The sequence below is a fragment of the Acinonyx jubatus genome, chromosome D3, assembly GCF_027475565.1.
Source record: "Acinonyx jubatus isolate Ajub_Pintada_27869175 chromosome D3, VMU_Ajub_asm_v1.0, whole genome shotgun sequence".
Taxonomy (NCBI): domain Eukaryota; kingdom Metazoa; phylum Chordata; class Mammalia; order Carnivora; family Felidae; genus Acinonyx; species Acinonyx jubatus.
The window spans coordinates 12040688-12112454 of NC_069392.1; the positions used below are offsets into that span (position 1 = coordinate 12040688).

The following is a 71767-nucleotide window of genomic DNA, read 5'->3' on the forward strand; positions in this document are numbered from 1 at the left end:
GGTGCCTCCCATCCCTTCCCTGGGAGAGCCCGTGGAGGTGGCAGCCCTCCCACACCTCACCTGAACCAGGCACAGTGAGGGAGGTCAAGAGCAGGCTAGCCAGACTACCTTGGCGGATGGGTCTCGGATGATAAACACACAAAGGAGGCACCAGAGCCCCATCCTGCGTGGCCCCAAGAGTGGCGTGGAAGCACCCAAGGAAGGGTGACAAGGTCCGGACAAACTCTGACAATGAGACAATGCAGGAGACACCCAGGCACTGGGATAACTCAGCGCTTGCTGGGAGGGTGGAATGGCCATGGCCTCAGAGCCTGTAGATCTTAGCCATGACTTCATAATTTCAGAGAATGTGGGGGTGATCAGGTTCCAGACAGACTAAGCCAACCCCGGATTGACCATCATTAGCCTCAGTTACCAGACGGGAAACTTCTGCGACCCAGTGGGATCGAAGCTCTACCTAGGAATTACGTTCCGCCATAGAAGAGGCAGGAAAGAACCATGGCGGGGCGACGCTGACACCATCCCTGAAGAGAATGCGTGGAAGTGATACATTTTACCTCAATTTCCCATGTTCTACGTCACTCATTTTCCCCAGGAAGGGAGGACTGCTTTCCAGCCTATATTTCCACTTTGGGGCAACCGTGTGCAAGCAAAACTTTTACGAAGAGGCAGAAATCTCTTTTGGCGGTGGTTTTCACTTGGGGAAGGGAGTGATTTTTGTCCCTGGGGCGGGGGGACACTTGACAGTGTGTGCACTGAGGAGGAGATTCTACTGGCATCTAGAAGGTAGAGACCGGGGATGCTGTTGGACACCCTCCTGTGCACAGAGCCCCGCCCCACCACGATGACAGAGTCCACCCCCGAATGTCAGTCCTGCTCAGGTGGAGGACCCTGGGGTCCAGTGGCATCTGTCATGCGCTCTGCGCAGGCAGAAGGCAGCACGTCTTCACGCTTCTCATCGTCACGTCTCAGGGAGAACGTAGGGCTGGGGGGTGTCAGCTCAGGTGTCTCTGACTGGCTAGGAGCCTTCGGCGGACCCTTCCACCACCAGGAGACTTTCATTCTGCATAGCTTTAAAATTCCAAGATGCCTCCTGATCATAGTCAACGGTAGTGGGAATGAGCTGATTATTGAAACAGTGATGGAAAGTTCTCAAAAATGCTTCCAAACACTCTAGGAGACCAGGGCCCCAGCCCAGACCGCCTTTCCTCTAGACGTTTGTGTTATTCAAGGTGATTAGCGCTAGCTGCCATAACGACCCATCACACGTTGGTGGTTCAGTGCCGTAATGGTTTGGATCTCGCTGGTGCCACAATCCAACCTGGTTGGGTGACTCCTTTGGGTGAGCCTTCATAATTAGCAGCTCAGAGACCCAGGTGCCTGTCTTCCTTCTTTCCTTCACCTTCTGTATCCTCCAAGCCTTGGAGTACTTTGCCTCCAGTTCCATAGATGGAGAGAGAAGGCGGAGAGGTTCAAGAGGGAGGTTTTCTTAGGGGGCAGACCTAGAGGTTGTGGGTTGTTTTCCAATGGCTGACCCTTGGTCACATGATCCCACCTGACGGCCGGGGAGGCTGGAGAAGGTCATCCAACTCTGTGCGGAGGGCGGAAAAAAATGGGTTTGGAAAACACGGAGTGGCCTCCTCTACAACGTCCTTTTTTACCCACACAAACATATGCGGGTTCGGTCTGGATTGGGTTTTGAGTCACGCAGACTGGGAGTTTTATCTTCCGTAAGCACCAGAAGGTGTTACACCCGCTCCCCATCAAAGGGTAAAGTGCATCCACCCTAGAGCTTGTCTTCCACACAGCAAGGATTTGTGGACACCTTGCCGAGTGCCAGGAACCGTCCTGGATGCTGTGGATACAGCCATGAACAAAGAGACAGAAAGATCCCTATCCTACGGCACTTGAAATCTAGTTGGGGAAGACAGTGCATGGGCACATGTAAACACACAGACAGACAGACAGACATGTCTTTGAGGGCATTCTGCAGTACAGACACTAGCCTGCCTTTATTTAAACAAATCTTTTTTAACGTTTATTTATTTTTTGAGAGACAGAGAGTGAGCGGGGGAGGGGCAGAGACAGAGGGAGACACAGAATCCGAAACAGGCCCCAGCTCTGAACTGTCAGCACAGAGCCCAACTGGGGCTCGAACCCACGAACTGTGAGATCATGACCTGAGCCGAAGTTGGACGCTTAACCGACTGAGCCACCCAGGCGCCCCATAGCCTGCCTTCATTTTAAGAGGGGTTAGACCAAGTGCCTAACTTTTTTTTAAGCTTATTGATTTGTTTTGAGAGAGAGAGACAGAGAGAGAGTAGAGGCAGAGAGAGGGGAAGAGGCAGAATCTCAAGCAGGCTCCGCACTGTCAGCACAGACAGCCCAATGCGGGGCTCGAACTCACAAACCGTGAGATCATAACCTGAGCCGAAGTCAGGAGTTGGATGCTTAATGGACTGAGCCACCCAGGCGCCCCCTTAAGTGCCTAAATCTCACTGAGCTGGGCCAGTCGGATGTTTCTCTCCTGCGAATTCGCAGTGGGGATTTGGAGACTGAATTTTCCACACAGTTTTGGAGGCCGGAAGTTCAAGATAAAGGCGTTGGCGGGTTTGATTTCTTCTGAGGCCTCGGTCCTTGCTGAATCCCTGGTGCCCTAACCTCTTCTTATAAGGACTCTAGGCATATTGGATTAGAATCCTACCTTAACAGCCTTGTTGTAGCTCACTTACCTCTTTAAAGGTCTTCCTTCTCTCCACTTACTGTGACATTCTGAGCTGCTGGGGGGCTGTGACTTCAACATCTCCACTTTCGGGGGCGGGGGGCACAAGTGAGCCCGTCATACCCGGCTAGCTTTTCTGTCCTCCCATTGCGTGAGAATGTGATTTCCCGCCACCGGCTCTTCTCCCTCCCCCCCCCCCCCCCCAGCATCTTTAGCTGGTGTCTGTCCCCATCTGTTGCAGAATCCCGGCCCGTTCGATTCCTTCCTTCTTCCCTGCTGTCCTCAACAGGACATTTGTTCTGTAGCAGACATGGTCTTAACCTTTGGGACACACCCAGGGACACAAAGATGAGTGAGACCTGGGTGCCGCCCTCAAGGAGTTAGCACTGTGGCCTTCTGGCAATTGCGGGCTGGAAGTTTCAGGCAAGAATTAGTCCCTATGGCCCAGACACGGATGGTATGTGGCCACATCATCTGCTGATTTGGCAGTGGTCTCTCCAGGCATCGCTTCTTTTAAAAAAAAATGTTTACTTATTTATTTTGAGAGAAAGAGAGAGTGGGGAGGGGCAGAGAGAGAGGGAGAGAGAGAATCCCAAGCAGGCTCCGCACTGTCGGCTCAGAGCCCGACAGGGGGCTCCATCTCACGAAGTGTGAGAGCACGACCTGAGCCGAAATCAAGAGCCAGACCCTTAATGGACAGAGCCACCCAGGCGCCCCATAGGCACTGCTCCTCTTGACTAAGGGACAGATGACCCAGCCTCAGACAGGTCTATGGCTTGGCCACGGAGTAAGAACCACGTGTGCACAGGCTTTGAAGAGATGTAATCTCACAAGTGGAGGTTTCAATTTGCTGTGGGCTCATCTTAAACTGATGAGCCTTGCTTGGCCTAGCATTTACCCAAACGTGCATTATTATTTCTAGGTTAGGAGGCAGTCTAGCTATGGAACTGTAGATCTCAAATGGACAAATCAGACCCGTGATGAAATTTCCAGCTTCCTCAACGATAAAATAAGGACAGTGTAGCAATGACTTATCACGTCTCCCCTAGCAGATTGGCAATTTCTGTTTCTTTGTCTTTAATGAATTAAAAGGGCCACTGTTTGGGAAAATGGTCCACACAACAGGCCGTGATGGAAGGAAAATGTTGCTCAACCTGTATTTATGAAGATTCAAGCATCTTCAAAATTTTCAAAGCAGCAGATTTACTGCGAGGAATTTTCTTAGGAAAGTCACAGGAGAACGTAAAAGTCCAGCGACAAAGATGTTCCTTTCAGTGAGAGTTGCAAGAGTGAAAGTGGGAAAAAGCCAAGGGCCCAGGAACCGGGAGTTAGCAGATAAATTATACTTCTGGAGGATGGAATGTTCGACCATTATAAACCATTGCTATAAAAGACTGTTTAGGGGCATGGAAAGATGTTTGTGGTGTATTTTTGAGTGAAAAAATGAGCCCATCATGCACCATAGAGAGGAATATCCCATTTAAAATTTTTTTTTAATGTTTATTTTTGAGAGAAGACAGAGAGAGAGACAGAGTGCATGCAGGGGCAGGGTGGAGAGAGGGAGACACAGAATCCGAAGCAGGCTCCAGGCTCCAAGCTGTCAGCACAGAGCCCGATGCGGGGCTCAAACCCACAAACCCTGTGAGATCATGACCTGGGCCAAAGTCGAACGCTTAACCGACTGAGCCACTCAGGTGCCCTGGAAGATCCCATTTTTGAAGAAGAAAAAAAAAAAAAAAGGTGACGAGGAGAAACACACACAATGGGCAATGAAGTAGAAATAATAGGGGGCACCTGGGTGGCTCAGTCAGTTAAGCGTCCAACTTCGGCTCGGGTCATGATCTCACTGTTCGTGGGTTCGAGCCCCGCGTCGGGCTCTGTGCTGACAGCTTGGAGCCTGGAGTCTGCTTCGGAGTCTGTGTCTCCCTCTCTCTCTGCCCCTCCCCCACTCATTCTCTGTCTCTCAGAAGTAAATAAATGCTAAAAAAAAATATTAAAAAAAATAGAAATAATAGGTATCTCCAGGTGGCAGGCATGATCGCTTTCGTTTTGTTCCTTTTTTATTTCACTGAGATAATGTACAATGCCGATCACTGCCTGACCCCGGGAATCACTAAATAGACGTTAACTCTTGTTATTCTTATTTCCCCTGCCCCCATCAACTGAATGGAGTAAATATCAACTTCTTAGATTCGTTGTTACAAGTAATCAAGATCATAAAGCCTCTGGTACACAGTAGGCTTTCAAGGGATAGTGTTTTTCTATTTATTCCTTTTTTTCTTGTCTTCCCCGAAGAGAGGGTGATATATACCACAGGGGTGGAGAACGAAGATTCTGCAGACACGTAGACTTAGATTCACATCCTACTGTTTGGCCGTTTGCAAGCTGATCGAGAACGGGGGCAAGTTACTTACGTCCTCTGAACGTAAGTCATTTGAAGTTCATTTGAAGATAGAGGAGTAGTTTCGTCGTGTGATGACTGTCCACGTGAAAGATCGCGTAGCACGTGGAGTGTTAAGCGTTAGTCTCTGTTTTCCACCATCCTGTGGGACAAGGATATGGATGAGATTGTTAAAGCAGAAAAAGTGCCATTTCAAACGTCAGAAATACATAGATCTTAAAGCATTCCACGTCCTTCCTTTATCTCTCTGCTGCAAAGAACAGCGGAGATACATTTGGCATAGAGCGAGGCTCTTAGCGTTTTCGGTAGAGAAAAAGGTGGAGAAGGAGCTCAGGAGAGCCAGGAGTTGCTGGTGGGAGGAACAGAGGAGAGAGGCTGATGTGAACTAAAAGGAATCTAGCTCAGACCTTTTGCAGCAAGGCTTCAGGCTAGCACAGGGAAGGTGGCAGGAGCGTGAGCCTTATCCAGTTTCCGAGGATCACCTGCTTTTCATATCTCACAAATCCCCTGTGATCCCTGAAACAAAGCCAGCTCAATTAGCAAGCTGCCTTCATTTGATTGGTAAAGAAGTTATTTGCAAGCAAAATGGACAAATGGATAAAGCTGTATAGTTACAAGGGGCATCATATATTATGGATACGCACGCATCATATATATGATTCTACGCTATCATCATTCCTTTTTCCTCTTTGGTTGACCTCTTTATTTTTTTCTGGCTTTATTGAGATGTAACTGACACAGAACATTATATATGTTTAAGGTATACAGTATGTTGAGTTGACACTTTTATATATTACAAAATGATGACCATAATAAGGCTAGTTAATGTATCTGTCATCTCAAAGAGTTGACGTGTGTGTGTGTGTGTGTGTGTGTGTGTGTGGTGTGAGCATTTTAAGATGTATTCTCTTAGCAAATTTCAAGTATCCAATATCGTACTGTTAACTATGGTTCCAGATCCCTGGAACTTTTTCGTCTAATAACTGGAAGTTTGGACCCCGTGACCTACGTCTCCCCATCTTCTTCACATCCTCGTCCCCGGCAACCACTAAGCTGCTCTCTTTTTTATGCCTTAACATTTGTTGGATTCTCACTATACATGATGTCATATAGTATTTGTCTTTCTCTGATTTATTTCACTTAGCACAATGCCCCCCAGTTTCATCTATGTTGGCGCAAATGGATACATCTTGGAGTGCCAAGGAGCTTTACCGCTATCCTTTCTTCTAGGAGTTTTGGGGTTTTAGGTCTTATAACGAAACACTTAATCCATGTTGAGTTAATTTTTGTGAGTGATGTAAGATAGGGTTACAATTTCATTCTTTTGCGTGTGAACATCCAGTTTTCCCAACAGCATGCATTGAGGAGAATATCTTTTCCCTATTGGGTATTCTTGGCTCTTCGTCAATTTTTAGTTGACCATATATGCATGCACTGATTTCTGGGCTCCCAAGTCTGTTCCATCGGTTTGTGCCATATTGTTCCGATTATTATCGCTTTGTTGGACAGCTTGAAATCTGGAAGTGCGATGTCTCCAGCTTTGTTCTTTCTCAATATTTAAAAAATTTTTTTAAGTTTATTTATTTATTTTGAGAGAGACAGAGCATGTGAGTGGAGAAGGGGTAGAGAGAGAGGGAGAGAGAGAGAATCCCAGGCAGGCTCTGAGCTGTCAGTTCAGAGCCCAACTCAGGGCTCGATCTCATGAATGGTGAGATCACAGCCTGAGCCGAGATCAAGAGTCAGATGCTTAACGAACTGAGCCACCCAGCCCACCCCCCCACCCCCCACCCCCGTTCTCAAGATTTTTTTTTTTTTTTTTGGCTTTTCAGGGGCTTATGTGATTCCATGGGAAGCTGAGGGCTATTATTTTTTTTATATTTCTGTAGGAAAAAAATACCATTGGAATTTTGCTGGAGATTGCATGGAGTCTATAGATGGATTTGAGTTGCATGGACATTTTAACAATATCACTCAGCCAGGAAGGGGCAGTGTTGCACCCAAACCCAGGTCTAGGACTTTATAAATCTCACTGTCACATTCTTCTAGAATTCGTGCTCCAAGTTTATGGTGACTCTTTCCATCCTTTTGCTTGGAGTCTCTTCCAGGGGGCCCTCTTTTGATTTCAGCCTGATGGGAAAACTTGGAGGATGAAGATATGGAGAGAACTCTTGAATTGTTCCCCCAGGTGTCAGACAAGGCCAAGGACTTGCCTGGTCCAGGGCTTGAACCCGGGTGTCTCGCCTCCCCGCCGTAGCTCCTGTAGTATCCCTCAAGCCTCGGGAGGAGGTGAAGGCAGAGACCCAAGCCAGCTGCGTTTGACCCAGACAAGCCCAGGAGAGCTGCCGGAGGAGGACAGATTTCCCAAAATGAGGGCATTTATTATTTAAACATTGATTGTTCTGTTTAAATCATACAGATGGAAAAGGCTTTCCATTTGTAAAAGTCATTTTTTAATGGCAGATCAAAGTCTGCCGACATTTTGCTGGACCCAGTGTGGTCGTAGATGCCAAGGAGGTGTGAGGCCAGCTTGCCAGGGCGGGATGGGGAAGAAGCGACTCGGGATAGTGCTGAGCCCCCCTCTCCTGTCTGGAAATGGCTAGATCAGTGTCATTAGCTCCCGATAGCGGTCAGTGCCCTGCCAGGAAGACGGACACCTTTCCAGACCTTTCACATGGAAGGAATTTCACGTAAAGAGGGAATGACCCAGGTGACAGAAGAATGTGGAAGCCAACAGTCAGTGGCAAGGCAGCTCAGGGATTAGCAACGTCCTCAGGCTCGGGGAGTGACCGTAGGCGTCAGGGCCGACTGGCCAGAGTTCATCCATGGCAAGGAGTACTCTCCAAGAACTGGACCGACATGAGAGGCTTGGTCAAGGTATGTCATAGGACAGCTCAGATCCAAGGGAAGGAGAAATAGAACACTTCTTGACATGTGGAGGGACATGTTACCTCTAAGGAAGGAAAAGAATCGATGGCGGCCATCTTTGGAGACGCTATCACATTTAGTATTAATTTGTTTCAGTCATTTGGTATTTTTGACACTTTTATCAATGTAACATGCTCTGGTTTAGCTCTAATAACACTCCTTATCCGGAATTATGCTTCATCGGATGTTAATACAACCATCCTAGCTTCTTTGTTTTCACCTATCTGTGTCTTTTGACTCGCGGTGTATCTCTTGTGACACAACAGAGTTGGTTCTGTTATCCGGCTAAATGATCCCTGTTTTATATTTAGAATATTTAGTCCATGTATGTTCGATGAAATCATTAGCATGGCTGGGTTTGTCTATCATCTTTTTTGTTTTCTATTTATCCTAGCTGTTTCGTTGTTGTTGTTTAACCCTCATTCCTGCATCCTTTTGCACTAACTGAATATTTTTGAGTTTTAAGTTTTTGTGATGTATTTTTGGCACTTACATTGAAGATCGTAATATGTATCCTTAACTTAACCCCCACTGTCATCTGAATTAGTGTTTGACTTACCGACACATACACTGAAATTAATTTTAATGTCCTACTTCTCATATAATGTAGGAACCCTCCCACAGGACACTTGTATTTGTCTGTCCTGTCCTTGATGCTATTATTATAATTTATTTTGCTTTTATAAATACCGTAAAGCACACATTTTGTTCCCATGTTTTGCTATAAGCCATTTTCTCTTAAGGAAATTAAGAAATTGCATATTTAAAAAAATTTTTTTTAAACCTTTATTCATTTTTGAGAGACAGAGAGAGACAGAGCATGAGCAGGGAAGGGACAGAGAGAGAGGGAGACACAGAATCCGAAGCAGGCTCCAGGCCCTGAGCTGTCAGCACAGAGCCCGACGTGGGGCTCGAACTCACAGACCGTGAGATCATGACCTGAGCCAAAGTCGGACGCTCAACCGACTGAGCCACCCAGGCGCCCAAGAAATTACATATTTTTAAAGTCATTTGTGTGTATCCATATATTTCCCATATCTGGCCCATTTCATCCTTTTGTGTAGATCTAATTTTCTGTCTCAAGAACTTCCTTTAACGTTTCTTGGAGGCAGGATGGCTGGTGATGAATTCTTTCAGTTTGTTTATGTTTGTCTTTCGCTCATCCTCATTGTTGAAGGATATTTTCAATGGATATAGCATTTCAGGGCAACTCCCTTTCTCTGCTCTTTAAAAATGTCATTCCTTGTCTCTGATCTCCACGGCGTTTTACGAGAACTCAGCATTTATTCCATTCTTTGTGCACCGTGTGCCTTTCTCTTCTGGTTGCTTTTAAGATTTTTTTTGGTCTCTGTGTTTCACTTTCAGCAATTGGATTATTATGTCGCTAGGTGTGTTTTTCTTTGTGGAGACGGTATTGTTGAAAATATGAATCACTTTCTCTTCCTCTAAAGAGAACGGAGTGTTGTTTGGGCAAGTAGTTAATTCGTGGGACGCTCAGGTGGATCTTAGTGAGTGACCTGGTCAGGCTTTGTTAGCAGGGGTGCAGAGCAACTCTGTCTCCAAGACTGGAAAGTTCTATTGCTAAAGGCATGGACTTTCTGAGGGCATCAGGTCAATGCTTGGGTTACCCAGCACGCTCTGTTCCTTTCCTGGCCAGAACCCCAACATCTCCTGGCCCCGGGGGAACCTCTGGAGTTGCTCTGCAACTCTCTCCCTCCCTGCCCCTGCCAGCCGCCCTTCTCCATCAAGCATCAGAGTCTTGTCCTGCACATCCGCCATTACTATCTGGCCCAGACATAAGAGGACCTCCATGCAGGTTGTGGTGTTTCCTGTGGGTACAGCTTCTCGTCTCTTACCGTCCTGTTCCCCAAATTCCAGCCGCCTCACCGAACTCCAGTCTCTCTTTTCTCTGCCCGGCAAGGTCACTGCCTGTCTGCTTCAGCCACACTTCTCTGTGCTGGCGATGGAAAACAGGGTGAACACGGGGGCGGTCCCAAGCGTTCATTTCCCTCCAAGGTCGCAGCTCCTCACTCTGTGCCGGCCCACGTCTGAAAACAGTCGCTTCCCATGTTTGTCGATGAGGGAGAGGGAGGCTCGTATCCGTGACTCCGCGGTGGCTGGGACCAAAAGTCTCACGGGGTTTTGAGAATACACGATAGAATCCTCATGAAGTCTCGGGTACACAGTAAATGATTAATAAATGCAGCTGGGGTTGCTTTCCTATTTTATGACACATTTAACTCTGCTTCTAGAGCATAGATTCTTGAAGTGAAAGACTTCATCTTCATCATTTTTATGTCCTCAGTACCTCGTCCGGAGCCTGGCAGGCGGTGCCTATCGGCAGACGTTGCTTCAACTCGCGACACCTGACCTGGGAAACGGGCCGGCGAAGCCCCTGCGTGGGCGCGAAGACAGAGTTCTAGAAGCATAATTGTCAGTCGGCTGTCGGCGCTTATCTTGAACGCATTCTGGTGTTAAATCGGGACCAAGTATTTCAGAATCCCCAGGAATCTTTCATTTACTTATTTCCCCATTTTGAATGTAGTATTCAATATCTAGGCTCCTCCTGGGGCACCTGGGTGCCTCAGTCGGTGAAGGGTCTGACTCTTGGTTTCGGCTCAGGTCATGGTCTCAGGAACTGTGAGTTCGAGGCCCGTGTCGTATAGGCTCTTCCCAAGCCCTTTGGCAGGGCTGGAGTGGAGAGATGGAATGAAACTGTGGCCCCGACTCCCTCAGTCCCTGTATCAGAGATGAGTCAGATATGTGCACGAGACTCTAATGAAAACCCAACTTTGGTCAGTCTTTGAAGTGAAGTGATCAAAAGACTTCAGGAATTCCAGAAATGGGAGATAATGCATATATTCCGAAGTGTGAAGGCATGGGGTGAGGGGTGGGAGATAAGACTAGGTGAGTTACTGGTTGGATCAGATTTTATTTCGGGTCTTGACTTTCCCACTAACCCTCAAGCACAAAAGCTTGGACTTTTGGGGTGGTGTCGATGGGCAGCGCCTTGGAAGGCTTCGTGTGCAGCGAAGCAATCGACTTTGACGTTCTCATATATGTTGTCTTTTTACCGGACGGTACTAAAAATAGAGGACAGTAAGACAGCTAGAGAGAGCCAGCCCGGAAGAGGAAAGAGAAGAGTCCAGGTGGCCTCAATGTCTGCTAAAGAATCCATAGACATCTGACACGGGCTTCCAACTCTCCGATTCCTTGTTTGGGCGATCCTGGCTTCCGCTCATACATTTTCTTGTTCCTAGGCGCCTGTCTCAAATTCAATAGGACAAGCCTGGTGTGTGGACTCACCAGCAGCCGCCGGCTGATTTCGGATTGGTCCTGTGCATGGGGACTTCATATGGCCATATTTGCCCTCACAGCACACAAAGTCCAGATAAAGGTCCCCTTCGTGTTTCCCATGGTCTGATTCCCGAACACTTTTCTTGGAACACCAAGCTTGATTTGCTGTTAACTAGTAGGACTTCTGACCTGCCATTTGCTTTCTTGTTTTGGCTCTACTCAGAAGGGCTCTTTTTGGGTCTCCTGCCTTACCTCCATTCAGTCTTCCAATCACTCATCTGGTCTCCCGATGGAACCCTTCCTCTTTGAACAGCTCTGACCCGCGTATTCTAATCCCAGACACGCTGTTGCACTTTCCTCCAGTGCCTTCCCACTTCGTCCCAGATTCTTATGGAGAATCTAGTTGGCTTCCTTCAGGGAGGCAAGAGAACACTTTGGTTAAAAACCATGGGTTTCAGGGGCACCTGGGTGGCTCGGTGGGTTAAGGGTCTGACTTTGGCTCAGGTCATGATCTCGGTTCATGGGTTCAAGCTCTGCGTCGGGCTCTGTGCTGCCAGCTCGGAGCCTGGAGCCTGCTTCAGATTCTGTGTCTCCCCCTCTCTCTCTGCCCCTCCCTCTCTCTCTCTCTCCCTCTCTGAAAAATAAATAAACATTAAAAAAAAAAAACCACCACGGGTTTCAGAGGTAGGCCTGGATTCGAATCTTGGCACTGAAATTTTTGTAGATGAGTGCCCTGTAATGCTCTGTTCTCGTAGCCTCAGTTTCCGCATCTGGGGGCGGGGGGGAGGCAGCACTTATGGGGATTAAATGGGATATCGAACACAAAACCCCCTAATTCGGGATTAAGCCAAGGTTGTTGTCCTTCAAAAACTCCTTCCCTTAGCTGCAGCTTTCGCTTAGCTAGGTTTTGGGGATTTTTCATCAGTGCCTTGGAAAATCCAGACATGGTATCTAGGTTGCCCATCTATTATCCAAATGGATGGCTTATTATTGAATTTTTTTCATCAGAATTTCTTAAGGCCTCGCTCCCTTCCCTTGGGCCTGGGTCTCCTGCTGGGAAAAGTGAGAAAGAACCACAAAAACAGCACAACCCTTTTCCAGGATTGCCCAATGACATCTGATTATGCCCAAGGCCCCCGGTGGTATTCGGGATACAGCCAGAGACAGGCAGTGGATCTCCATCGAGGGGATGGCGATTTACTCTTTGGGGTTTTTCTGGCTTCTTTCAGGAAATGGTTCCCTAAACCGTCCTCTAGATGAAGTGTCAACATTTCTAAAACCATCTCCTAAAAACTCTCTTTACGGTAGGGCGTGAACATCCGTTGGGGATCTATTTTGTGCCAGTCATTGGACTAAGCCCCTTAGGTAGAGGCTCCCTCTCTCTCTTTGATTCTTCACTCCAGTCCCAGGAGGTTTCCCTTAGCCCCCTTTTACAGATGAGGAAATCCGAAAATGTAGGTTATTTGCCCAAAGGTGAATGCAGACAGGTGGGCGGAGCCAGATTCAAACTCCTGTCCTGTTTACCTCAACCAGCCTCTGCGGGCCCCTTTGAAGGGAGCCTCCTTTGCATTGGGAAGGAGCCTACACACTGTGACGGTTTTATTTTTTAAAGCTGTTGGTTTTCCTAGCTTCTTCCCCCCCCCCACCCCACCCCTCCCATTACTCTTCCATAGAGCATTCAATACACGCCGCCTTTGAAAGGAGAAACAAATCTAAAAGCTCCAGTGGAAAAAAAAAAAATGCAAAGGCGTCTTCAAACTTAAGTAGCATTAGAAGCAATTACATTTGTGCAAATGTAGAAAGGTTTGTTGCTATTTCTGACTCCCTCATACCCCAAGGCAAGAAACTGGGAGGCAGGGCTGTTAACCCTTTCAGGGCAGAGTTCAAGGTAGCCAAGGCTCCCCCTTGCTTTGTTGTTTGCATCCCCGATGGTGTAACACCAGGCACCTCTCTTTGCAAAGCGAAACCCACGCCTGTTTACTCAGAAAGAAATTAGTGTTTTCATTGCAAGGTATGTTTGGGTGAGAACAGGATTGCCTGGCAGTCCATTAGAAAAAAAAAGCCACACTAAAAAACCATAACCTCATACGTCTTTGCATGTAGTGACAGCTTTTCTTTCTAGGTGTAAGTAACATCTCTTGCGGAGTGCAAAGATGTAAAGCGTGCAAAGATAGAGGCTAAGTCTGAGGGAGAAACAAATTCTGCCCAGCTGACTCCTTAGGAATCCTTTCCTTCCATCTGTTGTTACCTTCCAAACCACCCCGAAATTTAGGAGCTTCAAAGGACAATGTATCCATTCTGATCCTTCTGCAATCAGAGCTGGGCTCTGCTCTGCCATTTTTCTGCCCCACCCGGCCTCTGCTGGGGCTAGAATGTTCCAGATGGATGTGGCACCTAATAGCTGGTGGTGGTCCTGCTGGCATGGCCGGAGGAGCCGAGGTGTCCTCCTCCGGCATCGTGCTCTGTCCCCACGTGGGTTCCTTGGGCTTTCTCCCAGCGTGGTGAGCTCAGGGGCAATGAACTTCTTAAGCAGGGCTGGCTTCAAAGAGGCAGAAGCCGTCAGTACCTTCATAAGGTCTGGGTTCCAGAGCCTGAGGGCTTCATTTCCTCCGTCTTTTATTGGTCATACCAAGTCACAAGGCCATCCCAAGTTCAGGGGAAGAGAACAGACCTCACCTTTGGAGTAGGTGCTGTGCACGTAGAGGTGGGGAGGGATTCGTGGAGACCACTCCTGGGGACTTTGCCCCACACCAGCGCTGGCAGGATGCGTCATGTCGGCTCTTTCCTATTTCAGTTCCGATTCATGGAATATTCTACAGCAGTGAAAATGGAGAACCACAGCTATACGCAAGAGCTTGGTAAGTATTGCAGATGCCACAACGATAGAAAAAAGACGCACAACAAAGCATACTATAGGATTCATTTGATGAGGTTCAAAAGCAAGCGAAGTTAAGTGTATTGTTCATTGATGCATATATAGTGGCTAAATTAAGAAAATCGGATAATGATTGTCATAAAAATCAGAATAATGGTTAATTCTAGATAGAATACAGGTGGTTGTAATCAGGAAGGGACACTAGAGGCTTCTTGCTGCTGGTAATATATGTATGTTTTTTGCTTGATGTGGGTTATGGTCACGTGCATGTTTCACTTAATTGTGTCCTTATGCATATTTTGTACTCGTAGGCTCTATTTCTAAATTTTAAAAAATTGCGAAAAGTTAAATTTTGGCCAAATTTAAAATCATCATCGCATATATACCTGATGTGTACGACTCAAAACGCTGGCTAATTTCTGTTTCTGATGAAACCGAAAAGTAATCTCAGGTTCATTCACGGGGAGGATAGCTTGTGATCTTCGAACGGGTGATACGTCCCAGGCTCTCAGCAGGTGCTTGAGTATATTCTTGTCCATAATCCAGAGAAAACTCTGAGAAGTAGGTATTCAGCCCACTTTCTAGAAAAGGATACAATGGCTGGCTACGTGTAGCTCTAGGGTCACTCGACATCCGAACCTAGTCTGACTCTGAACTTTCTCTGTAAAAAAGCCCTTGGCACGGGGGTCCTGAACATCAGCAAATTTCACCCATCCCCCGCGCTCCGGCCGGTCAGATCCAGAATGGGCCGCACGCAGGTCCCCACCGGCACAAAAGCATAATTGTTCAGGGCCTGTTCTCACCGGACAAGCGGCCCATCACAACCACCAGCGGACTTGGCTGAGCGTCAAAGCCTGGGTGGAGGCCTCTCCCCTTGGCTCCTGGCTGTTGACAGGCAGAGTGGCTGCCTCAGCCACGCCAGGTTGTAATAAAGCCGCCTGGCACCCAGGATCTGCCAGCGAAGGGAGTGCAAGGGCAGTGGAAAGAGCCGGCCTCCAAATTCCAGGAAGCACATGGTGTTTATTCTGAGGCCAGCCTCCCATCACCCACCCCGCTGGAAGCCGCCGCTGCCCGCAAGGGCCGAGTCTGGAGGGAATCCAGATTAAATAATAGTATAATAAGGACCACGTCTCTGTTTGGGTTTTTACAGATTGTGCCATTTCAAAGGGACAAGAGCAAAGTCTCCTAAGGCCCTTATTGGGGTCTACTGAACCATGACCTAATTAAATCTATTGGAGAAAAGTCTCTTGTTGAAAAAAGGGGGGGGGGCTGTTAGCATTGTTTCTTCTGAGAAATTATTTAGTCCTATGATGGCACTTATTTTTATGGGTACTAGAGAAACACAGACTGAATACTGTGTTGCCATTAGTGACTTCAAGGGGGTGGGGGAACCGAGGGGATGTTCTGGGGTAATGTTCTCTGGTAATGACAATGCTCGCATTGTCAGAACTCTTTCACATCCATTATTGTCTTCCAACTGCTGGGCAAGGCTAATGGGTCAGATATCATTAGATTCGTTTTAAAGGTGAAACCAAGAGTTAAAGAAGTTGTTTTCTAAAAACTCAAGTTTAGAGACCATGTTAATGTTCCCTTTTCTTCACATTCGTAACTGAAGAGGAAGTTCTGAGGAATGATGATGATGTTAACATGAATACAAATACGGGTACTAATATTAAGATGAAGATTAAGGGGAACAAGGACCATGGCAAAGGGAAGAAGAGAGAGAGGGAGAAGGAGGGAGAGGGGGAGGGGGAGGGAGAAGGGGAAGAGGGAGAGGAGGGAGAGGGGAAGAAGGGGAAAAGGGAGAGGAGGGGGGGAAGGGGAGGAGGGAGAGGAGAAGAAGGGGAGGAGGGAGAGGGGAAGGGGGAGGGAGGGAGAGGGAGAGGGGAGGAGGAGGAGGGAGAGGAGGGAGAGGGAGGAGGAGAGGCAGAGGGGGAGGAGGGAGAGGCAGAGGAGGAGGAGGGAGAGGAGAGGAGGAGGAGGGAGAGGCAGAGGAGGAGGAGGGAGAGGCAGAGGAGGAGGAGGGAGAGGAGAGGAGGAGGAGGGAGAGGCAGAGGGGGAGGAGGAAGAGGAGAGGAGGAGGAGGGAGAGGCAGAGGGGGAGGAGGGAGAGGCAGAGGGGGAGGAGGGAGAGGCAGAGGGGGAGGAGGGAGAGGAGAGGAGGAGGAGGGAGAGGCAGAGGAGGAGGAGGGAGAGGCAGAGGAGGAGGAGGGAGAGGAGAGGAGGAGGAGGGAGAGGCAGAGGAGGAGGAGGGAGAGGCAGAGGAGGAGGAGGGAGAGGAGAGGAGGAGGAGGGAGAGGCAGAGGAGGAGGAGGGAGAGGCAGAGGAGGAGGAGGGAGAGGGGAGGAAGCAGAGGAGAGGAAAGGGGAGAAGGAAGAGGAGGGGGAAGAGAAGGAGAATACACAGTAAAGATGCACCTCGCACAGCCCCCATACCCAATTTATCGTGTGGACTTCTTCTCACCTGCTCCTCCCTTGGTGGAATTGTCCCTCCAGAGTCCCAGAAGGGACCACCATGTCTCTCCTAGGTGATCATGCGTGGAATACCTGGCCCTTGTTGGTTCAATTCGAGATGAATCGTTGAGACTCTCTCTGAGCCCTTCACCACCTCAGCCAAATTTTACAGTTTGATAGAAAAAGCAACAGGGGCACAGAGCGCGCTCAGAGGCACGCCGTTAGCAGGGCAGAACTGAGATAAGAATCAAGGTCCCCCAGAGTCTGAAATCTTTACCCCTACAAAAGATGGCTGGGGACATCTATGGGTGTTTGTGCTCACATCCTTATTATTTGGCCACTCATTTCAAGGCTCCTTTGGTTCCAAAGGGGGGAAAATGGTCCCATTCGAGGTCATGTGCAATTATTTAAAAAAATAAGTGTATTTCTCATGTAAACTAGGAAGTCCATTCAAGGGATATAATTGGCGTTAGCCGTGACTGCATTCAGAGGCTTAAGCTGTTGTCAGAACCTATCCTCTCTCCCTCAGCTCTATTTCCTCTTAGTTGGCTCCATTCTGGAACAGACTTTCTTTACTCTGACAAACGTGGCTATACGTAAGCTCCCGGTGTGTATCTTTCCGGTGAGTCAATCCTAGCTGGACAAGGGAATCACTCACTATTCTAAGCCAACCTCCTAGGAATGGCTCTCATTGACCGGAGTTGAGTCACATATCCGTGCCTGAGCCAATCGCTGGCCAGCAGGAAGGAACGCTTTGATTGGCAATAATGAGGCCCCACTCTGGGACCCAGCTGCTATATGTTCGGCCCACGTTCACCACATGGCATGAAAAAAGGAGAGGGGTCATAGTTCACAGGGAAGACTGTGTGTTGTTATGCAAAGGAAGGTGGACAGGGGGTGCGTAAAATCCACAGACGTTCAGCACAGACGTGTGCAGTTAGTCCTGACATGGAACCTATCACTGTACAACACTGTCTAGATTTCTCTAGAATTAGATCAGCAGGCTTGGTGGGGGATTTTAGGAATTAGGCAATTGTAGATGTTTTGAAATCGATTAGCTCAAATTCACTTACAGCTGAAAAGTCAAGTGACTTGCCCCAGGCACCCATCTATTGGGAAAGACACAAGCTTGCTCCTCATACCCAGGCCGGGACACCAGGTTGTCCTTGACCCCAGCGTCTGTCTTCCTTCCCAGGACTGCCTTGACTAATCCAGCAACCCGGCATCTGGCAGCCTCCAGGCTTCTCGCCCTTTCCCAACGAGACTTCTGGCATTGCCTTGACCAAAGGGGATGTTGCAGACTCCGCAACGAGATGATATCAGGAAGCCAAATGCAAAACAGGCATTCCCACATCCCCGTTAGCCAACATGAGTGGAAATCACAGAGGATTTCTTTTTTCACGTTTGTTCATTGCATCGTTACCAACGAGTCCTCTGTAAAAAACGTGTAAATGAGGAAAGGGTCAGAGGGAATATCGATGCAATTGCTCTCATCGGTGTAAGAAGAAGAGAAGTCGCCCAAACGTGTTAGCAAGTGAGAGCTTGAACTTGATCTAATAATCTTAAAATAAAAACCAACTGTTCTTTGCTTTTGACGGCGGTCTGCAGGCCTGTGTCGAGAGTTGTCCGTTACTAAGGACCAGGGTCAGCAGAGGGTGGCCCAGGGGCCCAATCCAGCCCCCCCACCTTATTGTAATGTTCTGTTGGAACAGAGCGCACCCATCTATAAATGTTGTCTGAGCCCGTTTCTGTGCAACAATGATTGTGGTACAGACCATACGGCCTCCAAAACCTAAGGCATTTACTGTCTGCGCCCTCATGGAAAACCTGTCTGGCTCCTGGGTTAGAATACTAGATTTTCAGAGCTAATGGTAATCCGAGCATTCATTGCATCTAGAAGTCTTTAACTAGATGTATTTTTCCCCAGTCTGTCTGTCGGTCCGTCTGTCTCTCTTTCCCCCCTCTTCATCACCGAGGCTGAGTCTCAGCTGTTGTGACTCATTGCACTGCCCTCTCAAAGTCCAGAGAAATCCATCTGTGGCGATATCCTTATACAAAGAGGTAAAATAAAACAGCACCTCGGGGCGCCTGGGTGGCTCAGTCGGTTAAGCGTCCGACTCCGGCTCAGGTCACAATCTCGCGGTTCACAAGTTTGAGCCCCGGGCGGGGCTCTGTGCTGACAGCTTGGGGCCCAGAGCCTGCTTCGCATTCTCTCTCTCTGCCCCTCCCCGCTCATGCTCTCTCTCAAAAATAAATAAAAACATTTTTAAAAATTAAAAAAAAAAAAACCCAGCACCTTAAATTGTTGCCTGCATAGGTGAGCCTTGAACAACACGGGACTCTGCAGATCCTCTGATATGCAGATTTTTTTTTTTTTTTAATCAATAAATACAGCTCAGCACCATAAGTGTATTTTCTATCCCTTATGATTTCCTTACTTATGTTTTGTTTCCTCTAGTTGATTTGATCGTGAGAATGCAGTGTATAAAAAATAGAACATACCTAATATGTGTTAATCGACGATTCATGTTATTGATAAGGCTTCCGGTCAACGGCCTATCAGTAGTTAAGCTTTCGGGGAGTCAAAATTCTACAGGGATGGGAGGTCTGATGCCCCTAAACCCCTGCGTTGTTGTTCAAAGATCGACTGTATGGTGTAAAATGGCAGAGGGCACATTCCCCTACGGAATAGCGAAGAATGTTCTCCTGAGTTTCATATGCAGACGTATGGTCCTTTTCGCTCAACTACGTTTGAGGGATTTAAATTTGTGGCCCAGCGACGAAGTCTAACGTTCTCACGGTTGGCGCGGGGGTGGGGGGGAGACAGAGGCTCAGCCGGTGGTAGACACAAACCACATCCGGGGTTACTACCTCTTGCTTCCACGTTACTTCATGACCTGGCACTTCTGGCTCTGGTCCCCATGTCACACTCAGTGCCAGCTTTTGTGACAAACGTTTTGTAACCTCCCTTTAGCAGAGTGAAGTGAAAATCAGAGATAACAAAACGTGCACGCGTGACTTGGGGCTCACACAACCTACCTACCCGTAATTCACGTGCACACGGTCCCGTAACCGCGAGAAGCAGGACAAGGGGGCGTGTGACCAACAATCCGTGTTGCATCTCCGTGTAGACCTGCTGTGCACCCCACCGCTACCGTTCCAGCTCCCGTGGGGGAGTCGTGTGGCACGGGGTGGGCCGCTCCGGGCCTGCTAATGGCATTGTCGTGAGTGACGTTTCTCCATCCTGTCACCAACACTTGCAAGTCCGATTTTCCCCTGGATGTGGCGGGTATGGAAAATCCGGGGTACGTTGAAATGGAGAAAAAAAGGACTCGTGCTCTTATATACACACCAGGGTTAGGTTCTGGGCGCAGCTGATCATTAACAGGCTTTTCACCCACGTGAATGCCTGTCCCGTGGCGCATTCGAGAGTCCTGCGGGAACCAGGGCCGTTTTTTCATAGAGTGAGATTGTTCTGTTTAGTTCAGGACATTTCACATCCCCAGCCCTTGCCCGCTAACCACCAGTAGTGTGACTAAAGGACGCCCGCACACGTTTCTGAGACCCCCACCCCCTTAGCGGGGTGCCACTGAAAACCACTGTTCTAGACCTTTCCCTGCGCCACTCTGGATTGTTGGGATGGATCTGTGCAGCTGGAGAGAAAGCCCGGAGGACCATGGGATATTTGCAACCACTGGAGGCGATACCTAATGACCCTGATCCCTGAGAATTTGGCCAGCTTGCTTAATAGGGAGCATCCTGCAGTGATTACTTGGGAGGGGACTCAGAGAAAACTCAGCAAGACCTGGGAATAATGTTCCAAGTGCCCACATATGTACTCCCAAGCGAAAGCAAATGTCCCAACGGAAACCAGTCAGATTGGGGAATACAGGATCTGTGGCAAAATCCTGGAGCGTGGACAGAAAAGATGACCCCAGTGGGGTCCCTCAGCCCCCAAAATAGGTCCGAGAGGTCCGATGAGGCCTTGGCCTGTGCAACAGACAAGGAGAGCCAGGGGTGGTGGTCATTGTTATGCAAATGAGATGCAAAAAAAAAATCCCGACCGCTCCCTTGAACAGTGGCTTAAGAGAGTCCACAAAGATGTTTTTACCACATGTGCAAGAAATTAAAATTAGGCTTAAGCTATCTAAAGAGCCACTTTGACATTGCCATATGGTGGGAGCAGAGCAGCAAACATCTTAAACTATTTTTCAAATGATTTAGGTTCAGCAAGACCCAAAATGTATTTTTTTTCTTCTCCAAGTACCTTCCCCACCACCGCCTCCCCCCCCCCCCCCCATTTTAAACCCTAGGGTATTTTGGAGGGAATTCAAGCCACATGTTTCTGATTCATTTACACTTAACTCATCAACATGTTGTTTTGCAAGAGTCATTTGATGTCCAAAAAGACCTTTTGAAATATATATTAAATGTACGTATACACACACATTTATATTTACACACACACTTCTAACAACTTCTTCTCGCAAGGAGCTGCATTTTGCTTAGAATTAACCATCGCTAAACACCAAAGAAACAAGTCAGACGAGAAAGAAGCGTCCCTCAAGTTCTCCACTTGGCAAAGAAAAAATTCCTCCCTTCCCGGCCAAAGGTTTGTGTGCCAGAAGAGCCTAGTCTGAGAGAGGGAGAGGGAGGTCCACTGAGCTGCGGGACCATGACCAAAAGGTGCAGAGTGCCTCCTTGGGGACAGGAGGCTAGACACCAGCAGCACGTGGACCCTGCCTGCTGTGCAAATAGGTGCTAACCAAGGATTTGGAACTGTGGTTCTATGTAAATCTATCTTGTTTGCTATAGTTTGCTTTGCAACCTTTCTCTCTCAATGGATAGATGATTGATGGAAAGATAGATAGATAGATAGGATAGGTAGCTAGATGAGAGATACAGATATGCCTTTAAATGCATATACATGCGTATATATATGTCTATATGTATGTGTATGTAAGTATAAAAGTGTATATTATTTGAAGAGAGACCACTCTAGGGAAGTCCATGTGGAAATCGTTACTGCTTTCGGGTTAATAATGTGTGAATCATTTACTTTTTCAGAGTTGCCTTTCTCTAAGCTGCCTTTAGGAGAGCTGGGGCCTTTGGAAGGCCATTTCTCCCTCTTGTGCCCAGGGCAGACATCACCAATTGATGTCTGAGTGCTTCCCTGGTGAAAAGATAATTCTCCAGGAAGTCTCCACTCAGGAGTAGGAGTTGATCAAAAGAACCCACCTCTTTGTCATCCCTGCGAGAACGTTAAGAAGCACGAAGGGTTCTTATTTTTTATTTGTAACTTCTTTTATTTATTTATTTTTTTGAATTTACATCCAAATTAGTTAGCCTATAGTGCAACAATGATTTCAGGAGTAGGTTCCTTAGTGCCCCTCATCTATTTAGCCCATCCCCCCCTCCCACAACCCCTCCAGTAACCCTCTGTTTGTTCTCCATATTTATGAGTCTCTTCTGTTTTGTCCCCCTCCCTGTTTTTATATGATTTTTGTTTCCCTTCCCTTATGTTCATCTGTTTTGTCTCTTAAAGTCCTCCTATGAGTGAAGTCATACGGTTTTTGTCTTTCTCTGACTGACCAATTTCACTTAGCATAATACCCTCCAGTTCCATCCACGTAGTTGCAAATGGCAAGATTTCATTCTTTTTGATTGCCGAGTAATACTCCATTGTATATAGATACCACATCTTTATCCATTCATCCATTGATGGACATTCGGGCTCTTTCCATATGTTGGCTCTTGTTGATAGTGCTGCTATAAACATGGGGGTGGACGTGTCCCTTCGAAACAGCACTCCTGTATCCCTTGTATAAATGCTTAGTAGTGCACTTGCTGGGTCATAGGGTAGTTGTATTTTTAGTGTTTTGAGGAACCTCCATGCTGTTTTCCAGAGTGGCTGCACCAGCTTGCATTCCCAGGGTTATTTTTAATTTATGACAAGAAAACACACCACATTAGCTCGCTTGCTCAAGGTCGGCAGCTGGTAAACGGCAGATGTAAGGTTTGAACCCAGGCTTGAAAGACCTGTGAGTGTTCACGGGTATGTTTTCAAACGTTCTCATGGTCATTATCATCTCTCTCACCATCATCGTTACTGCTGTCATCAAGCCGAAAGATCCTTCTTAAAAAGAAAAACAATCTGGGGGAAAAAAAAACTTCACAGGGAACATCAATAAAGAAAGTAGATAATATTTGGGCGCCTGGGTGGCTCAGTCGGTTGAGCGTCCGACTTCGGCTCAGGTCACGATCTCACAGCTCATGAGTTCAAGCCCCGCGTCGGGCTCTGTGCTGACAGCTCGGAGCCTGGAGCCTGCTTCGGATTCTGCGTCTCCCTCTCTCTCTGCCCCTAACCCACTCACATCCTGTCTCTGTCTCTCTCAAAAATCAATAAACATTAAAAAAATTTTAAAAAAGTAGATAATATTAGTATTTTTTTCACCTCTTAAATTTAAGACATTCAGAATGTTAATATATACCACACATAAGATCAGGAGCTGGGGAAACCAGCCTTTTGTGATGATGAAAATGTGAAATCAGGTATTCTCCGTGACATTCGAGTCTTGTACAATGTAATTCAACTTCTTATTGTTTCATTCTTAGTCATCACCATGTCAGGATCCTATAGATCAAGAGACATTTACAGAAAGGATACTTTAGGATCTCAAGATACTCTCAGTCAGCTCAATTTAAATGCTTGGAGAGGGCAATAGGAAATTTATGTTTTGCGTTGAATCCCTGAAACATTCGGTAACTATTCTTTAAGTACATGCAAGCCAGCTAAGGGTTCCTTAATTTACTGCCAGAGCAATAAACACCCATAATAAAATGTTATCTCAACATAATATGTTCCACATTCAATTTTTCTTATAACCCAGTGTCTTAAGGCAGATCCTAGTCAAAGGTATCTCTTCCCCCAAGACAAAAAAAAAAAAAGACCCCAAGCAAACAAAACAAAGGGAACACAGAGGACCTCAAGCTACCACTCATCCATCGGGATACCTTTGATGAACATAGAACGCTTAATCAACAGCCGCACAAGCAGCAACGATATTTACTTATCTCACACGTTATTATTAAAGACAAAAAGAAGAAATATAACAGGATTCTTGTCCTTAAAAGCACCCTATCTGCTGTCTGCAGAGTGAGTGAGTTTCCGTGTGTCGGGCACACTCTGCCAAAGTGGGGACAGATTTGATTTGACAAGATGACCAGGTGTTAAGAGCGAGAGACAGAGAGGCAAGAAAACATCAGCACAGCCTCCAAGGTGCCCCATGATCTGGCATTTCCAGATCAAGTCCCCCTCTCTTCCCTCGCGTCCCCTCCCACCTGATTAACCGCTTCGCTCTGTGGACCAAAGCCAAGCATTCAGCAGCACCAACAAAGCTCCAAGCCTTTGCCTCGGCCGTGCTGCTGGCTGGCTGTCTCCTGGAGGATCTGACCCAGCCTTCCATCTATTAAGTGCCAGCTCACATGCCTCGTCCCCATCATGCTTTCCCTCCATCGTCCACGGCAGAAGTAATCCCTCTGAGTCTCTCCTTCCTAATGTTACCAATACTACGAAGAATATTACTCCTACCGACCATTGCCTCGGGTGTCGCCGTGACCTGTGTCACACCCTGTGCTGAGCACTTTACACACATTGACTCATTGAATCCCCACAACAGTCCATTGATATTGTTTGCCTCTCCTTCACTCCCCCTCTTCCTTCCTCGTCGTCATCGTCCTTGCCGTCGTCGTCGTCATCGCCATCATCATTTTCTTCCCTTCTTCCTCCTCTTCCTCCTACTCCTTCTTTACCATCGTTATTCCCATTTTGTAGACAAGGACACTGAGGTCTCGGGTGCTCTGCCTGGCATGCAGTAGGCCTTGGCAACTATTGACAATTTTAAAAACTACTTTCTTTTGAATGGGGAAAGCCTTCACGTGGTTGAAAAATCACAAGGCGCAAAAGGGAACAGAGTGGAAAGTCTCTCAACCCTGGTGTCCAACCCTCCCCTGCTCCTGTTCCCCTGTCCTCTGAGCCAATCTGTTAATGCTGGTTTCTTACCTATCCTTCTAGAAATGTTTTACGCACATACAAGGAAATAGGTAAATGCGCGCTCATCCCTCCTTTTCAAATATAAATGGTAGGGCACTATAAATGCTGCCCTATGCTTTTATGTTAGCTATTTGTTGCTGTTGTCGGCTATTCAACTTATTGCAAAGTTACCTAAAAAGCAACAAAATGAGAAATCTATTACCTTCCCTTCTACACTCAGCCTAAAAATGTACTGAGGTTTGTCTCAAGTTGGAAGGAAAAAAATAATCCACTCCTGCCAGCCTCTCCCTATGTTCATTGCTTTTCTTCCCAACTAGACAGAAGCCCCCGTGGGGCGGGCCTAGGGTCTACTTTTCCAGTGCCTTCTACCGGACTGGTGCTCCTCAGTGTTTGACAGAGCCGGTGAGGCCCCAGAGGGAAGAGCCGAGGGTCCAGGCTCCAGCGTTTTGATCACAGGCTGACCACGCTAACCCATGACGTTCACACATTTCAGCAGGCAGGTCTGGGTACGGGGCAGTAGATTCGGGAGTCTGAAACTACACAGAGGCTCTTCGTGAATCTCCGGTGGCTTCTGGGTCTCCATATGGAATTCTAGCCTTCACCTTCTTTAATCTTGTAAGTTCTCTCTGGTTTTATCTCTGACCAACAGCCTCGCTTCTGCTTTGTGTTCCGGTCGTGCGAAAGCCAGAGGGTCTCGAAGCAAATTGGTAGCTTTCTGCCCACCACCCTCCCCATCGGATGGTGCCATCGACACCACTTGCGTTGGAGGAAGGGGTAGGCGATGTGTCATCATTTTTTGGTTTCTGGAAGGACATTCCCCTGTTCTGTTCCCACGGTGACTTCCCACAATCCTCAGAATTTCGTGAGGCTGAAAGGAAGGGTCAGCTATGGGCAGCCAAAGTCCCAGGGCCCCACTGACAGGCGACAAAGGGGGAACATGTCCTTGGGTGTGCCTTCGTGCTAGGCTTCTCTCTCCCTTCCCCAAACTTCCTTTCTCTTTCCCCCTCCAGTGTTTATACCACATGCCCCTGGCCTACCACCCAAGATGCCTGGCAGTCTCTGACTCAGAGACTCTTGGGTTTTCACACTCCTTCTGCCTCTTGGGTCCAGCTGCTTTGCCCACACGAAAAAACTGATTTTACCATCAGCCGCCTACACGAGGTTCCATTTTCCGGTGCAATTTCCTTCAAATAATCCCTCTCTCCCCCAAGCAATCCTCACGACTAGAGTTTATACCTCTTTTCCCGGCCCTTCTCCCCGGGTCCCTGTCGGCATAATTCCCCGTCTCCCCTCCCCACGATGAGCCCACTTTTCCAGTGAGAATTTCCAAGTTGTAATTGTTCGGGAGAGCTGATGTCTAAGCTCGAAGCTTCTGTTGAGCAGGATTCAGGGGCCCAGACGTTTTTATATGAATTCAGACTGCTGGAACACCCAGCCACGAAGGGTTTTATGTTCTGTTGGCATAGGCTTCTTTGCCAACTAAGCTTCAAGAAGTTTATAGGTTTGGTCGAGTTTCACGGCAAGTCTTGGAAGGATTTCTCAGAGTTATGTAATCATTGGTAGAATAAAGGGTGTGTGTGTGTGTGTGTGTTTCCTGATGCTGTGCTTTTTCTTCTGTAAGGGAAAAAAAACCCCTTAATACAAAGGAATGTGTGAAAGGCACAAATGTAAAAGCTCTAGGGCCTTTGGAGGACTGCTAAGGAGTAAGATGGCCAAAATGTGTTCCGCACAATTGTCTCCGTTCGAGCACTAACACGATGCAACAACACTTCCAGCTCCCCGGGGATTCCTGGCAGACCTGTGCGCTGGCTCGTTCCTTCTCCTGAACCTCTTCATAACATGCATCCCCATAGGTATTCGTGAATTAGTGGTGGACCTATTTGTGTCCTAGCTGCCTTTCCTGCGAACATAGGGGCTCCATGAGGGGAAGATTCTTCCCCTCATGTGTGGTGCTATACTCCAGTCCAGTAAAGGAGCTGACACCGCGGGGTAGCAGGAGGGGCTCCACGAACATGTGTTCATGAGGGAGCAGAACTGGGTTCATAATTGCATCCCCAGCATTCAGCATGATTGGCACCTACGAGGAGCCCAGCAGGTGTTTGTGGAAACAAGTGAAGGGAGAAAGGCTTATTTTAAGTCCAACTGCTCATTCGTCTCTTGAGGGATTTTGGACGGCCTCCTGGATCTCGTCAATGCCATCTTGTGCAAACTCGGAAGTCTTCCGTTCTACTGGGCTGCCGGCCTCTCCACCTTTGGGAGGCAGCAGCTAAAAGCCTTTGCTCGGCTGCTTGGGATCTTCTACTGCGTGTTCCGGGGTCCGCTACCCATCTGGGCAGAGGTGATACACACAGCGGAGGGCACTTCCTCCCTGGGTTTTCCTTGCAGGTCAGTGACTGCTCCCAGGCTAGAAGCAATGGGAACAGGACGGTCACCGAAGGCAGTTCCTTTCTTTCCACAGTCAGTCACTCTTCAGTGCCTTCAGGTAGCTTTTCTTCCCAATATTTTGTTTAGGGTTCATTGTGATCTGCCAGAGGGGTAAAAGACCTGTCCACCTAGCTATCTATGCATCTTTCTATCTAATTACTGTTGTTGCTTGTGAACGATTGAGACCAATCTAGCTGGTCTCAGCGGAATATACGTTTGTTAAAAGATACTACGTGACTCACAGCATCTCCAGGAGGGCCGGAGGGTCAAACCTGTAGCATAGATAACCAAGGATAACATCCAGACCACACTACCATGCCCCAGCGAAACCTGCAAATCCTCTCTTGCTACCGATACTATAGCTCATGCTCATGCTCCAGTTCTCACTCTACTGTTCTCAACTCTACAATTCTTACCAGGGAAACTGGGAGCCAGATATCAAAAGCTCTCCTTGCCTGAAAATTGGGACATTTTCACTTCCATCCTCACAAAATGATGGCTTTTATGCAAGCCTGCTTTTTTTTTTTTTTTTTTTTTTTTTAATGTAGGGAGTGTTTGGTAGAGCATGGGCCAAGTCTCTAGCTGCAAGGGAGGCTGAAGAATGAGTCTAGCTTCTGTCTTCAGAAGGGGCTTATCATCTGGGGAATCCTCGATAGAAAGGTAAATTTTTCAGGTGATGTTAGGTGACCGAAACCATGAGAAACACCAAGAAACAAACCTACATTGGGGCGCCTGGGTGGCTCAGTCGGTTGAGGGCCCGACTTCGGCTCAGGTCATGATCTCACCCTCTGTGAGTTCGAGCCCCACGCGGGGCTCTGGGCTGACCGCTGGGAGCCTGGAGCCTGCTTTGGATTCTGTGTCTCCCTCTCTGCCCCTCCCCCTTTCATGCTCTGTCTCTCTCTCTCTCTCTCTCTCTCTCTGTCAAAAATAAATAAACATTTTTAAAAAATTAAAAAAAACCCCAAACCTACAATAACTAGTAGTTTTAACTAGAAGTTACCCACAATAACTAGTAGTTACCCACAATAACTAGTAGTTACCTACATTAACTAGTAGTTTTAACTAGTTATCCACTTTAACTAGTAGGTACCTACATTAACTAGTAGTTTTAACTGGTAGTTACCTACATTAACTAGTAGTTTTAACTGGTAGTTAACTAGTAATTAACTAGTAATTTGTCCATCTCTCCCTCTTACCATTCCTCATCTATATCTACATACTTTTCCATCTTGGGGGGACAGAAGCTCCGTCTTGTTCATCAATTCATCCCTAGCATTGAATCCAAGCCACGTAGTAGACAGTCACCATAATCATGATACAAATGCACTTTGCACAGTGATTTATAGCTGCACAGAGTTTAACACAACTACATATTACTTGTCACAATGCCACGGGGCCGGCGGGGGGGGGGGGGGGAGGGGATAGGTTGTGCTGTCCTCTCTCTTGGACGGATCGGAGAACCACTGTCCAGGGAATTAGAGGGAAGCGTCACAGGGCACAAGGGTGCATAGTTCCTTGTACTGGAACTAAGCATTCGCCTGGAACACTCAGCCTTTTAAGTCCCAGTGTTTCCTGTTAGTGTAGTTGGGAAGGACTAGGCTTTACTGCTGTATCAGGCTAATCTAAAGATCTGTGATATGGGGCACCTGGGTGGCTGGGTCGGTTAAGCGTCCGCCTGCATTTTGGCTCAGGTCACGATCTCGGGGTTTCGCGGGTTGGAGCCCTGCATCAGGCTCTGCACTGGCGGCTTGAAGCCTGCTTGGGATTCTCTCCCTCTTCGCTCTCTGTCCCTCCCCCACTCATGCTGTCTCCGTCTCTCTCAAAATAAATGAATAAGCTTAAAAAAAAAAAAAAAAAAGATCTGTGCTATGAGGGTGAACAGCATACAACTTTATTCTTGACTCATTTAAGTGACCAGCTCGTTGCACTTCCCCCAGGACTGTTGTATTTGGAGGTGTAAACAGCTCTGCCTCGGGGCCCCTGGTTGGCTGCGTCAGTGGAGCCTCGTAACTCCTGATTTTGGTTACGGTTCCGATCCTGGGTTGGTGGGATCAGGCCCGTGGCAGGCTCTGTGCTGATGGCACAGATCCTCTCCCTCTCTCCCTGCCTCTCCCCCCACTTGTGCATGTGCATTCTCTCTCTCTCTCTCTTTCTCAAAATAAATAAATAAATAAAAACTTAAAAAAAAAATTTACTTGCTGAGAGTCCTGAGACCCGGAACTCCAGCGTCCCAAGGCAAACCGGGGTGTTGGTCATTCTGTTCATTCAGTGATGATGCAGGTTCAGGCAGGGCTCCACCATTTCGTAGGCCTGCCCTCTGGAATACGTGGCCTCTGAGATCAAAACAGAAGAGAGGACCAGAGAGTCACAGGGAACACGTTTGGGGGGGGGGGGGGGGGGGTCAGATGGCGGAATGGCTTCCACGACTCCTGCTCACTTCCCATTGGCCCAAACTCAGTCATGTGACTCCAACCTAGCTGCAAGGGAAGCTGGGAAATGTAGTTTCCCTGTGTGGACGGGAAGTGCGTTTGCCCCGAGGACGGTGCACCAAATTCCGCCTCTCGGCAGTGTTGTCTCTTTTATCTTGGTGTTTCCTACAGGGTCCGGTATGGTCTCTTGTAATCTGGTGGGCAAGGAGTGCTTGCCCATCGGGGATATTGTGATCTGTAATAATGTATTGCAATAAAAGGAGCCAAATGAATTTTTTGGTTTTTGGTTTAGGGGCTGCTGGGTGGCTCCGTTCGTTGGTTGAGCGTAAGGCTTCAGCTTAAGTTATGATCTCGTGGTTGGTGGGTTCGAGCCCCGCGTCACGGTCGGAGCCTGGAGCCCGCTTGGGATTCTGTGTCTTCCCGCCCCCCCCGCCCCTCCCCCCTCTGCCCCTCCCGCCTCTGTCTCTCAAAAATAAACATGAAAAAGACATTTTTTTTTTTAAAGTTGCGTTTAGGCCACCCCGTAGGCAGTCATGCGTGCCATAGCGTTACACCTAAAAAACAATGTACACACCTTAATTTAAAAAATACTTTATTGGTGAAAAATGCTAACCATCATCTGAGCTTTCAGTAAGTTGTAATCACTGATCACAGATCACCACGACAAATGTGATGATGAGAAAAACGTCTGAAATATTGCGGGAATGACCAAAAGGTGACACAGAGACACAAAGCGAGCAGACACGGTTGGAAAATTGCGCTAAGAGACTCTCTTGTTTTTTATTTTTTTTAAAACATTTATTTATTTTTGAGACAAAGAGAGACGGAGCACGAACGGGGGAGGGTCAGAGAGAGAGGGAGAGAGAGGATCCCAAGCAGGCTCTGTGGCCAGCACGGAGCCCGATGCGGGATTCAGCGTCACCAACAGCGAGATCCTGTTCTGAGCTGAAATCCAGGGTCAGACACAACCCACTGAGCCAGCCAGGTGCCCCATATATCCTTTTTTTTAATGATGGAATAGTATATACCTTTATGGATGTACTACAATTTACTTCGAGAATCTCATCTTGAGGGGCACGTTAGTTAAGTGGACAGGCTCTGGATGGAGGTTACTGGGGCCCAAATGCTGGCTTTAACATCATGGTTCCACTTGTGTAAAGGAAATGCGTACTCTGGCCTCACACTCGAGAGGATCCTGTGCTGGTCCTCCCCCCCCCCCCCCCCCCCCCCCGCCCAGCCCTCCCAGGGGTGGTTGAGTAGTCTATGCAGTGAGGAGATGCACTTTTGCAGAATCCACATCCCCTTCCAAACCACACTCCTGTACCTGGGGTCTCCGAATTTCTTGCCCTGGCAACCCCGAATCGTCTGGGGCCTGTGCTTGTTTTTATCTGGGTGTGGCCTCCTGAGGAACAACTATGCTTCCAGTGTGTGTGCTCATAGATCTGAAGGGTGTCGGGGCCCCTGTCTAAGACGGAGGGGTCTTGGGGCGCGCCTGGGTGGCTCAGTCCGTTAAGCATCTGATTCTTGGTTTCTGCTCAGGTCACGATCTCACAGTTTTGTGAGTTTGAGCCCCATGTTGGGCTCTGCGCTGGCAGCACGGAGCCTGCCTGGGATTCTGTCTCTCTCCCTCTCTCTCTGCCCCTCTCCCACTCACGCCGTCTCTGTCTCTGATGGAGGGGTCTTGGGTAAAGCTTGGATGTGCTGGCCAGCCTGTCCACACATGTGTGCAGGTGGCCCCTCAAGAGCGTGGGTTGGAGCCAGGGGTGGGAGGAGAAAGGGAGCAGGTGGCCGGCTGTGTCCATCCCGTGCCACCACACCCAGCCACAAAACTCCAAGGAGCCTAAGGATTCGACACTCAGATGTGGCCTCACCTATTTGTCCAGACTTGAGGATAGAAAACCCAAGACTTGACGGTTGATGAGCTAGATTTGTAACTTTTCCAATGGCCTGTAGGCCTCCCGTGTTTTCTCTTGCCCTGGGCCTGGCACACGTTGAGCATGAACTTCCCTGGCTCCGTGCTCACAAGCTGTGCAACTTTGGGTAGTTGTCTAATCTCTTCGTGCCTCAGTTTTCTTACCTCTGAAGTGGGCCAACTGAGGCTACCAACCTCACAGGGTTGTTGTGGGGATGAAATGAGCTAATACAGGCAGAGTGCCTAAAATAGTGTCCGGGCACATGGGAAACACTCAATGTTGAACACGATCATTGTTATGGCTGTTATTATTAGCAGTGCCATGATCGTTTTTTGTTATTAAATCTTAGATTCGTTCCCAGTCTTTGCTCACCGAAGCAATAATTCAGCGAGCACCTTTTGAACTGCATATCGGTGCACATCCATAATCATTTCTTTAGGGCAAAAACAAAAAAAGCCATGTGCTAGACAGGAAATTTTAGGGTCAAAGAGGGTGCACTTTTTAAAGTCTTTTGATATGTTAATAAGCTGCTTCTAGAATTAAATTAGCTGAACATATTATTCATTAGTTATAATTCCCTGACCGTTGAGGGTTTGGACCCTAAATTACCCAGGTTGTTAGTGACATTTAAAAAAAAATTTTTTTGTTGTTGGTGACATTTAAATTTAAACTCTTAGTGGGAGAAAATAAGTCCATGAATGAAAAGCTGGATTAACCTGAACAAAAACTAATTAATAGCCGTCTGCTACCCAGGAAATCAAAAAGCATATAATGAAGTCAAATGCAAAGCCCAGAAGTTCTTTCATTGACTGTAGACTGTATTCAGTATAGAGAGCATTCTTTAGATCTCTTCCTTGCCTCCGAAAAGCCTGTGGCTGCAAGGCTTTATCCCAGCCTCCCCTGCCCCCTTTCCAGCTTACCTCATTTTCCTTCCTGGACAAGGTTTTTCATCCTGTGCACGGAGGAGTTCTGTATTCACTTTGCTCATCTTTCCCTTGAGAAATCAATATGCTTCTGTGACTTACTGTCAGCCCCTGGCAGCTGGGGGTTCAGAGAGGTGGCCGTGGCAGGTGGAGATTTGGGGCAGGTGTTATTTCCTTTTGGAAATGAGCTCTAGGAAGGTGACAGAAGCCGATGGAGTTGAGTGTGGGGTTTAGTTACTCCATAACCCCCAAGAGGACAATATAGCTCATGTATTTTCATCAGCGTTTGGGAAGGTCTAATTTCCACCTGTACCAAGTGTGGGAAAGAGGGAAACCATGACCAGCTGGGGCTGTGCTGTTTGCCGGGGGTCCACTCTGTACCCTCCTCCTTTCTGCTCTGTGCCCAAGGAACTGGCCAGCACAGGCTGCCTCAGTGTGCTCCCTTACCCTGGGGTTTCTATGTGGGTTTAGACAATGGGAGGCACCAGCTGGGAAGGAGGGAGGGGAGAGAGGCTGGGGTATTTCTTCCTCCGGCTCCTCTGTTCCAAGTGGCAGGCTTGAAGTGGCTGCTTTGCTGTAAGAAAAGCCACATGTCCTATTGTAGCTCTCCCTGATGCTTCAGTTCTTGCCAAGTGCTGATGACCTTGCAGGCTTAAGAGGGGCAGATGGCATTTTCCTGATTTTCCAGAGTGTTCTGGACCATGCGTGCCTAGTTAGTTGCTCTTAACTTTGTCCACAGGGTTATGAATAAATTCTCCCCCTTGGAGTAGGCTGGGTCCTGCCAGGGGTCTGTTTAAGACAGAAACTCTGGGGTTTGGACCAAATGTCAGAAGGGGGTTAACCTGCTGTTTTTCACAGCATAATCAAGGGACAACAGAGTGTGGTGGCTAAGGATCCGAGAGGCTGGGGTCCTGATTCTATCACTTCCTAGCCGTGTGACCTGGTGCATGTGACGTCATCTCTCTGATTCTTGGTTTCCTCCTGCCTCAAGTGGCGATAACAGGAATACTTCTTGGGATTCTTGATGAATCAGCAAGATGGCGCCTCTTAAGCGCCTGGGCATCTGGGAGCCACTGAGGAAAGGTGAACCGTTACTACCGTCTGTCCCACTTATCTGTTGCGCATAGCCAACCACCCTAAAACCCGGGGGCTCGTGAGTCTGCCTGTGAGCTTGTTATCGGGGCGGGATTCGGTGGGGATGACTTGCCTTTGTGTCACACCTTGCCCGGGGTCTCTCTACTGGCGGGCTGGACCATCTGGGGGCTGGTTGGGCGTTACTGTCTCTTCATGTTATCTCAAAGCTTCTGTGTGTCCCCCCATCCCCACCCAGCACAGAAGTCTCAGGGCAATCAGACTCCCTCCACAGCAGGAACAGAAGCTGGGCAGCAACTCAAGGATTCCTAAGATGGAGTCTAAGCCATCCCAGAATATCCCTTTCACCACTTTCTGCCAGTCAGACAAATCAGTAGGGCCAGCGGGGAAATTCCAGCATGGAGGAATTCGATGCCACTTCGCAACAGACACAGAGAGAAGAATCTTTGGTCATCGACACTGTCATTCACTGAGGGGAGCAGTGTGGGTGGTTGTGGGCTATAAATAAAAAAGGGAAATTTGGGGATTTTTAGCCAATTTTTCACATTTTAGAAATACGCCTACCATGGGTGAATATTTACTATATGGAAGTCATGATGTCAGCTACCATAACAGTCAGGAATCCTGTTTGGAGCTGATAGAAACCCAAGTCCAATTACTTTCAGCAGGAAAGAGAAAGAAAGAAAGAAAGAAAGAAAGAAAGAAAGAAAGAAAGAAAGAAATGACAGAGGTGAATTTATTGGTTCATATAACTGGAAACTACCCCAAAGTACCACTTGACCCAGGACTCCTGGATTCGTCAGGCTGTCCTTCTCTCTGACCCGGAGACAGACTCCCTCCATATGGCCTACTTGGTGGCCAGTGGAGGCTCTCAGTTCACATTCTTCAGCTGAGAGCCACCCTCTTTCTTGGAGAAAAGACCAGGAAGACTTTGAGTACTTTGGTCTCAGTTAAGTGCCCACTAATGTGGTGATGGGGAGAGAAGATTGTCAACCCTGACCAAACCCCATGAAATGGGTGGCCAGCAGAGAAGAGGGGTTCTGAGACCACGAGAGGAGGGAAATGGGGGAAGACAGGCCACAAAGGCAAAACCACTGTGGCCACAGTCTCTTATGGGCACCCCATCTGCTGCTGTGCTGATGTAATTCTGATGCTAACCACCTTGAGTTAGTGCAGACCCCACGAGTGGAAGGTGCATTCCTCAACAGGGCTGTCCTCCCTTCAGTTGCCAGCCACAAGCTTGGGGATCCCCAGGCCACCCACACTTCTGACAAGCTGGCTAAAAATAAGGGATGGTTCCCATGCCTTCTTCATATTTGATAATTCATAAGAATGATTGGCAGAGTGCTGTAGCTAAGAAAGTGCTATACGCCTGATGGCATTTTTCTTATAAAGGGTACAGATCAAGAGCAGCCGAACAAAGAGACCTGGGGGGGAAGCTGGGGAGGATTCCAAAGGCAGAACTTTGATGCCCTCTCCCCTTGGAAGCAGGGTGCATCACCCTCATTGGATATCACTTTGTTCACCAAACAGAAACTTCCACCAAGCTTTGGTGTCCAGAGTCTTTATTGGGGTTTCATTACATAGGCATGAATGATTGAATCACTGGACACGTGTCCGAGCTCAGTCTCCGGCTGCCCTCCTCTTATACCAGGTGAGGCAACCCTCTAATCACGTGGTTGGTCTTTCCGGTTGACCGGTCCCCATCCTGAGTCACCTCAACTCTTAGCATAAATTCAGGTGTGATCCAAGGGGCTCATGAATTACAAAGACATTCCTCTGACTCGGGAAATTCCAAAGATTTAGAGTCCACCACTCAGGAATCAGGGAGAGAGGTCAGCCAAGTTCTTTATTCTACAACGCATGCGTTCGTGCGTATTAAATACAAAATTCCTAAAAGAAATGATCATGTCACCCGCTTAAAAATGAAGACATTGCGGTTATCTTAGGATCCACGGGATTTGAGTCCGTATTTTTTTGTAGCCCGTGTTTTAAGTTTTTTCTTGCTATAGCCCAGGGCCTGCCTCTAATGAGAAAGCTACTTTGTCACAATTCACCACCTCGATGTCCTCTGTCTCCAGTAGGGGAGTCCTAATTATTCCATGCTAAATGAGTAGTTGACTTTAGTGAGAGAATTCAACTTTTTTTTGTCTTTTGGAAGATTCTCAGATTCTTGTCCCCCCTCTGCCCGTTAAGTGCAGTTGGATGAATGGCTATACCTCTTGAGACTCAGTTTCTCCATCTGAAAGGCAACTAGGGCTTTGTAAGCTCTAAACGTGGCATCACTCACTGTTGCTACACTTTGCAAGGTGGAGGTGCCATTTACCATCGAGATGCTGTGAGAATATAATACCTTCCAACAGGGGAAATCCACAGACAGAAATTCCCTTTTATTCATCTGTCCACAAATATTTTTGGCGTACTTGGGGGTGCCTGGCACTGCATTTGATGCTGGGGATATGGGAAAAGAAGGGCAAATATGGAGCTTCCCTTTATGGATCTGGAGAATGTTGAAGTCAGAGATTAACTCTGTCATTCAAAACAGGGTAGAAGAAGTAGGGTGTGGGGGGCATAAGATAGAGGGATCTAACTTAATCCAGAGTCAAGGATGGCTTCCAAGAAGAGGTGACATTTAAGCTGACACCTAAAGGAATTGAAAATGTTAGCAGGCTGTAAAGGAAGGGCAGTGGTGGTGTCCCAGGGTGTTCGGGGCAGAGAAAGGAACCCGTATGAAGGTCAGAGCGCAAAGCTCTCTATGTAATAGAAGGACTAACCACCTAGCCTGGATTTGGACCTCAAATTCCTTGAATGAGCGACTTGATGAGGATATATTAATTCTTCAGTTAAAATTTAAGCATCCTAGGAGCAAGGCCAATAGATGCTTTGGAAGCCTAGAACCCCATGTGGGGGACACTTAAGGTTTTCAATAAATTCCATTTAGCCAACAGCTCTTGGTTATCGATGGGGGCCAGCGGAAGGGGGAGGCACACATTGAAACCAACGCTTACGGAGCGCTTGTGAGATACCAACCACCGTCTTAATTGCTAATATGAGAATTCATTCAACCCAAATAATGACCGTCTATCAAATGTCCCCATTTCACAGATCAGGAAGCCAGGTCACAGGGAAGCCAAATAACTTCCTAATGTTCACGGTCGTTAGATTGTGAAGCCAGGCTTTAAATGCTGGACGTCTGCTCTGACCTACTGCATCCTGCCGGCCATATTGAAAGAGTAAGATAAATGAGGTCTTATCCTTCAACTCAAAGCACTTAAAATATTGGGCAAAATATTTGTGGGCAAGTCTTGTATAATCAGATATTTGGACTCTGAAGCCCACCTGGATCAGCTGTCTTGAGCCAGACAGTAAGGAAACGTATCAACTAAAATTTTTTCAATGTGCCTCTGCACCAGCTACTGCAAAAGGAAATGGTTACTTTGGATAGTCTCATTTAGTTCTCCAATTAACCCTAGAGAGAGGGATCTTATTGTAACTCCCATTGAACCCGAGGTTCAGAGAGGTTAAGTAACTTACCCCAGCTCACCCAGCCCAAGGTGCAAGCTCCCACTGGTCCCCCCGAGTGCTGGGCTGTCTGTAGTCAACGATTCAGCAGTAAAGCCCATGCAGGTACAGTTCTAGGTGGGATAGCATTGGAAAGGTGGTTAACACGGCTCCACGTTTCATATGTTTGTGAGGACTGACGTTCGCTGGAGATTGTAGGCCGGGTCCAGACACAGTCTGGAGTCAGGAAGGTGTCTGCCTCAGTTGATAAGTTCCTCCCAGCTTTCGTACAGACAGCCGAATGCCTCACACCCTCCCCTGGCTCCTAGAGGAATGACTTTCACACTGAAGGGAGGTGGAGATGATTCTTATCTTGACACTTCAAAGAAAGCTTTCCCCCTTGACATCTTCCTGCCCTCAACAGTGCTGATGTGGAAACCTGGTGATGAAGGGGTTGCCTCGGTCTCTTTGATCCTGGGGCAAGCTGGGCAATTCCAGCTCTTCCAGGCCTGAGGAATGCTGGGCCCCACTGGCCTTGCTTAATACAGCTTCCAATGGCTCCTTGACTTATTCAGTTTCATCCAGAAGAAATTGCTAAGAGGCAGGGACCGGATTTCAAAAATGAAAAGAACTCTATCTGGTGGCAGAGTATGAATTGGGTGGACCATCTGGGTGGTTCTGATGTTGGCAAATGCTTCTTCTCCCCGGGTGCCAATTCTGGTCCCGCTCACGGTTCCTAATCTGCACGTCACAGACCCCCTTGATAATCTACTGAGGACTCTCCCTCAAAACAAACAAACAAACAAACAAAAAATGCACACAAACAGGGAAATTAGTGAGTGCGATTTCAAAGGGCTCACAGAGCCTCCGAAGTCCATCCCTGGGCTTGTTGGGGGTCCGCGGATTCAAGTTAAAGACCCCCGCGAGCCCAGCCGCCATCACTCAGAACACAGAAGTGCTCAAACATGCTGTTCTAGAGTTGGGCACACCTGAGTTGGAATCCTTGCCGTGACCGATCCTACCTTAGTCAAATTGCCTCGTCTCCCTGCCCCTTGGTTCCTCCATCTGCAACTTCTAGCCCAACCCTCCTTTAGTTGTTGTGAGGACGATAGGAGTTCATGCCTCAAGAGAAGAGTGTCCAGTGTCTTATTGGTGGCAATAGGTCCATCGGTCATAACATTATTACGATATGATATTCTGTCTTTTCTGATCTTGATCCAGGAAGGAGACTCTTAGAAAAAGAGGCACTTTAGGGGGCACCTGGGTGGCTCAGTCGGTTAAGGGTCTGACTCCAGCTCAGGTCGCGATCTCACGGTTGGTGCGTTGGAGCCCCGTGTCGGGCGCTGTGCTGACAGCTCAGAGCCTGGAGCCTGCTTCCGATTCTGTGTCTCTCCTTCTATCTGTGCCTCTCCCACTCACACTCTGTCTGTCTCTGTCTCTCAAAAACGAATAAACATTAAACAATTCTTTTAAAAAATAAGAAGAAGAAAATGAAGCACTTTATATACTCAGGCCTCAGTTTTCTCATCCCACAAATGGGTTGATTGCAGCCCAGTCTTGCCAGTGGTCGTTCTTATTAGGGGGTATGGCTGAGCTAAAAGAGAATGTTCTTTAACTACAGATGCCATGAATATGTGGCTCCAAGATCATTATTCTGTTATATGGAAAAGTTTCTAGCTCGCTCTGGAGTCAGAAGGGGGTCTTCTAAATCCATAAGCTTCGGGTGGGGGGCTTCTTTGCTATTCCAGGAAGTCTGGAACCAAGGGAGCTAGCTTCTTGGTCGATTGCTAATCCCAGATATTTGTATAGTGCTAATTAATATTTCACAAAATTCATCTAGTCCAACGCATATTCAAGGCTTCTCGCCCTTGACTTCCTGGAAGAAGAAGATAAAAAGGAATCCCTTCAAATTACAAAAGAGAGAGCAGAAGCACTTAAATATTCATTAAGATCGCACATTTATCCGACCCCAACTCAGCACACCTAGGCAGCTCGAGACAAGGCTCCAAGACGAAGATGCCGATGCCTAAGAAAATGAGCCATAGAAGGAAGAAATTCTGGTCCCCAGAATGCACCCAACATCCATCCATTCCCTAGTGGGTTGATGGCCCTTTGAACGACAGGCATGAGTGTAGACGGTGGAGAATCAGGGATGGATAAGTCTCCGTCTTGGCCTTAAGGGTCTTCCTGAAGAGGGCGACTGATGGCAGTGATTGTAGCAGGTGTCTTGTCACGCTCTTTACATGTACCGCTTCATTCAGCAAACGTGTGCAGAGCACCTACTACGTGTCAGGTGCTGAAGCCAAGCCGCTTACCTTTCCCTGGCTTCCTGAACCCTGATGAAGTCCTTTTATCTTTGGCATGAGTGCATGAGGGAAGATAAAGACAAAACCGGACAGAGAGGCATAGGAAAGCCCGCAGGGGTCAACTGGGAAAACAGGTTCCGATCGCCAAGAAGGGGGAGGCTGGGACAAGCAACGGTAGAAGGGACAGCGTGGGGAGTCGGGGGGAGGCAAGAATCACCAAGGATCAGTAACCATAACTGTTTGATGCCCAGTTGGGCTCGGTAACGATGGAAGAGTGAGAGAGGCCAAAGGAATGAACCCACAGTTCATCAGCACACTGCCTTTCATTTAACCTGCATAATACACTTAGCAGATCCAATGTGTTTAACCATACGTGGATTTAAGATACGAAATTTATTCAATGTACCCAAGAGGACAAATGACAATACTGCATATATATGCATATGTACGTATACACATCCCCATCTACCCCACAAGCCGGTGCATAGTACATTGGTTCAAATAAATAGTACATGACAGTTTCAGTTTATTTTATTTTATGGGACAGACTCTTTAAGGGTTAGTTTTTAAAAAGATCTCAGAAAGTTATGGGTTATATGACTACTTAGTTATATCGATCTCTTACATGTACTACACTAGTTCCTGTTAATTAAATCCATTAAGCGCTGCACCCAGGGCTATCTATGTAGCATCTCATCCGACGGCCAAGAACGGCCTTGCAAAGGGGATCGAGTTAGCTCCTTCTACAGATGAGGAAACTGAGGCTCAGAGAGGAGATTTTCCCACTAACTCTCTCTGCCTCTCTATTTTCCCATCTGCTATATGGGTATAATACTGTCTGCCTTGGGTATATATTGCAGCCCCCCTCAGAATGTCAGTCTCATCTTCTCTAAAATGAAAGACTGTAGGGAGGGTTGGGTAAATACAATCAGATTCTGGGCTTGGATGGGGAGCAAGTGACTTTCCCAGGAAGTCGTGGTGCCTTGTTCAATAAGCCACAAGTGCCAACAAACCATGTGACTTTGGGGCACTTCCAGAAAATTCTCTGCAGGTGGCTAACCTGGGTATAATCCTAGCGAAAAGGGATCATTTGCCCCCTATGTTGCAGAACCAGAAGACAGTGATTTTAACTCCCAGCCTAGAGACCTGTATTTTAATTTTTTTTTCCAACGTTTTTATTTATTTTTGGGACAGAGAGAGACAGAGCATGAACGGGGGAGGGGCAGAGAGAGAGGGAGACACAGAATTGGAAAGAGGCTCCAGGCTCCGAGCCATCAGCCCAGAGCCTGACGCGGGGCTCGAACTCACGGACCGCGAGATCGTGACCTGGCTGAAGTCGGACGCTTAACCGACTGCGCCACCCAGGCGCCCCATGAGACCTGTATTTTAAAGGTTAATGAGAGATGTGGGTAGATAAGGATGAAGCCTTGAGGTCATACTATACCCCATTTAACAGAACAATACACTGAGGTAGAAGGGTTTCAGCACCCAGGATGCCTTCCAGACCCAACGACTTAGATTTATCCCTTGGAATTTAGACATCTGCAGATCTCTTTATCTCTCTTATCAGTATGAATTCTGATGCCCTTTCAATTTTCAGGTAGTTCTGGCATCACATCTTTGATGCTCTTTATCTGGGTTCTCTCGCCAGCAATGTCTGGAACCAAGGCTCAAACATCATGCCTATAAACCAAAATAATCATGTGTGTTGCAAACTCCCCCCTTCCTTTGTTCCGATCCACTGTGCTAGTAAAATTTGGGAAACTGAGCCACAGGACAGCTGAGTTCCGAGGGGAAGCTATTGCTTCCATTCTTACTATGTGAAGAAATTCAAAGCCACAAATTAAATCCCGCCTGCCTTAAACTCGTCAGATGGAGCATGAAAGACAGGACACTTTCCCCAAACTAAAATCTGAGACACAAACCTGGCTTGGTGCTCCGGTTTCCAGATTTAGCAAACAAAAGCACAAGATGCTAGGTAAATGTAATTGCCGATCAACAATGACACAAATTTTAGTGCAAGTATATCCCATGTCATATTTGGGATATCCTTATACTAAACCAGTGAAATTTTTGTGTATCTGAAATTCAGGGTTCACTGGGTGTTCTGTAGTTTATCGGCAACTCTAGTTGGAATCAAAGCTTGAACACTGGTGTGGATTTAGAAGAAATTACATGAGAATGGCAAGCTATAGAAGATGGGTACACCCATCATAAATATTTCAAGCTGGACTACTGGAGGAAACTTCTCCTGTGCTTACTTCTAGTATAAGAATCACTAACACGGAGCACTTCCAAGATTGCAGCTCTAAAAATGGAGGGGCTTTATGACTCACTGCAGATCTGCGAGGTGGACGCTGTGGGTATGCCCATTTTGCGGAATGGAAAACAGAGGTCTGGGCGTCTTACAGCCAAGAAGTGGATTACACCACGGCTAGAGTGTTTTAGGGATTAAGGAACCCAGTCCCCTTGGTGTTTCTTCCAGATCACAGAGGTGCCAAGGCTGGGGGGTCACTTGCTTGAGGTCCCACACTATTCCTCAACAGTGCCAAGGTTCTGCCCCCGAGTCTGTGGTCTTCCCCATTCACCCATCCTTTCTAATTCCTTCCACACCCGCTTTGATCCAACTCAAGTCCTATCGAACCAGCTTTAGGGAAATTGAATTTCCTTAATCGGTTTTCCTAGACAAATCACTTGAGCCAGGAAAACTCCAAGAGAGAATTAGGGGGAAGCTAGGAGCCTTCTCCTTCGGGCACTGCCACAGACAGGCTCTGCAGAGTTGGGCCAGCCCCTGGCCCTCTCAGAGCCTCAGTGTGGGCTCTGGAAAACAAAAGGGGCCGTACTCCGTGACCCCCAAAGGTCCCTAACACGGTAGCACTGAGATTCTCAGATGCCCTGTCTCCTATAGGCTCCAGCTTTGCAGCCTAGCCTCACACGCCCAGCGTCTTAGGCTGATACAATAGACAGCAGACAAATCCCATTACAGACCACTCTGTGAGTCTCCACTTTGTCACTGACTGTTATGTGACCTTAAATAGGCATTCTCCCCTAATCTCCCTGGGCCTGGCCTCTTCTATTAGCAGCTGGAGACAAGGATATTTACCTGTAATAAAGCTCTTTGAGCTCCTCAGATAAAGAGCTTTGCATCAACAAAACTCAAGCAGATTTTTTTTTTTTTTTAATGGACCAGCATCCCTGCTTTGTTTTGTGTTTTTGTGTTTCTTTTCTCCCCTACACTCCAGAGAAGTGCAAAGTCACGTTTGCCCTCCAAATTCTCTCCGGATTAATTCATGGGTTTGCCTCCGGCTTTGAATAGGCTCTTTTTTTCTAGACCAGAGGTTCCCAAACTTTCCCAGTTCAGGGTGACTTGAGTATCTCAGTAATGTTTTCGTTTTCCATTGTGCCCCACACGATTCTGTTTAGGAAGTCATTAGTTCCACAAAACTAAGTAATTAATTATGCCCTGGCATGGCTGTATCCCCAGCAGTTAGCACAGTGTCTGCGACATAGTAGGGACTTAATAAATATTTGTGAAGCATCTATTTGAATAAATGTTAAAAACGGTGACTCAGCCTCAGAAGGTCTATGGCTCTGATTCCACATGCAGACTGAAGGTTTAAGAAAAAGGAAAATATCAGAGATTCATGGGTGGGGAAAATGAAGTGGAACGAATTGTCTTTGATATTTTGTTTCGTTCCTAAACAAACGAAACAAACGAAACTAGTTATGATTACTAGTAATGATCATAACCACGCGCTATGGAGCACAGACTCTGTGCTCAGCATTTTCCACACCTGAAAATCAGTTTACGCTCACTGATGATGCAGTGAACTTTCCACCTAGAATAGTGCCCGACATAGAGTACGCAGTCAACAGGTATTAGCTGGATGGATGAGTGAATGAATGGTCGTAGGTGTCAGTTAATCAGATTGTTTGCTCTTAAGAAAGGAAGGCACTGTGAGGGGTGCCTGGGTGGCTCAGTCGGTTCAGCATCTGGCTCTTGATTTCGGCTCAGGTCGTGATCTCACAGTTCGTGGGATCGAGCCCCGCATCGGGCTCTGTGCTGACAGCTCGGAGCCTGCTTGGGATTCTCCTTCTCCCTCTCACTCTCTCTGCCCCTCCCCTGCTCGCTTGCTCTCTCTCTCTCTCTCTCTCTCTCAAGATAAAATAAAAAAAGACTCTCTCTCCCTCTCCCTCTCTCTCAAAATTAAATAAAAAAGAAAGGAAGGCACTTTGTATGTTATAACATCAACCATGTTCCTATATTCTTTCCGTATCTAGAAGGCACTCTTACCGTCACCTACCTTTGTACCTGGACACCATTCCAATCTGGGATGTATTCATCGTCACCCACACATTTTATGAACAATGGAACTGAGACAAAGGAAAGTTTACGGCTTATCTAACGCTACACAGCCTCTGAGTGGTAGTCTAGAGCTTGTTCTAGCAAAACATGTCTTTTTAACAGGAAGTATGGTGTATTTTAAACGTTTACACCTAAAAAAATGAAAATATTTACATGAGAGTGTAACGCGAAACAATCATGCTATATACAAAACAATCAGACCTCATGTAGAGCAAATGCTTAGAAAAGACACACCTGTTCAAGGTTACATGAAGGTCAGCGCATCAATGGGAGTCTGTGTTGAACCTCATCTGAAGATAATGCCAATTTTTTCTTTTTAACATTTACTTATTTTTTGAGAGACAGAGACAGAGTGCAAGCAGGGGAGAAGCAGAGAGAGAGGGAGACATAGAATTCGAAGCAGGTTCCAGGCTCTGAGCTGTCAGCACGGAGCCCGACGCGGGGCTGGAACCCATGAATCCATGAGTCGTGAGATCGCGACCTGAGCCGAAGTCGGACGCTAGACCGACTGAGCCACCTGGGCGCCCCAAGGCCTCTTTTTAAAAAATGGAAGTATAATTATTTCCAATAACATTCACAGATGTTAAGCACACAGTTTGATGAGTTTTGACTAATGTGTACGCCCACGTAACTAACATCCCAATCAAAATGTAGATCATTGCCATTACCCTGTTCTATCCTATTCATTCACCCTGCTTCCCAAAGGCAAACCACTGTTCCGATTTCTACCGCTACAGACTAGGTGGTCTGATCTTGAACTTCATACAAACGATTCCCTCAGTAACTACTCTTCTGTGCTGTCTTCTTGTGCTCTATACGCAGTATTGTAGAAACGGTACTTATTTGAACGGTTGTACTCTGTGTTAATGTTTATGGATTTCTGGATGTTTTTAATGTTATTATTCAGAGTGAGTTAAAATGCACTTAGTTAAAAATAATCTTATTAAGAAAATCAAAGTACAGGTGGTGTGCATGAAGGCTTGCCATTTGAGAAATGTTGAATTCTGGCGCAGTAGTTAAGAGCATAGACGTTATGGCCACAGATCCCTGCGTCTCTGGGTCTCTGCCGCTCACTAGGTGAGTGACTGGGTGATAAGCCAAACCCTCATTTTCCTCATTTGCAAAATGGCTGTGATTTTACTAATCCTTACATGATTGCTGTGGGAATAAAATAACTGAATACATTTAAACCTTTTAACTCAATACTTGGCGTAGACCAATAGCTCACTACACGGCAGTTATTATTCGATTCTGTATGGTAAGAGGTTAAATTATTAGGATTTTCTTTTCAGCCTTAGATCTGGAACCACTAGGACAACAACTATAGGGTACAACTTTCTTGGCTACTGCTTCCTGCTTCCCTTTGGATGAGCTCATAGTACCCTCACCTGGAAAGTCAAAGGAGCAACGTGGGAGGATGGTCATCCCTCCAAAGATTCCCAGGGAAAGAGAAATTCCAATTTCTTCAAATTGTAGGCATTGGTTTCATACCCAAGCTGTGAGGGAAGGGGACATTTGTGTATAATGTATTTGTCTAGTGTTTTATTGTGTAAGTCAAGTTTCTTGCCGCGGCTGGAAGCTGGAACTCTAGCCTCTCCTCCCCCGATATCAGAAATCTCCCTCTTGGCTATTCTCTTGAGCGTAGTGTCACCTCCCGCCTTGAATCTGAGTCTTGCCATCCACAATAATATAAAAGTCTCTCTGTCTCAATCTTGACCCTCCCTTCCCCTTCCCCACTGCCACAGTTTGGACTTGGTCCCCATGCAAGACTTTAGGGTCCCAGAAAGGAGCATCACCATCTGTGGCGTCCAAAGCTTTGTGGGGCTTTCTCTCTGGCCTCGTCTGCCTCCACCCTGTGCCTATCAGCATGGAACATGCAGGCTCCCATCAGCATTGAACTACTTGGAGCTGTTTCCTTTCTTGCTTTTGCTTTTTGCCTACAGATGGGAGCCTTTCGCCTTGTTTGTTCGGCCAACTCACCTTCATTCATCGTAGCCCTACTTAGCTATAACTTTCATTAAGCTTTTCCCATGATGACTGTCTTCCACACCTTCCAGACCCTCGATGAGAGTCTTTGAGCACTTCAACTGGTTCAGTGAGTGCAGCGTTTGGTGTGTCTGTATATCTGCCTCTCCACTGATATTAACAAAAGCCAACATTGAACGATTACCGTGGATCAGGACTGTTCTAAGCACTTTATAATTTTACCTCCTCATTTTACCCTCGTAATATCCCTTTAGGTTAAATTGCTATTATTATTCTGGGGCGCCTGGGTGGCTCAGTCGGTTCAGCGTCTGACTTTCGATTTTGGCTCAGGTCGTGATCTGGGGGTCATGGGATCGAGCCCCACGTCGAGATCCGCACCGGGCCTGGAGCCTGCTGAGGATTTTCTTTCCCTCCCTCTGCCCTTCTCCCCCATTCACGCTCTCTGTCTCCCTCTAAAGACAACTTCTATTATTATCACCCCCATTTTACAGATGAGAAAACTGAGTTAAGTCACTTTTCCAGGGCTGCATGACTTGCCAGTGAGTTCCATGACTGTATAAATGTACCTACATTTACTATTACAGACACCTACCCTTACTATTGGGATTAAGATGGTTGGAAGGTTGAGAAGCCTTGAGATTTCTGCTTTCTTACTCTTCTCCTTCTTTCTTGGCATGAGTAGAAGAAGGAGAGCTGGAAGTGTGGACAGCACATGTATGGCATCCAATTCAAATTTCAAATTCTTTTTTTTTTTTAATTTTTTAAAAATGTTTATTTTTGAGAGAGAGAGAGAGAGAGACAGAGCATGAGTGGGGCGGGGGGTGGGCAGAGAGATATGGAAACACAGAATCCGAAGCAGGTTTCAGTCTCTGAGCGGTCAGCACAGAGCCCGACGCGGGGCTTGAACTCATGAGGTGTGAGACCATGACCTGAGCCAAAGTTAGACGCTCAACCAACGGAGCCACCCAGGCGCCCCTCAGGTTTTCAAATTCAACTTTTCTTGGTTCTGTGGTCAAAAGCTGACATCAGAAGTTTTTTGGTCTCAGCTTTTCCATTTATTTGCCAAATCAAGCAAACAAAAAAAAAATAGGATATCCAATTAAATTTGAATTTTAGATAAACAACACATAACTTTTTAGTACAAGTATATCCCAAATATCGCATGGGACATACTTATACAAAAACACCATATTCATTGTTTACCTGGATGTCTCATATTTTATCTGGGAGCCCTACACTTGGGATGATTCTCCCTCCCTGGCTGGGAGAGAGCTTACTTTTTACTCTGCGCCTGTTTTTTGCCAAATATTCGGCATCGTCCTTCATATTCATGAACTCCTCTCAAAAGCCTCGGGTAGGTGGGTGGGTATTAGCTGCCTCATTTAATGGTTTTTTTTTTTCCTAAGTAAAAGCTACCATTTATTGGCTTGTTGTTATCATGAAACGGATTAAAGATGCCTACAAACCCTTTGACATTTTTTCCATTGTGAGGGGTCTCTATGCCTCCTCCAGGTGAAGCAAGAGAGGTCTGTGGTCTGTGATTGCTTTGGCCAATAGAATATGGCGGAATAGAATATGGACTATGCTTCCCACTTCCTGTCTCTCGGAAGACTTGTTCTGGGGGCAAACCAATGACCATACGAGTTGTCTGACTACTCCACATTGCTATGTTAGGAGCAAGCCCAGGACACCCAAAGAGGCCCTGGAGGTGGGGGTTTGGGGGGGTGCCATACAGAGAAGGAGAAGCCCAGGTGAGTAAAAAAGCCATCTTGGAAGCAAGTCCTCAGCTAAGTGCGGGTGGATCGTCGGCAAACTGCCCAGCTGAGCCATCCCCCAACTCTTGACCTGTAAAATCGGGTACGCAAGGAAGCGGCTATTTCAGACGACTGCGCTTCAAAGTTACTCATGATGCAGGAATAACTAACTGGACCAAATCCAAGACTGTCCAGTGCTCCGGCCCCCCCCATTGGTTAGCTCTGTGACCTCGAGCCTCAATTTCCTCACCTGTGAAACGGGGATAAGCCCCAATGCATAAAAAAAAAATAAAAGAAACCGAGGCTGTGAAAAGTTTGCTAACTTTCTTGAGGCCCTGTAGCCAATAAGAGGATGGGGGGGGGAAAGAGCCATCATCTGCCAGACTCCGAACCCTGGCTAGCGTTGTTCCTTTCTTTCTCATTCTTGCTAGCTTTGAAATAGAAGCCTCTGTTTCCCCCCTCTGCAGGACAGGGAGGCTGACAGGACCTTCTGTATAGGGTTATTGTGTGTATTTAAAAAATGTAAAGTGCTTAGCATATCGCCGGGCCCGTGGTGAGCCCGCAGCAAACCCTTGGGATTATTATTATTTTATTATCTCCTCTGCCAAGGCTGGTGGGACGCATCCGTCCTGTGCTGCCTGCTTTCTCCGGGCCTCTAACTTGCGGGAAACCTCATCAGGAGGGCATCTTTCACTGAACAATCCAGAGCACTATATGTTAATATTTAATGCATTCCTGAGGCCCTCGGAGAGGAACGTGAGAAAAATCCTGTAAAAATCTATCAGTGTTAATAAAATACCACCCAACAGGTTGGCCATTACCAGCAATTAAAGTTTTCAAGCCCGTCAAGTAACTCTCGGCGATGATCTGTGCAGCTCCCTTTTCCGCCCACCTTTCTGCATCTTTTATGGAAGCGGGCAAACCCCAGGCTCCAAGTGATAGCTGAGAAGTTCAAAGTTGGCTTCCAAAAGAGGAGACCTTTCAAAAGGAGCTCTCCCACCTTTTCTGGGCTTCTGAAGGCCAAGGGATGTGAGGGAGGAAGGAGCAAAGTGCTGTCTCCCTGCCCTTTCCTGATGGGAGGAGAAGGGAATTCAGGTTTCCCTGGAGGTTAATACGTGCCAGGACCCGGGGTTGGTGCCCTTCCCATGCATCCCTTATGAAATCTTCACAGTAAAAAAGAATGGCTTCACGGGCTCCTTTGCCAAGTGGAAAGAGGTTCAGAGAGGTGAAGCTACTTGCCTTAGGTCACACAGCCATTCAAGGGCCGTGCTAGGATCGGAACGTAGGATTTGGAGGTCCCAGAGCCTCCAGTGGTCCTTAATGAGAGGCGCTCTTCAGACTCATCCGGGGAGCATTTTTGACATTTGTGTGCCTAGCTCTTTGCCAGCCAGACCTACCGAACCAGAAGCAGCGGGGTCGGGGTTTGCGGTCGGAACGCGCTGCCCTGGTCATTTTCGCTGCTCTCCCTGCCGCATAAGAACAACTGAACTGCGTCGAGCATGTTTGGTGAATTGTTCGAGGGCATCCTTCCTCCTGCCACCGAGCTGCGTGCGCCCCATGACCCGTTTCTGTAAGGACTCCTTCAGCTGCTCACTGTGGGAGCCGGTCCCAGAGCAGAGACACTGGGGAAGGCGCCCGGACCTCAGACCAGCTTGGGCTTGAACTCCCGTCCCTCACTTCCCAGCGGTCTTCCCTCTTTCTTGGGGGAGAAAAGACTTTGTGTTTTTTTTAAATTCTTCTCTGTTGTCTGTCACTTGGAAAACAGGTGTGCTGGCTTTTAGTGGTCAACTTGAGTCATGTTTGGGGTGTTGCTGAGTTAGGCGATGAGTCTCCTGGCCTTCCCGAAGCTCCCACTGTAATACCAGTCTCAAATGCAGTTGACCGTGGGTGTGTATTTTGGCACACTCAAGTGTTGGCCTCTTAGCATCCACCAAATCCAGCCACATTTAGAACAGCAGAGCTGGAGCGGAGTTCCCAGCTCATTTACAACCCTCCTCCCATTCTACGGGTTGAGAGACTGAGGCCAGGGACCGAAAACTGAGGTTCTGTGTCCATTGGATGGATCTGATGAATCGCAACCAATTCTCTCCTTCCTTTCTTTCCCTCTCTCCCTCCCCCCCCTTTCTTCCTCTCTATCTCTCTGATTTTTGCCCTCCCCTTTCTTCTGTTCCGTCATACATCTTTCATTCATCACATTATACTTACAAAACTCCTACTATATGCCCACCACAATGCACCGTTGAGACCTTTTTGGTTGCAAACGACACAGATCAGTTTCAGCTAGCTTACGGAAAAACAAAAGAAAGCCATTTGCTGGATGGTGTGAAAGGATCTCAGGATATCCTCATTTAGCGGGACAACCAAGATTCACCAAAGGAAGGGACAAGGGCAGCAGTGGGACTTCAGTCGGAAGGATCATGGTCTCTGCCCACCACGCTGCCATGACGCCTGGTCTCTCACCTTACCAGCTACCGATTTCCAATAGAGATTCTGATCGGCTCAGTCAGGTGACTGCCCCTGGACCCATCAGCTATGATCACATGGGCAGGGTCACATGATGCATCACTTAGTGTGCACCTAGAAGTAGCACAAGGTCTTTGTGGAGAGGAAAGGATACCCAGGGGGCTGGTGGCCACCTCGCCAGGTGCCTACGGGCGTCTATCCTGGGCTGCTGGGAAGGAAATGAAGAGTCTGTCCTGAGCCTGACAGGTGTCTCTCATGGAAGCAGCCACGATCACTCTTCATCCATCCGAGCCTGCGTACATGCAGCCCCACCCGCCACCCCCAATGGCAAGTTCAAGGGCCTCCCCCGGAGCCTCGGCATCGTAGGCATCTGCCTTAGTCAAAACGTGCTAGGTCCTGCTGTGGTAGCACACTTACCCCTTCGTCCCCGCCTCTTCCATGAACAGGGACTCATTTCTCACGCACCCTTCCTGCCTCATGCAGTCGTGATCCAAGCCGAAGGAGGGTCAGCATGGGGCGGTCGCTGATTCCCGCAGCCAGGCAGGACAGGCGATGTTGCATCGCCTAGAGGACTTCCCCCCGTTCAGCCTCGCAGACACACGTGCCACTTTTGTCCGCATTTCCTCGGTCTCAGCGGGTCACGTGGCTCTCCCTAAGGGCAAAGGGGCTGGGAGATGTGGTCTCCTACAGAAGCACCCACCAGCGGTGATAGCAGGGATGTCGGTCACAGGACTCCCCCCAACATTTGTTCCATGGAAGGCTAATCACGGCTGATAGTTTTGAGCCCTCGCTCTGTCTCAGGCGTTGTGCTAAAGGCACAGCAGCTGCTCGGTGGCCGGGCAGGGGGACGGAGGCAGGCAGGAGGCCAGGAAGCATGAACTAGAGCGGGAGGGAGTCCCTTTGGGGCAGGGGTGGGGGCAGAGAACGAGTTGGGGAGGCGGCCGAGGTCTTGGAGCCGCATCTTTGGTTCTGGAAAGAAGAAGCCATCAGGCAGATAGACGAGGGAAATCCACCCGGTTCGGAGAACGTCCACCCCACACGGCCGGGGCCTTCGCCCGTTCCCTGCCTCTATCATCAGTGCCTAGACGGCGTCTGGCACGTAGAACACGCTCACGAAACACTTTTCTTTCCACGGCCTGTGAGTGAAACGAAATGAGTCACCATACAGCATAAGCTCTACAGGGATCCATTGCTCATGTCAGTGCGGCGAAGCGGGGAGATCAAATCATGGCCGACAAGCGGGCAGGGGATGTCTTTCTGGTTTTCCAGAAGTTTGCAAGAATGTCAATCCCGGGTCCCGGAAGCGTCGCGGAAATCCAGGGCTGGCGTCTTTCCGCCACGAGTTGGAAGAAAGCCACGAGTTGGAAGAAAGCAAGTCAGGCCGTCCCCAGTGGCTTCCCGCTCTGAAGGTGCGGGGTTTGGGGAACAGCCGGCTGTTCCTAACTGGGAGCGAGCCGTGCGTCTGCCCTGTCAGTGTCCTCCTGTTTGGGAGACAAGAACAGATGACGGGAAGGCAAAGGATGGACGTGAGCAAGGGTCACGCTTGCAAAGCGATTGCCGGAGGGTCCCTGAGCCGGGAGACTGGAGCTTTATCTCACTTAAATCCCCCTGCGTTTTCCCAGATGAAAAAGGTATCCTTTTCTGTGGAGGGCTTGCTTTTCCTTTTAAATTGTGCCTTCTGTGCCCACGGCATTCTGTCACCATCGTACTAAAAAGAGAGGAGCGACGGCTGCCTCCTGGCCTCTTCTTTTATAAGGGAATTTTACAACATCCTTTTAAAATATGATCTGGGAATTGGGTCACCGGTCTTTGAGATCCTTCCCAGGAAAGTGAGTTGTTTTTATGTTGGTGTCTTGGTGCACAATCCTCTTCTGGTAATTCTTCCACAGATGATGTAACAGATAAGAAATGTGTCCCAAGCCTGTGGACGCCATTTTCAAACTTGATTTCTCAGACTCGTGAACCCTTTGGTTCTGCAGCCCCTGATCGCGGATCCTGCTCCAACTGGATCGTGCCCAGGAGCCCACCCACTGGACGCGGAACTTTCTCTTCGACGCGTTCTTTCTGCCTCAAGGTCCCCTTTTTGGTTTTTACACATGCCACCCGGCAGGCAAGCTCCTCGCCACCCTTCAGTGTGTGACTCGGCTGTCCCCTCCCTCTGAATCGGTGCTGGACCAAAGGTGAGATGCTAGAACTGAGAACCTTGAACGTCAAGACCCAAGTCCTTTCCATCACGCCGCACCACACGAGAGCAAGAGAGCGACACAGAGACCGGACCGTGGTTTTCTCAGGACGTCAGCTGAAGTTGTGCGCCCTGCGTGCAGGGCGCCGTTCTGAGCGCTTTGTGCAGATGAGCTGATTTAGCATGGGGTGACCAGAGAGCTGGTTTCTCGGCACAATCTTCTGTGATGCTCAAGGTTCCAGGGCGACGATGCGGCGTGCCATCTTTCACTCCCACGATTCTCCTGGTGCACAAGAGAAACCCAGATCCCGGTGGCTGACATCTCTTACGCTCCCAGTTGGTCCTAAAACAAAGGGCCAGACTGGCCACCTCGGGGACAGATCCAACCTACTTGGGAGGAGGAGGGGGGGGGGGCCGCTACAGCATGATTTTTTTTTTAAATAAAGAATTTGGGGCAGCCATAAAAATCATGAAAATTTCACATGAAAAACAACTCACCCGCGTTTCTGATTTCTCTTGAAAACACAAAAAAATCGGTAGTCGTGATGACACCTGGCATTTTCCATAGCGTAGGAACAGAAGCAGGTAGCAACTTCCTTTGTATTTTTATGTCATCAGTATTAGCTTTTCGCTGAAGTAGGGTCGACACACCACATCCTTTTAGTTTCACGGGTAACGTCAGTGACGCCGTATTTCGATTCGTTGTGAAACGATCCCCAGCAGGAAGTCCAGCTGCCATCTGTTACCAAACAGAGTTATCACAACACTATTGACTAGGACTGGCCGTCCTGCACATTACGTGCCCATGACTTGCTTGTTTTGTAACTGGAAGTTTGTACCTCTGAGCCCCCTTCACCTACTTCTCCAGCCCCTCCCCGCTCTGTTAAACCAACTTTGTTTACAGGATCTGTGAGTCCGTTTCTGTTTTATTTTGTTTGTTCATTTTTTTGTTTGCAGCTGAAATGAGAACTATGCTCCAGAGCTCAGCGGAGGCCCCATCTGGGCCCCATTAATCATTATGTCACCTTCCTGGCTCTGAAAGGCATTTGAGCTTATGACTCTTGCTTACATGTCACTTCTTCCTTAAATTTTCTTATTGAGTCTTTGGGGCATTTTTTTTTTTTTTTTTTTTTTTTTTTTTGCTCTTGGTTTCTTTTCTTTCAGGTTTTAAACACACTTATTTACTGAGCTTCCTCTTTATTTGTAACCCGTCGCATTGTATTTCTTCCTTTCTCTCTTTTTTAAATAGCTCTGTTTATGCTGCAACTGCTCCGTGGGACATCCACGGCAGACATTACTAATCGATCCTGACTCCCTCCCCCCTCCCCCCACCAATAAGCTGGAAGATGCTTCCATTGCCCATTGTTCTACCACACAGCAGCAGGCAGCCACTACTAATCGATCAGGGACACAGCCCGCAATGAAACCCATTCGTTTTTCTAAATTTGTGTCCATTGAGACTCCCTAAAGGCTGAGGTGTAGGTTTTATTCTTTTATACTTATCCCCTATCCCTTAAGGCAGATCTAACCTGAGACTTTCCAAATGCAGTGGGAGAATTGAGCTCTCCAGGGCAGTCCGTCTCTGAGCCCATCCCTCTGCCCACGGGGGTCTGTTGGGCTTTAGAAAAAGGGGCCAAGCTCCCCGAAGGGAGGAGAAGAGAAGGAAGAAAACAGCTCCAGGAAGGCATGCCCGGTCTCCTTGTTTTTCTCTCCCTCTTGCAAAAAGGAGCAGAAGAAGAACAATGCAAGCCAGCCAAAAGCTCACTAATGCACTTGACCCTCCAACAGAAAATTAATTCCGACCTCACACCTACCGGCTGTGTTGCCCAGCTTTGTCAAAATGTTGGCATCATCAGACCGGAGGTGATATGGCTTGAGGGCACCCGGCTTCTGCCACTTTCCCAGGCTGGGCTGAGTTAGCGGGAGCTGGCAGGAAGCACGAGGAGGCGCCGGCCCTGTCAGCTTTTCACTGTGGATTAGGCTCCCCTTCTGTGGGCTCTGGAAATTGTTATCACTGTCGAGCCGATCCCATGATTCTTACCAGGCTCCCTGACTGCACAGGCTTGCAGAGGCGCAGCCTTCCCCGGGGTCTTATGCTGGAGGGTCCGCAGACCCTGTGTGTGTGTGCGTGTGTGCGTGTGTGTGCGCGTGTGTGTCTATGTGTGTGCGAGCACAGCCACGTAGGAGCGTACGTGTGAGAACGCGGGCATCTGATTGTGTTTGTGAGAGTGCGGACATGTGGCAGGGTATGCGTGAAAATTCAGGGCTTCGGGACTAGCCAGTGTGTGCGGATGCACACGGGTGTGCAAATGGATATATATGTGCACGGACACCGGGCATGCTTGTGTGGGTGTGAATGTGGGTGCACGAGCGTAGGTGTGCACAGACATACCCAGGTGGGCGCCTGCAAGGGTGTACTGTGTACCTGTGTCTGTGAGTGTCCATGAGGGCGGATGCGAGTGCCATCTTGTGTGTTTGTGGGTCTGTGCGCTTTGCCACGTGCACACATGTGCACGCATGTTTACGGTGTAGGTGCTCATGTGTACGAACGTGAACAACGCACAGGGGTGGTGTGTGCAAGTCTAGGTGCTTAACAGTGAACATTTGTGCATGTGTGAGGGTTATGTGTGTCTCTTTGGGCACGCGTCCACATCCGTGTGTATGTGGGGTTGTTTCTAGTGCTATCTGAGTGCGGAAAACATCTCAAGGCATGCTTGGGCACCAGCAAATCATAGACACCAAACTCCCTTCCCCCCTTTGTAATGATGTTGAGAGCTGTTTAAGGTAATTAAAGTGGCAAATCCCGGAATGTTCTGGATTTCTGGACTCTTATTATTTCGATTTTAAATCATTATTTTGACATTAACGAGGTTGCAAAGAACATCATCTTCGCATTGTTTGGGGGCTAATCTGGCTTCACTTTACATGTAGGCCGTGACACATCGTGGATGTGATTTGTGTGTGTGTCCACATCCATATCTGCGTGTTTATTCATATTGCCTGCACAGGTAGTTCTCTGTGCACATTCTTGGTCCAGTTTGGTTTAATTTGAAAATATACACTGGGGAGAGAGAGGGAGACAAGTAAAACCCTGTCCCTGACATTAAGAGGTTTCCTTTCATTGGCTGACTCTAAACATCTGGCAGTACACCATCGTGGCTCTGCGCAGAGTTGGATTCTGAGACCGTGTCCGCACTCAGCAAGAAGCAGCCATGATTGATTAGTGATGTCTGGCACAGACATGGGACATGGAGCTGGTAACAAGTGTGTCATTTGTTTGCCAGAATCAGAATATCACACCCAAGATGGTTCTTTGTGATCCTGGATTCAATTTTCTCATTTTATAGCCAAGAAAACCATGACAGAAAAGGAAAGGAATTGTTTAGGCAGGGCTGAGTCTGGAGTGAAGGAAGTGAGGAGCCTAGGGCACGCAATTTAAGGAGGCACTTACGCTCAGGTCCGTGCAAGTCTCCCCCCCCCCCCACTCACGTGACCCTGAGTGTGAGGGTGTCCCTAAATTGTGTGCCCTAGGTGCCACCTTGGTCTCCCCTTAATCCTGGCCCTCGCTCAAAGTCACTTTTTTAAAAAAATCACCATACTTTCCGTTAGGAGGCATCACTGCTTTTGTATAGGAAGTTCTGTGACTGCGTTTGTTAACATTCTTCTGTTTTAAATTAATAGAAATCAACTGAAGCTTAAGACAAATGGGGATGGGGTGTGTCATAGAACCCAAGAACAGGGGTGCAGACAGGGTGAAGAAAGCCAAGACCCTGGAGAGAATTTTGTTTCTCACGGTTGCTTCAGTTATTCTTTCTGGGCTGAATGACTTTCCCTGATCCACCAGTTATCAATTCTGTGCACTTGGGAAATGTCCTTGCTTTTCTCATTGATACAAGAAGAATAATATTCCTCACTTCCTTACCTCCTTATCTCATAGGGGTGTGAGAAGTAAGGTATGTAAACCACCCACGTGGCTGACAGGGAATACCACTCAATACATCCTGGCTGTCATTTTGCCACCATCACCACCATCATCACCACCACCACCATTACAATCATCATGATTATCATCAGCACCATCGCCATCACCATCATCACCACCATCACCATCACCAACATCAGCACCACCATCACCATCACCACCACCACCACGACCACCATCACCAACATCAGCACCACCATCACCATCACCATCACCACCACCACCACCACCACCATCACCACCACCACCACCACCACCACCATCACCGTCACCAACATCAGTACCACGATCACCATCACCAACATCACCACCACCAACATCACCATCACCATCACCACCACCAACATCACCACCACCAACGACACCACCATCACCATCACCAACATCACCACCATTGCCATCACCAACATCAGCACCACCATCACCACCACCATCACCATCACCACCACCACCACCACCACCACCATCACCACCACCACCACCACCATCACCACCATTGCCATCACCAACATCAGCACCACCATCACCACCACCATCACCATCACCACCACCACCACCACCACCACCATCACCACCACCACCACCACCATCACCATCACCACCACCACCATCACCATCACCATCACCACCACCACCACCATCACCACCACCACCATCACCATCACCAACATCAGTACCATGATCACCATCACCAACATCACCACCACCACCATCACCATCACCAACATCACCACCATCACCACCACCACCACCACCATCACCACCACCACCATCACCATCACCATCACCAACATCACCACCATTGCCACCACCAACATCACCACCACCACCACCATCACCATCACCAACATCAGCACCACCACCACCACCACCATCACCAACATCAGCACCACCATCACCACCATCACCATCACCACCGTCACCACCATCACCAACATCACCACGATCACCATCACCAACATTACCGCCATCGCCATCACCACCATCACCAACATCACCACCACCACCACCACCATCACCACCATCACCAACATCACCACCATCGCCATCACCATCATCACCACCACCACCACCACCACCACCACCATATTCACCATCACTGTCATCATCACTATGGCCACCATCACCACTGCCATCACCATCATCATTGTCCTCATCCTCCACTTTCCTTATGAAAGCACGTTGGTCCATATTGGACTAATTTTTACCCGATTAATTATGGTCATGTTAGATGTGAACCTTCTTAGATCCAATTCCTGTTGATTGGGGCAACTGGTACTTAAGGACGTGAGCAAGGCAGACACGTCCAAAGTTGTCTAAATTCGGGAATATTCTTGGTTTGGTTTTGTTGAACAGTGCTGAGGTTAGTGGGGAGTTATTTTCTGCCTTGTTTTAATGGTATCCAGTCCAGACCTGTTGAAGGGCCTAATAATGGTTCAATCTGCTCTATCGCCATGCCTACCTCGCCCTAGATTCTGAGGTTTGAGCCCACTAACGAAGGGCTGCAATGAGTCCACAATTTGTTCTGATCTAGGAGATGCCAGTGAGCCATGGGATTTAGGGTAGGTAGGGATGGCATTTAGGTGCTGGGATGGCAAGAGTGAAGGGATAACAGGATTAGGGAAGGCCTGAAGTTCTGAATGTTGCTGAATCACGATGGAGGTGGGAGAGAGGAAGAACCCCGAACCCCAAGTAGAATGAAGAGCTGCGAAGAAAGATGGAAACAATGTGGCAGGAAGTCTGCAGAGAAATGGCATTGTCTAATGATGGTGGTGAGGGATGGGGAGGAGGAGGAGGAGGAAGAGGAGGAGGAAGAGGCAGCCGAGGAGGAGGAGGAGGATAAAAAGAAGAAGGCAGGAAGGAGGAGGAAGAAAAGGAAGAAATAGACAAAGGAGCCGTAGTAGCTAATGGAAAAATAGACATTGTTGGTAATGTGATGATGACCATAATTACAATGATGATGAAGATAAAGATGTTCCCGAGGGATACCCGGCTTCAGGGAAGCCAAATTCTAGTTGTGATAGACTTAGGGACACGGCCTCCCTCTCCCTCAGTTTGCTCTAACCTGTAACGCACACCTCCTTCCCCCGGACAAGAAGGAAAGAAAGGGCACCGGGACCCCTCAAGAACAATTCCAGAGTTCTGGTTCAAAGGAGGGTGCTTGGGCTCAGAAAGCTCTGCCCTGAGGTGGAAAAGGGGGGTTAAGAGCAGTTGGTAAATAATTTACCTGGATGGCGGGGTGGAGGAAATTGCTGATCCCGTATCACCAAGCCCAGGAGGAGGGGATGGGGCCCCTGTGACACAGGCACGTCCAGGAGTGGAAAACACCGCGGGAGCTTTGCTTCCAATGCCGATATGGGTCCATCTCACGTCTTCCTTTATCCACCAGAGCCATGGACATGATAACTAAGCTAACTCCCCTGTGTTTATTGGGGGATTACCATTTGCCAGGTGCTGTGCTCGGTTTTTGCATATCTTTTAATCCTCGCACAAACTCTATGAGGAAGTTGTTTTTATTGAGTTGTTTTTATTGAGGTTATGACATCGCTGTGTTCAAACATTGCTAACGTAGGAAACTGGCAATTTCACAGGATCCAATTTATTGTGGTTTTTGTTCTTAGTGAAGTAACGTCCCCAAAGTTACCTAGGTCCAGTGTCAGGAGGAACTCCCTATCAAGATTAGAACGTCATGTGATCTAGGGGCGCCTGGGTGGCTCAGTCGCCTGAGCGTCCAACTTCGGCTCAGGTCATGATCTCGCGGTTTGTGGGTTCAGTCCCGCGTCGAGCTCTGTGCTGACAGCTCAGACCCTGGAGCCTGCTTCGGATTCTGTGTTTCCCTCTCTCTCTGCCCCTCCCCTGCTCACGCTCCATCTCTCCCTCTTTCTCAAAAATAAACATAAAAAAAATTAAAAAAAAGAAAGAAGCTCATGTGATCTGGATGCCTTGATTCATAGGCTCTTTCCACCCTTCCCTTCCCTCGTCCTCGGTTTCCTCACTTGTAAACTGAGGAGATACCAAAGAAGCTGCCATTCATGGAGCATTTACGGTGCTAAGCCCTGTGCCCCGATCCACTGACCTCCTGTTCCCAGCCCCTCTCTCCAAGCATCGTCCTTGCAGGGTGTAAGGAAAGCTAAGGGAGCTGACGCACCCAGAGGCCTGAGTTCAGTGTCACACTTGGGAGAAGCCCAGCTAATGTTGCCTTTACGATTTCAACCCCTCTCTTAGGAGCCCCCACACTGGAACAGGAGGGCAGAGTACATCCTGTTACCGGGAGTTAAGCCATCTTCCTCCTGGCCCATTGCGAACACGTGCAAGTCAAGGAGAGGTCTCTCCCATGGCTCATTCCCAAGAAATCAAAGGCAGGAGAGGAACCCGGGTCTTCCGGATGTCTTCTTGACGATGGTCAACATCTCTTGCAAGTACAGATGACGCCTCACGGTGAGTTAGGGCGACGTGACGCCAGATCCTCTTGCTAACACGCGAGGCAGGCAATGAAAAGAGGGGCCAGAAGGAAGCAAACGCTCGTCCCGCGCATTGGTGTCTCTTCGGTGACTTCATTCTACTGTTGGTTCTTTGACCTGATCATTCGTTCACTAACCATTCACGGAGCAGATACTCTGCCAGGCGCTGCTCTGGCTGCTTCCAGTGGCCCCAGTCCCTCCTTTCGCACACGCGTGTGTGTGGCACTTTGAAGGCTGACACAATCGCCCTAAAGAGCCCCTCCTCTGCCAGCAGCTGGCCCAGCGCCGAGCACGCAGTAGGCACTCAAACATTGGTGGGTACGTAAGCGATGAATCACTGGAATCCACTCCCGAAGCCGGGACGACACCGTGTATGCTGTATGTGAGCTAACGTGACAATAAATTATTTTTAAAAATTAGATTCAATTGTATCGTATTCGGAAAATATCTGTCAGGTGGAAGGGAATTGGAATATCGAAGTTCCCATTTATTCTCAAGTCTGGCTGGGCTTTGGGGAGAGGAGAGGTAGGGCCTGTTTTTATTTGCTGTCGCTTTGGTTTGATTTTTCACTGTATCGGCTTCCCTGGAAGGGAAGGGGCCCCTCAGGTGAGCGGCGAGGAACCCCAGATCAGGCCTGGCTTATATTCTCATAACTTTCTCATATTACTGGCTCTGGATAACCACTGCAATAGGCCACCTCATTGTGTAAAAGTCCCCCAAGAATCCTGGCGGACCCTCTGACCATCCTAACTTCCCCCACATGAACCCCCCAAAATAACAGCCAAGAATTCCCTAAAGCGAGTGACCCCAAGCACACAAAAGGTGCGCAGAAGGCAAAAAAAAAAAAATAATAATAATAATAGTTCTCCTTCATTCTGCCTACGGGCCCGCGATGCAGCGCCATAAAGCATGTGATTTAGGATATTAAATGCCGTTGGTGATGAGAACGTCATGTAAGATTTGCTTTGCGACTTCTTTCTTCTCAAACTGTCATTAAAAATGATTTATAGGTGAGCCCAAGTCTAAGGAACACCGTGATTAGAATTGAGGGTCTGGGAGATCAGGTTTCCAGGACAGCTTTGCTTGGCTGTCCAGGAGTCTTAGAGACAGAAAAGGCTGTACCAGACGGTAGCTACGAGTTTCAAAGGCAAGCGCCCAAGGAAGGAACACGCGCTCCTCGCCGAGGTGAAAACAATGCAACTTTGTCGGACGTTGTTAACTGCTGGTTTCAAAAGGTGGATTCCAGAAGGCCAGGCTGGACGACGCTCCTTCTGCGGAAGCCTCCGGAAGTGAGATTTCACCCAGCACAGGCCAGGCTTGAAATTACGTGGTGCCGTATGGGGCGCCTGGGTGGCTCAGCCGGTTAAGCGTCCGACTTCGGCTCAGGTCATGATCTCCGGGTTCATGAGTTCTGGCCCCGCGTCGGGTTCTGTGCTGAGAGCTCGGAGCCTGGAGCCTGCTTCCGATTCTGTGCCTCCCCCTCTCTCTCTGCCCTTCCCCTGCTCGTGCTCTGTCTCTGTCTCTCTCTCGAAAAACTAAATGTTAAAAAAAAAAGTAAACAAGAAAGAAATTAGGTGATGTTGTCAGATTTTGGTTCGATAAGGGCATCCAAGTGTCATCTGTATTTTACCTTTGTTCCGTGTCTGACACTTGTCGCGGCAACCCTAGGAATCAGCTGCTGTTGGTATCATTCCTGTCTTATGGGCAGGAAAGTGAAGGATCTCGCCCGCAGTCACACAGCTGTGGGTGTTCCAACCCAGGTTGTCTGCACCCAGAGCCACAGGCTTAACTCAGGATTCTACACGGGGTCATTGCTTCTGATTCAAAGTGACCCTAAACCCCTTTGCTTCCCCTGGCCCTCCTCTCTCTCCGCGCGAAGTTGCCATTAATTAAGCACCCACCACACACAGCTAGGATGTGGCTACGCAGGGAATGGAATCAAGGTGGCCTGATTCCCAAGCGAACCTGCTTGTAGGGAGGCCGCTTACGCAAAATGACATCCAAGCATCTTTTTGGCATCTGTGGGTAAGCATGAACCCTGTGGCTCAGAATTTCGACGTTAGGGTGGGTTGGGGTTCGGCGGGTGCTCTGGGGTTTGAGTACTTTGGGGTCTGGACAGTCTCCACCTGTTGGACCAAGGAAGGGGAGCCGCTCTATCCACCAAAGAAGATGCATCCCCCATCATGCTAGTTATTTGTTGCTGTCGCCGCGGTGTGGTTGCTAGGGTCTGGTTGTGGCAGCTGTCCTCGAGGAGGGCTCAATTTGTGCTCGGGACTCACATCATCACCTTTTTAAATTCTTTCACCGACTCTAGATAAGAAACAGCGTTATTCCCATTTTGCAGATGGGAAAACTGAGACCCAGGCTAAAGAGGCCTGGCTGTCGTGGCTCAGAAGCACCTGCTGCATCCCAGGGCTGCACCGGGGAGGAGCAGACAGCCCAGTCCCGCAGTCTGGTAGAGAATGCGTTATTCTCTGTTTGCACATGACCTCTCGTCTGCTGGGGAGATGGGGCGAGGCTCCCGAGACAGAGAGGCAGCTGATTGAGGCTAGCAGAAAGGATGGGCTTTGAGCCTCTTCCCACCTCCATGCACCCTCTGGGCTAAGGGCCTGCTGGTGGACCCTCAAAGCCTACTGTATCTTTCCACACTGACAACTCTGGGGTCTGGGTCCTGTGATAGAAGACCCCTCCAAACCTAGGGATTGGTGGTCGGGAGAGAAGACACACCCCCAGGAGGCCAAGTTGAGCTCTTCGCCAGGAAGCATTGTTTCCCCACAAGGGGACACTGCAGGGAGGTCAACTTCTGATCAGGTAAGACTCAAGTGCACGCCTTCAGAGTACATTAGCTGGGGAGGTAAAAAGTCACGATTCAGTACGTGGTTTTGTACTCAGATAAACGTGGATCCGGATGGATCCAGACTCTGCCCCTCACCGCCTGGCAACGGACTTAGCCTGCCCAACCCTCAGTTTCCTCATCTGTCAAATGCACATAATAATGAGGACGTTGTAGGCTTGTGGGGGAGGATCGCATGTGACGATGCCCACGAGAACCCCTAGGCTGGTTCCTCACCTTTGTTGGTTTCCCCCTGGAAGCTAACTCTTATCTCAGCCATGCTTCCCTATCTTCGGCCGTGAAAAACGATGGTCGCGTGCGTGACACCCTCATAATGTACATACCAGACCTTCCATTAATAACAGCTAACACATTTGCCTACTGCCCTCGGTCTTTCAGATGTTGTGCTGTGTTACATAGTCAACTTACACAATGGTGTTATGAGGTAGGCATTAGCTTTAGGCATGGCGTCTACCATTGGATCACGATCTGTCCTACTCAGGAAAATGCAGTGGGTCGTAAGTGAGGGACGCTGGGGTTAGCGTCTGATTAATTTAAGGAAGGAAGAGAGGAAGGACAAAGGGAGGGAGGGAGGGAAGGAAGAAGGCAGGGAGATGGGAAACTCTTGGTAATTTACTGGAGGTTGCAAAATCCTTGCCAAACATTTGCAACCAGCTGGTCTAAACCAGGGTTTCAAAACGCAGCCCTTGGGAACCATCGCCCTAGTTTGCCCTGGACGACCTTTACCAACAAAAGTCTGAAAAGGGTTAATCTGTACTCATCACAGCACTCACCCCATGCTTCTTTGTTCTCTGTAATTGGGCCTGCCTCTCCCATACATCGTAAGCATCACAGGGCAGAAACCAGGTCTGCCTCCCTCCTTGCTACACCTCTAGGAAGCGTCCGCTGGCGGCTGCTGAATGAGCCCAATAGAAATGATGAAGGAAGGAAATGTTTGAAATACGGAAAGAGAGAAAGAAGGGAAAAGTGATTCATCTGGATTGCCCATCACAGAACCTGGCCACAGACTTGTTTGGTGTCACGTGTAGAGTGTTTGTATCAGTCATGACAAGTTAGGCTATGCCGCCGTAACAAACATCCCCCACATTTTTAGAAGGGTAAATAACATTTATTTCTTGCTCGTGCAATACGCGCATGGTGTTTTTGCCGGCGGGTTACTCCGCTCGTTTGTTTTTACCGGAAGCGAAAGACCCAGCCAGTGCCCTAGCTCTTCACGTCCTTCCACAGTGACGGAGGCCACCGGAAGGGCTCCGGTGGATGGCGCACTAGCTTTTATAGTGTCCGCACGGGGGCGACGTGTGTGACCTCTGCTGACACTTCATTGGCCAAAGCAAGTCACGTGGCCATGCTCATTCTCAAGAGGAGAAGGAAAATGCATGTCTACCTTATTCCTGGGGAGGGGCAGGTCTAAAAATACTTGGTAAAGAGCCCCAGTGAAAACCGCGGGTGTGGTTTAGCTGACAGTACTTTATAATCAGATATTTTATGCGATCTAGATATCTGGCTTCTGTGCAGGGAATCGGAATGTCCGGCTACCCTGCCCCGCTGGAGCCAAGCAGCGTCAGCCGGGCACCCTCCCCTTCGCCGCTGGCCCCGCCTGGCCTGCCTCGCTCGTTTGGGTTGGGTGCCTGGCTCTCGGGAGCATTCGACGTGCGGGCTTCTGGTTTAGGAGGACGAAAGCAGTGACTCCGTGCGCGTCCAGGCATTTTGTTTCCATCACAAGATGCTTGTAATCTGTTCCCGCCCCAGAGATGAGTAATGCTGATGCCCCAGAAGTGCCTTGCTCAGCCCAGGGATCAGGCTCGCTGGCTTGTAGCACGCAGGCTTGTTGGCCGCGGGGTGATTGCAGAAGCCCACTAAGGGAATATTGAAGGGATTCGTGAAGTTGAGGGAGGGAATGTGAGCGTGCGGGCCCCTGGTGAGGGGATGCCCTGGCTGGTGGGGGCTCAGGCAGGCTGCTGCTTCTCCTGGGAATCTCCTATTTCATGTGAGCTGTCGCTGCCTACGCAGCTCCTCTGGGTTTCCAGCGTCTCTGTCTGTAAGAGCCGTGGGAACTTGCCTCTTCAACCAGCAACTCTTGTCAACCTGATGGTTTGTTCTCCACTGTGACCTCAGCCCCCTGAGGTGGAAACCCGGAGGTGGAAAGGTGTGAGGGGTGCTCAGCAGAAGTGAGTGAATCAGGGGCGTCTGGGGGGCTCCGTGGGTTAAGCCCCCAGCTCAGGTCGTGATCTTGCGGTCTGTGAGTTCGAGCCCCGCGTCGGGCTCTGTGCCAACCGCTCGGAGCCTGGCGCCTGCTTCCGATTCTGTGTCTCCCTCTCTCTCTGCCCCTCCCCTGCTCACACTCTGTCTCTCTCTCTCTCAAAAATAAATAAACATTTTTTAAAAAGCTAAAAAAAAAAAAAAAACTAAAAGAAGGGAGTGAATCGGTCAGGATAGGCTAGATCACGTGCAGTAACAAACAACCCTCCCGTCTCAGGGATGTAAAGCGACTAGAGGTTATTCTCGCTCACGGTTTTTACTCACGTGTCACATCAGTCCCGGGTCAGCCGGGTGGCTTTCCTCACGGTGGCCGCTCGGGTGCCTAGGATCATGGGTGAGCCACCCGTCTTCAAAATTGTTGGTCTCCATCCTGGAGCAAGGGCGCTAATCTAATCACATCGCGAATCTAACGCTGTTACCCATAAGCAATACAGCACTTCTGCCCTTCGTGTGCCCCACTCGGGCATCAGGGCGAGGAGATGCAGAGAGCCAGAAATATTTGCTGAACAAGTGAGTGAGTGGCCACGGTACTGGAGGGCTTTTTTTTTAAATTTTTTTTATTTATTTTTTATTTTTATTTTTTCAACGTTTATTTATTTTTGGGACAGAGAGAGACAGAGCATGAACGGGGGAGGGGCAGAGAGAGAGGGAGACACAGAATCGGAAGCAGGCTCCAGGCTCTGAGCCATCAGCCCAGAGCCTGACGCGGGGCTCGAACTCACGGACTGTGAGATCGTGGCCGGGCTGAAGTCGGACGCTTAACCGACTGCGCCACCCAGGCGCCCCTGTACTGGAGGGCTTTTATAAGCGCCACGCTATAAATGCAAAGGCTCTGTTAGACAGGGGCATCCCTGCCATCAATAATTCAGTGCATCCATCTTCAAGGCCACAAGGCCTCCGTACTTGTTGTTCCCTTTGCCTCAGACACCATTCCACATGCTTTTGGCCAGCTCCTTCTCACCATGCGGGTCTCAGCGGAACTGTTACCACCTGTGGAGGCCTTCCAAGCCACCCTATCTAAGGTGACCCCTTCCCCCTCAGTCTTTTTATCGTGCAACACTCCTGAAAAAATGTTCTTCCTAGCCCTTATCATTATCCGGAACGACTTTTTTAAAAGAATTATGTGCTGGTATTGATTTCTTGTCTTTGTTCGTTCTCCCATAATACAGTGCAAACGCCGTCCCACCAGGCACCATTAATCTCCTCCACAGCCATGTCCCCGCCATCCTGGACGGTGACTAACACACAGTAGGTGCTCAGTAACTCTGGGTGAAATATATATGAACTAAACACGTGCTCACTAAATCTGCATGGGGGAGCATATCAATAGCTACAACTAAATTTTTAAAAAAATTTTTAAAAATATTTATTTGAGAGAGAGAGAGAGAGAGCAATTGGGGGAAAGGGCAGAGAGAGAGAGAGAGGGAGACACAGAATCCGAAGCAGGCTCTGCATAGTCAGCACAGAGCCCGAGTCGGGTCTCGAACCCACGAACCGTGAGATCGTGACCTGAGCTGAAATCAAGAGTCAGATGCTTAGGTGACTGAGCCACCCAGGCGCCCCTACAGCTAACTTAAGGCAGACAGTATGGCTCTGTACTCCTATTGTGCTATACAAGCACATCCGCTTTGCCAGGCACACATTAGGATCGGTCCCATTTTGCAGGGGAGATTGTAGCTCGAGGAGAGAAGTTTCCATGATTCCCCCTTCCTTCCTTCCTTCCTTCCTTCCTTCCTTCCTTCCCTTCTTTCATTCTTTCTTTCTTTTGAGACAGAGAGGGTGCAAGTGAGCAAGAGGCAGAAAAAGAGAGAGAGAGAGAGAGAGAGGTGGGGCTCACCCAAAGTGAGGCTCGTGCTCACCCAAAGCGGGGCTTGAGCTCGCCCAACGTGGGACTTGAACTCACGCACTGCGAGATCATGACCTGACCCGAAGTCACATGCTTAACGACGGAGCCACCCAGACACTCCGTGGTTTCGTTTATTTCATGTTGCAGTGGGCCGAATCGTGGCCCTCCAAAAATGATATGTCCTCATCCTAACCCTCAGAACCCGGGATTGTGACTTTGCTTGGGAAAAAGATCTTTGCAGATATAATTACGTGAAAAGTTCTCAAGGCGGAACCATCCTGGCTTACCTAGGTGGGCCCTAACTAACCCCAATGGCAAGTGGTCTTACAAGGGACGGCAGAGAAGCAGACACGGACCCAGGGAAGACTCTGGAACTTGGGGACAGATCAGAGGCATGTAGCCATGAGCCAGGGAAGCCAGCAGCCATTGGGAGTTGGAGGAGACCATGAAGGTTCTCCCGTAGAGCTTTCAGAGGAAGCACGGTGCCCTGACACCTTGATTTTGGACTTCTGGCCTCCAGACTCTGAGGGAATAAATCTCTGGTGTTCCAAGCCATGAAATGTATAGTAATTTGTTACAGAAGCCCTAAGAAACGAACACCCTGGTGGGTACCTAGGGCACTTTTAACGTTGTATGTTTTGGACTCTGGACTGTACGAGTCAGAAATATCAGAGCCCCACTCCTTTGCACAGTTGCTCAGCGGCTCCCTGCCCCGTGCTCAGCCCTGTTCTGACGTCATGTGCCTCCGCACGATGCCGGAACTGTGTGCTCAGGAAATCTAATAGCGGACTCGGTATCTGTTCACTACAAAGTCCTTTCTAACCTTCTCTGACGATGCGTGCACCCTCCCACCCCAGCGCCTGGGCTCTGTTAGAGGTCTGGCGTCCTGACCGACAGGCCAGGGTACAAGTGAGCTGCAGGGGACCTGATAAATGGTGACTGCTTCTCATCCCAGCTCTGCCCCTTGCTAAGCCTTGCTTCCCCCCCCCCCCCCCCTGTAAAATGGGTGCACTCATCGCTGTCACAGGGATGAGACGAGGCTCAGAGGAAACGTGTGTTCAAAGCTCTAAGCAGAGTGCCGGCATTCGAGACCTGCTAGCAATTATTGCTATTACGGGACCGATCTGAGAAATGTAATTATTGAAAAGCTACATTAACTTCCCCAGCTCAATTTAGTTTAATAAAGTCTGCCACGGTGCTGTGGGGATGCACAGCGAGGTGGGGGACCGCGTCCGTTCTGGAAGAAACAGCTGTGGGGTTCCTCACAAAGCCACGACGCGGGGCTCAATGGGACGGCTGAATGAAGGGGAAAACCTCGCCAAGATGGCCTGTTTGGGGAGGAAATCTGGGTTGGAGTCCAGATCAGTAAAAAGAAAAGGACCACATCTTAGACCGGGCCCCATAAGGAGCATCCAGAGAGTAAAAGTACTTCCATATTTCTGTTCCACAAACCAGATGGCAAGAAATGTAAAATCAAACCTATTACGAGAAGACAGAAGAAACACATTTAAATGGCTGTTTTCATCGATGTGCAGCATGACATTGATGAAAATGCGAATTATAGTCGCTAAAAGGAGGATCTTTCACCAAGAGACGTCTCTGGTTACACGGTTCAACATTCTTATTTTGGTCCAACACTAAAAGAAAGTCCGTGTGACATGTCAGTGTCTTGATCGGTCTTTGAAAATTAATGGCTGAATCCAAGGCTGTCAAAAGGCCCTCCTCTCCTCTTGGCCCTTAAAAGAAATCCATTAATTTGCACATCATGTCGTTTCTCGGCATGCCGGCTGCCATCTCCCATTCTCCCTCGGAAAACAAGAATTCTCCAGAATGCCCACGAGCGTGAGCATCACTGTCATTTCTCGTTGGCTGTTGGTTTGTGTCCCCGGCGGTACCTGCCCAGGATGTGTAATATGGATTTTAGTGCCTTCTCGTTAATAAAGCCAGCCCTCAAACATGTGGCCGCTTTAACCCTTACCGACCTCAGCCCCGTGCAAAGACGCTGTCCTCTCTTCCGATTGGTTCCCTCTGACCCCCCAACCTAATTAACCTGAATTCCGCCTCTCCTCTCCCCAGGGGGAGGAGAAGCCTGCCCGCCCTTCATCCTCCTTACTCCTCTTCCTCCCCGCAGTCTGGGACCAACCCTCTGGAGAAATCCGCGTGTGTCAGGCCCTGCAATCACCAGTTTCCTCAAGCGGTGCTCTGCTTAAGATGATGGGGTGTGTTTTTCATTTGAGACGAATCCACATCTGGGACTCACTTAACTTGATTTGGGAAGTCCTGTGTTTCTGATCCAGAGAACAAAACAAAACAAAACTAAATTGGTGAAAATAAGCCCGATTTTTTTTTTCTTTCCTCTTGCCGTGGATTGATCTAACTTCCGTTAGATTTAGCTTGCAAGGAAGACAGGGAGAGGAAGAGAGAGCGAGAACAAGGCATCCACTGAATCGACTCGGCTCCACAACTGCCTTGCCTTGTTGGATGACGAGGCCGTGCACAGGCGGGCTGATTGAATTATTCCACTGCCACTGCGGGGGGGACAAGGCCAGGCTAGAATCCTCTTCCTGATTGCTGTCCCTTCGGGTTTCCTGCCCAGGAAAAAATGGTGCAGGATGAGGGAAGGCATTAGAAACCACAAAGAAGCAAAACCTAGCTGTGTATTTGGCTGGCCTGAATTACCAGGGTAAATACTTGGAACTGTGTTCCATAGATCTGGAGGGCCCCAGAGGATATCTGGTTATAGAAAAATATGCAAGAAGTCCCCACCGCCCCCCCAACGCCCCCATTTACTAGGGGTGCATAGGTGATGGACCCAATATGAGAAAATCCAAATGTGAAAATCAGATGTATGTAGGGTGTGTGTGTGGGGGGAAGGGAACAGACAGAGGTGATTATTTACTTTCTAAAAAATTCATTTTTTCCCTGCAAGAACCCACTCTGTTTTTTTAAAGTAGCTAAGCCCTCTACTTAAAATGTATCTAATTTGCAAAACAATGAGAGAAATGTATTTTTTTCTCTGTAGTTTCAAAATAGCCGAACCCTCTGCTTAGATGTTCATTGCATTTTCCCAAAATGAGTGATGCGTGTTCTTTTAATATGGTTTGTTTTGATTTTTGATTTTTTAAAAATTTTTATTATTTATTTTTGAGAGAAAGAGACACAGCACGGCAGGGAAGGGGCAGAGAGAGAGGGAGACACAGAATCCGAAGCAGGCTCCAGGCTCCGAGCTGTCAGCACAGAGCCCGATGCGGGGCTCGAACTCGTGAACCCTGAGACCATGACCTGAGCCAAGTCAGATGCTTAACCGACTGAACCACCCAGGTGTCCTTAATATCGTTTTTGCAAATAGCCAAACCCTCTGCTTAAAATTTTAATCTACTTTAACAAAAATGAATGATGCGTGATTTTTAAAGAAATTTGCCTCGCGTGTATGTGTATCTGGGATGCACAGCAACTGAGTCTGACCTTCAGCTTAGAAAACAAAACATGGACGGGCGCCCGGGTGGCTCAGTCGGTTAAGCGTCTGACTCTTGACTTCAGCTGAGGTCATGATCTCATGGTTTGTGGGTCCAAGCCCTGCATGGGGCTCTGTGCTGACAGTGTGGAGCCTGTATAGGATTCTCTCTCTCCCTCTCTCTCTGCCCCTCCCCCACTCGGGTGCACGCTCTCCCTGAAAATAAATGCATACACTTTAAAAAAAACTAAAAAAAAGCCCAATAAAACATGTAAAGATCATCCATGTGAGAAAAACGTGCGCACGCACACACACACACACACACACACACACACACCACGCTTTTGGGTCTAACCTACCTGAACTGTGCACGTCAAAACTCCCACTCTTCAACAAATCATAGATCACTTTGGGTATAGAGTTTATATATTGCTAGTGCACACGAGTTGTTTACACTTTTTCTTCTTATTAAATAAGAAGGGTGCAGGTGGGAGGGTTGGAAATACACCACAGGCTCTGGCATCGGCCAGACCTGGGTTCAAGTCACAGTCCCCCCCCCCCCACCCCCGTTACTATCTCTGTCATCTCAGGAAAGTTAAACCACCTCATGTGCAATAATAACTGTTTCATAGGGCCCTTCCAAGGGTTAAATTAGCTAAGACACTTAACACAGTAACTGGTGCTTGATACGCTAAAAAATTATTATTTCAGAATCAGGATTGTGATTAAATATGATGAAATAAAATAATACATTTAAGCATTAAGCAGAATTCCTGGAACTCAATAAATATTCAGTAATTTGTAAGGACGTAGCCAAAGAAATAATCAACCCAGACAGTCTTGAGTACATCTAATGGAAAACAAGGCTTACATCAGTTGAAACAAGCCTATAATTAGGACAGGAAATAGCAGAGTTTAAGCTCCTTCACCAAGAAAACTGAATTTGACTTTTGTGGCAGCACCAAAATTTCAAACCGGGTTAGATCAGCTTTGGGAAGAAAATCAACCAGTCATCATGCTGTGAGGACTTTACAAATGCTCTGGATAGTGCTCTTCGCTAACATTTGTGAAGGGCTCAACGTGTAGCAGGCATTGTTTCAAGCTCTTGATGCGAATTAAGTCTGGTTAAGGCTCACAGGAGCCCGATGAGGTGGGTACAGTTCTCAGTCCCATTTTCCAGATGAGGACACCCTCAGTTACGTGCCCGAGACCACACGCTTAAGTCAGCGGCAGAGCGGGGTGGGGGTGGGGGACCCACGTGCCTGCACTTAACCATGAGCTTTACTCCCTGTCCGTGACAGATTCTGGCCAAGGAAGCCCTTTATCTACAGATAAAAGGTTGCAGACATCACACAATGGCCATTCTCGGGAGCAGAAGGGTGGAAAATGAGAAGACGCCACAGCCTGGGAAGCCACGATGGAAGGGCGGGTTGGAGGCACCTGCCGAGCCTTAGACGCTTATCTGTCACTGCGGGCAATAGGAATGCTCCATATTGGATGGTGGCAAAAACAAAAAACAAACAAACAAACAAACAAAAAACGGTCCAATAGGAGTGCTGCGTACTAACTGAGGCAAATCGAGCCAATCCAGTTATAATTTGTAGAACTTTACCTGGAAAGCCTGTGTATATAAAGAAAAAAAACCCGCTTAATTGAGCTGCAATCTTTGTTGCTGTCAATGCTGAGTTACTTTTTCTTCCAGGTAGTGGCTCTTTTGTGTATTTAATAACTATTTACTGGGGCCTGCCATATACCAGGCATGGGCTAGGGACAGAGGAGACGGTAGTGAGCCAGACTATCTTGGTTCCTACCCTCTCTCCAGTGGGAGAGACCTAATTTGAAAGCTT

The 71767-nt window shown here is 48.3% G+C and overlaps 1 protein-coding gene and 1 long non-coding RNA gene across 2 annotated transcripts; both read left to right on the forward strand.

The window, feature by feature from the left end:
• The first annotated feature begins 13128 nt into the window (after positions 1–13128).
• On the forward strand, positions 13129–18212 carry LOC128312422 (uncharacterized). The gene is made up of 3 exons (XR_008291740.1): positions 13129–13846; positions 14140–14203; positions 17868–18212. It is a non-coding gene; the product is annotated as an uncharacterized LOC128312422 (long non-coding RNA).
• Positions 18213–44712: 26500 nt separating this feature from the next.
• Positions 44713–57247, forward strand: LOC128312470 (uncharacterized). Its single transcript, XM_053206474.1, is given in 3 exon segments — positions 44713–44756; positions 45737–45774; positions 56139–57247. Coding segments are annotated over 3 exon segments (1191 nt in total).
• The last annotated feature ends 14520 nt before the right edge of the window (positions 57248–71767 follow it).